General features: G+C 41.5%; 1 long non-coding RNA gene across 1 annotated transcript; it reads right to left on the bottom strand.

Annotated features, from left to right (window-relative positions):
* Positions 1 to 17,102: 17,102 nt before the first annotated feature.
* Positions 17,103 to 68,891, bottom strand: LOC144581628 (uncharacterized). Its single transcript, XR_013532695.1, has 3 exons — positions 68,771 to 68,891; positions 67,668 to 67,734; positions 17,103 to 21,883 (listed from the first exon to the last, which is right to left on the bottom strand). It is a non-coding gene; the product is annotated as an uncharacterized LOC144581628 (long non-coding RNA).
* Positions 68,892 to 72,089: the final 3,198 nt, after the last annotated feature.

Here is a 72,089-nt window from a genome sequence, read left to right as displayed (position 1 = left end):
TACTTTTCAAAGGACGCCTCTGATCTGTTCTTCGGGAGGTTGTTGGTTTGTCCCCTGGGTGGGATGGCACTGATCTGTCTCTGTCCACACCACTCATCTGCACCCCACTCTCACAGAGGACAATTGGAAAAGCCCAGGTATTTTCTTTCTCAAGGACAAAGTAAATGCAGACTAGGGCCTAGAGCCAGCATGAAGTCCCAAAGGAGGCGGTAAATATCTGCAGAAGGGACCCATTAATAAAAGAGTCGGTCAAAGTGCCCAGTGCTGGCTAGGCTGTGCTTTATGATCAAGTTGCTGTGAGGCAGGACGGCTTCTGAACTGATGAGAAGGGACCGTGGGGGACTCTGAATTCAGAACTGAGTCTAGACTGTGTTGTCCCCTTGAAATGGGGGCAGCCCTCATTTGGACTCACAGCAAAAGTCCATCTAACTGTCTGTTCATCTAACATTTACTGAGTTCCTTCTGTGCGGAAGATTAGGGATACAAAGGGCAGAGGCAGATAAGGAGAGAAGGCTTCGAGGATGGGGAATTTAATGTCAAGTAACTTTGAAGAGGTCCTGGGTGTCGACTGATTAATTTATTTCCTCCTTCAACCTGAACTCACGGAGTCCTTCTGCACCAGGCCTCGACTTTCTTTTCATTCTGCTCTACTTCTGTTTTTCCCAACAGACTTTTCATCTTCTAAAATATAGATTTTTTAAAAATGTTATTTGGGTTGGTTCCAGGTCTTTGCTATTGTAAACTGTGCTGCAATGAATAACAACCTTTCATGTTCTTCGCATGTACCCCAAAACCTAAAATGCAATTAAAAAAAAGTTATTGCGTCTTTTAAAATGTTTCCGGATCCCTCAGCTGGAGTGTAAGACCCCAGGAGGCAGGGACCTATGTTAGATGCATTCACTGAGGTTTCCAAAGCACCTAGAAGGTGGTACATGGTAGATGTGAGTCAATATTTTCTGATAAATTAACTTTGCCTCTCCAAGGCTGGAACCATAGACATGACGGTCAGTGTACCTGGACCCTGGCCGGGGTGGCTGGGGCCTCACTTCTTCCAAATGCTTCACTCCATCTCAGTCTCTTCGGCACTCAGGTTTGTCTTAAATTTGGCCCCTTGGATCTCGGGTTTCGGTGGGCTCCCGTCGGGGTACAGTTCCCCCCCACGGCACTGCACCACGTGACCAGCATCTCAGCACTGCAAGTCTGGAAGGAACACGCACAGGCTCTGCCACGTCAGACTTTCTAAACCTCCCGTCTGACTCCTGGCCAAACCTCCCTCCAGGGCTTTTATCCCCAGAAAGACAGAAGGGAAAAGGCAGGGAATTGAAGAGAAAGGTGAGGTAAGGGGATGGGCAAGGAGGGGGCTTTGAGAGTCAGCTTCAGTCTGGGAGCAGTCGCGCTGCCCCTCCTTCACCTCCCATCCCCTTTCTCTGTAAGCCACCCAGTCTCTGTCTTCAAAGGTACATAAAGCACAAAGCTAGTGTCTCCTGTGTCGCCTGCGCCTTTCTTGTTCATTCAATTGTGACTCTACATACTTCCTAATTGCCCACTGTGTGCCGAGCTCTGGGTGAAGGAAGGGAGTTTTAGAAATGCAAGATGTAGATTGCACCGCTCTAAACCTCAAGGTCTAGTAAGGGCGACAGAACAGAGACCAACAGTTACATCGTGGAGTGAGGCACTGCTATACCTGCACTCAGGTGCAGGAGGGGCTCAGAGAGGTACCCAGTCAGAATAGTGGGCCTGAGCAGGTGTGTGGAGAAGGTGATAGCTCAGCTAAGGCTGAGGAAATGAGAACAAAGCATTTGCACACAGGCCATTCCTGATGGAAGTAAAGAAAGACCCGAGAGCTTGGTCTATTCCCAGAGCCTCACAGAGCATCTAAGATGAATCTTCCATGAGGCCATGGAGAGGGAGGATGCAAGAGCAGTACAAGGCGGATCATGAAGAAGACTGCACACCTTCCTGTCTTAGTCGGCTCCCCCAGATTGCAGAATCCCACGGGGGGCTGGGGGCTTCAAAACAGGCATTTATTCTCTCACAATTCTGGAGGCTGGAAGTTCATGGTCAAGGGGCAAACAGACTTAGTTTCTGGAGAAATTTCTCTTCCTGGCTGGTGGTTGGCTGCTTTCTGGTTGTGTGCTCATGTGGCCTCTCCTTGTGTATGACCAGAGAAGGCAGGAGCACTGGTGTCTCTCCCTCTTCTTATACGGACACCAATACTGTCAAGGCTAGGATCCCAGTCTTATGCCCTCATTTAAACTACCTCCTAAAGACCCTGTCTCCAAATACAGTCACACTGAGGGTTAGGGATTTAACCTGTGAATTTTGGAGGACACAAGTCAGCCCATAGCACTTACAAAGGTATTTGAATTTTAGCCTTACAGGGTTTTAACCATTGGAGGCATATAATCAAATTCATGCCTTAGAAACTGCACAGGGGTCCCAGACCAAGGATGCTTCAGGATGAGCCCATGCACCTAGTGTGCCTAGTCATCCGGCATCGTCCTGTTCATCAGCAGGATAAGAAGGAGGACTGCACCAACAGATTTTATTCTCATTTCGTTTTGTTAGGTTGGTGCAAAGTAGTTGCTGTTCTTGCCATTAAAAGTACTTACAAGAACCACAGTTACTTTTGCACCAACCTAATATCATGCTGAGCACAATTCATAAAGAACATGGTTCATTCGCCATCTTGAGAAATGAAAAGAAGATTGCGCTTTAGGGACCGCAGGCAGCTGCTCGCTCAGTAGCATCAGGCTCCTCTGTCGTTTCAGTGCAGAGTGATCCCAACCCTCAGTGGCTTATACAAACGAGCCTCCGACTCCACTGCCATGCACACATATATTATGCATTCGGCAAACTTTCAATTATTCAAGAAGTAAACCAATATTTCCTAAGGAAACCACTAAAATTAATAAAACCCTGTATTTTGTGGACTGATTATTATCATCATCCCACTGAATCTACTTAGTTTTTTTTCCTTCATGCTGCTCGAAGAGTTCCATAAAAGGTTTTGCTATCAGACTGCTATTCCAAAATCCCCCCTTGAGCTGGTCAGGATGAGAAAAGACGTAAATTAGATTGCTGCATGGGCCATTTGCACAGGTGTTTCTACTAAAATAAAAAATCTAAAAATGTAAAACCAACCACAAGTTTACCTGCGTGTATCTGCTCACACGGCCGCATTCCCAGGGCTACTCACTTAACCCTCACGTCAGCTTTGCGGGCCGCAGGTAGCCTGTACTGCTGTACTCGGTGAGATACTTCTTTGTTAACAATGTAGCAAATTTGAAGTTGGGACTGACTCTGGGGGCCTGAAATTTAGAATTGATTCGTGTCCAACTGATCTTTGATTCCATTTGGTGACCTGGTATCTTGCTCCCTAAAATAAATTGATGGATTTTGTTAAATCTATATTTTCATATAATTTATAAATGATTACAACCATTTGTTTTCTTATTCTTTTTATCATTTACCAGGTCCTTTTAAAACCCCATGGTACCAGAGTGAGTTGGGTGAAAGCTGACTTCTCAGTAATGGGCTTATGAGTTCAACATTCATAAGAAATACACTCAGTATCATGAGGGAAGCTCAAAAGCGGTTTGTCCATCATTTGGTGCAAAGAAATGGTTGGTGCCTAGAGCATTTTGACTCAAACAAAGCACTCCCCCTGTTCGGTTGTTAGGTTTTTACATGTTTGGGAATATCACTGAGGGACTGGGTCCCGAAGACCAGCTCCAAGGCATTCATCCCAGTTTTGGGTGGAGGGTGGTAAAAAAATCTTCTCTTATGAAGGCAAGATCCCCTCACAGGAACATTTGCTGTCCTGTTTCTGTGCTGGCCCTGCTCTTACAGATCACGGGTGGGGGCATCATCCATCAAGAACAACAACAAGATGTTGTCTGTAACAAACCAACCTTGACCAGTTGTCGTGGACCTTCTGAAGGCCACCTAGATGGATGGGCATGTCCAGGGGCCCCAGGTGTGAGTCACATGGGCAGTGTTACAGAGCCATCATTCAAAACATTACCTGAACATCCTTGGACGTTTTACTGTTTTCCATGTGGGCTCAGAAGACATGAGATGGAGTAAAAGATGTTATTAGTGGTTAAAAGTGTGACCTGCTGGGCCGCTTCCAAGTTGTGAGACCAGAAGCAATTTGCTCCACCTCCCTTTGTTTCCGTTCCTCATGGTAACACAGGGAACATGGTAGCACCTACTTCCTAGGGTTGCTTTGAGGATTCAAGTTTACAACAATGCTGGGCGCATAGTAAGTGCTGCACGTGTTTGCTGTCCTTAAGATGAAAAAGGAGCAGTGGGAAGACACTCGAGTGGGACTTTTTTTCAAGTACATACACATTTAAAAGATGAATGCTGAGAAGATGACAACGCATCAGATAATGAGGGAATAATGCCATCTCTTTATTTATTTTTAATGTGTCATTTATATAATTGTCATAAAGGTAAGAGAAAAATCAAAGCAGAAAGAGCAAACGCATTTAAGTCCAAGCAAATGAGGAAAAGAGGGGAGGCTTGAAGGAACTGTCCATGCTCTCTGTGAACTATTAAGAATTGTTCTGTTCTGAGCCGGGTGCAGTGGCTTACACATGTAATCCCAGCACACTGGGAGGCCAAGGCAGGTGAATCGCATGAGGTCAGGAGTTTGAAACCAGCCTAGTCAACATGGTGAAATTCCATCTCTACTAAAGTAAATACAAAAGTTAGCTGGGCGTCGTGGCAGGTGTCCTGTAATCCCACCTACTCAGGAGGCTGAGACAGGAGAATCGCTTGAACCTGGGAGGCAGAGGTTGCAGTGAGTCAGGATAGTGCCACTGCGGTCCAGCCTGGGCGACAGAGCAAGACTCCATATCAAACAACAGCAACAATAAAGCCTTGGTCTTTTGCATGAGTTTTGGTGCCCACTCAGACGGATGTTAACCCATCATGCACGGGACCACAGTTTCTTGCTGGGCTCTCCCACAGAACCTCGCAGAATGTTGATGAGCTAGCAAGGATCAATCATAGTTGATTGATTGTCCCAAGAAGTTGAGCTTGGGAAAAAACATCTGCTTTAGAGAAACGATTGGATCTTGGGGTTACAAATCACTCAATAATGGTTGGATGATTTGCCTGACGGGGACAACAGTTCCCTGTGCCAACACCTGCAGGATGGGTTTTCTACCTACACTCCAACATCCAGCTGGACATGTTTGTTTGGTGCAACATTCAAAGTGTCATCTACATTTTAATCTCAGGATCTTCACCCTTGCTAGACTCCCTATTTGATAACCCCTACCCCATACTACTTGTCTAGCTATCACCTACTTCTATTTAGGCCTCAGAAATGATGTCTCTTCCTTGGAAGGGTCTCACAGACCCGGTCCATTCTTTTGGTGAGCAGCTCCTCTATTCCTCTGCTTTTTCTCTTTTGTGATACTTCCTGGTAGACTGCATGCCACGATGACAGAATTGTGCCTGTCCAACAGGGTGTTCTGGGCACAATATCTAGTGTGCAATAGTTGCTCTGTGAATATTTGTGAAATGATTCTTGAATGCCTGTTGCCCAAAACTCACCATGAGCCCAGTTGTTGCTGGGGTCTAAATGTATGTATCCCCCCAAAATTAATATGTTGAAATCCCAACTCCCAAGGTGATGATATTAGGAAGTGTGGCCTTTGGTAAGAGAACAGGGAATAAGGGGAGATCTCTCATGAATGAGATTAGTGTCCTTATAAAAGAGACCCCAGTGAGACCCTTATCCTTTTCCCCAGGTGAGGTTAGGGTGAGAAGACGGCGGTCTATAGAGAAAACAGGCTCTCACCAGAGACCCAACCTACAGCCATCTTGATCATGGGCTTCCCAGTCACCAGAATTATGAGAAATAGGTTTCTGTTGTTTGTAAGCTGCCCAGCGTCTGGTGTTTTGTTCTAGCAGCCCGAAAGGACTAAAACACCTGTGAATGAGCAGAGTCACGTTAATTGACTTGTTACAACAGGGAAGAACATGCACCATGGGAAACGGGGGTGTTTCATTAAGAGGGGGTTAGAAAGGAATTATTACAGGATTTGGGCTTTTTGTTAAGGTGATTCTGGGGAAGTTTCAGGAAAGCTGAGGATTTCTCTGAGTTGAAAGCTCTCAGAATGTCAGAGCACTTCTGTGATTGGGTATATTAACCAATCTGATCTATGGGGCAAGAGAAATGAACCATGGCTTAAGCCACAGTTGTTAAAGAAACAGCAACCATTTCTATTAACTGGGCTTGGGGGATGTATGGGCCATTGTTATGGCGTGGGCAATGTTCACACTATTTGCTCCAATATGATCGTGGAGCAGTCTTGTTATTTTCTGGCACTGTGATGGTCACAGCCTTCTCCTGTGTTGTTGTTCTGGAAGATTTATATGCCCAAGGCAGAATGCCCTGGAGAACACTCAGGCACTGCTGGGACTTCCAGCTCCTAGCAACACCAGGCTCTGGCTGATAGAAGCAGGTCAGTTTGCAGACGTCTGGGCAGCTTTTGTCTTTTCAGAATAAATCATGAGAGGTCTGTCTTCTCTTTCTTATTCAGTCTGTTTTATTTTTTTCTTATTTTCAGTCTACTCTGAGCTCCTTAGTAAACCTCAGATCATTAATGTTTCTTTGGGATTTTGTACTAATTGTGTGTGTGTGTGTGTGTGTGTGTGTGTGTGTGTGTGTGTGTGTGTGTAGGCAAGTTTGTTCTGAGTTCTCAATCCACTGACTCAATCAACTGTGGATAACAAATATTCAGGAAAAAAAAATTCCACAAAATTCCAAAAAGCAAAACTTGAATTTACCACATGCCGAGAACTACATTGAATGCATGGAGATGTAGTCATGTGTAGGCACTGTATTAGGTATTATAAGTAAGCAAGAGATGATTTAAAGTATATGGGAGGATGTGCATACTTTCTACGCAAATACTACATTGTTTTATATCAGGGACTTGGGCATTCCTGGATTTCGGTATCCACAGGGAGTCCTGGAATCATTACCCTGAGGATACCGAGGGTTGACTGCATATATCCAGAATGTCTTTCCAGATAACTATAGATAGATTGATTCTATTGGTTCTGTTTCTCTGGCAAACCCTGACAAATACAGCCACTGACCCTGAGAGGGTATAAATGTATAAATGTGGAGTGGAACCTTGGTCAAGAAAGGAGGCCCCAAAACTGGTTGTTCCATCCTAAAGGAAGCAAGAGAGCTGGACAACCAGCTCCTCCTCTGTTGAACTCTGAGGGAAGACAAAGCCACAGCCCGACGATCCCAGTGATGGTGGTGATGCCAGTTTAACTGAAAGGGATTAAACACATCCATTTGAGGTTGTCCCTTTGAATTTTTCAAATTTAACAAGCAATGACAAACCATTTTTTTGAGTCTGAGTCACATCATGATTTGCAAGAAAATAGGGTTCATTAACACTAATACTGGGAGACCAGGGAATCACTGTCTTCAAAAACTCATTAGGATGTAAAATTAGCTTCCTTGTACATAAGCACCCCAAAGATACCCTGCAATAAAAAGACAAAATTAATTTAGGGACGCTTGCTCCTACTCTTGAAATTCAAGCAGAGTATATTTCTTTACAACCCTTCTAGAAGGTCTCCCCTTACTTAGCTTTGAAAACACTTTGGATGTGCTAGCGTCTGACCCAGAGGAAAGGGGTATGATTGGCTATAGCACCACACAGGATGAACTTGAGAGCAGCAGGAATAAAGCTCATCTTGAAATGGTGTAGCTGTGTGTTGTTACTTCCAACACTTAAAACCAGCTGCTAGTTTCAAGTGTAAAAGATGGGATTCCCCTGCATTTCGGCCATGGCATGATGCTTGCACTTCTATTAAATATTAAACTGGTTGGCATTGAACTTTACAGAAAAAAAAGGAAAACCTGCTTTCTGTAATTAGTGGGACTTTTATCTAAGATGCTGCTTTTGGTAGCTTGTTTCATCTGAATTTTGGTTCATCAAATTTGCTTTAGCAAAATATCCTGGCTTTAATAACCAGAAATAATAAGTTACATTCAGGGAAATGAATGCATATATAGTGTGTGTGTATATATCTATGTGTGTGTGTGTGTGTGTGTGTGTGCGCGCGCATGTGTGTAGTGTATATAGTATTCATTTTTTTAATTATTGATTAATCAAGTGCTTAGGAAAACGAAGAGATGGGCGTTGTATTACTGCAGCACTACTCAAAGGTGATGGAAAGCTTTAGGCTGGATGGACATTTCAGAGACTTCAAATGTAGCTTGTAGTATTTTTCTGGCATGGCACTTTTGCTTTTGATTTGGAGGGATATCTTTGAATTCCCAGTGGATGTGCGGCACCTCACTCCTTCCTGTATACATGTAATTGAACTTATTTTCTTTCCAGAGAAGTCTTAGCCCTACAACCATCTTCGTTAATTAAGTGCACCAGGCTCATGGGAGAAATTCACATTATTTTTACAAAAACAGGCCAAGTGTCAGGACAAAAGGACTCCAGATTTGTTTCTTAAACCATCCACTCAAGCGGTAGCAGGTCTTCCTCATTAAGTAACTCCTCTGAGATCATTAAACCACATTTAGCGCTGTCTATGATGCTGAGCAAAACCAACAAGAACAGGCGTTCTGTTGAGCACTAAAGCCAACGCCTGTTTAAGTCTTGATTTATATACAATTCTTGCCTAACGTATTTTAAATGTAACCGATGCAGCAGCACTTTCCTGCTAATTGGAGATAATCCTACTTTGAAATAATTATATAAGACTGCTTTATGAACTCGCAATTAACTCAAGGCTACGTCTCCCCTCAGAGTTAAACAAACTCTGTGTTTAACACATTTGTTGAAGAACACACATTTTGTTTTGTGTATGTGCAGGGCTCTCGTCCTATACCCCAGGGTCCTTTGCCTCTGACCTTCCCCAAGTCTGCAGGACAGAGGGTCTGCACCTGTCCTTCACCTTTGCCTCCTTTGGCTGGACTCCCTTCCAGCTTTCATCTGAGGTCCTGCTTCCTGACTTCAGGACATGAAACAAAATGTCTCCTTGGCTCTGCTCAGTTACGTGACAAGGCAGCTGTACCATCAGCACAAGAACTCCTTCATCCACTGACCCATCTCCAGAAGGCACTGAGGGAAGAACGTGGTGGGTTAACCAAGCTACGAGTTTCCCACGTGCCAGGGGAAGTTCCATGACATTAATCATTTTCGGACTCTGATCACCTCTACCTAAAAATTAATCCAGTATGGTAAAACAATATCCGTGGTTTCAATACATCTGAAGTCTCTTATTGCTTAAATTAGGGACCACAAGATGTATGATGAGTTTTATAAGAATTTGAGACATTCAGAAGAACCTGGGAGTCTTAGGAAGCTATGACCCAGAGGGTAAAGGGGGCAACTGTCCTCATTCTTCCTGAGAAAGGCAGGACCATGCCTGGATGAAAGGATGCAGCTTGGTGGGGAGAAGCTCTTGAAAGAGAGAGAGTCTACTGAACTCACTCTCAGTCAAGTCCTGAGGCAGGTGTGGCTGTGAGGAATCCCAGAGGCAGTGAAGAGGCCGTGAAGCTTTGAGGACAGTAGGATTATCAATTTCGACTGGTTTCCTGGAATATGATGTGTTTTCTCCCATTATCATTTCATTTTTCAATCAAAATTCCAGTTTTTTTAAGATTCTGGGGATGCATCTATTAGACAGGTTATTCCAACTACATGAACAAGAATGGCACACCTAAGTATTGGGACATCACTACATTTCAACACAGTAGACACATACACTGACAAACTCTCACACAGCTCATCCATACCCTCAGACACTCACTGGCACATCACAAACTCACACACAATCATACACACTCACATTGGTACTCACTCAAATATACGCTCACACACATCCTCACAGGCTCAAGCCCTCACACCCATGTACTCAGACACATACTGACATGCACACTCAAAGTCACCCTCACATACACAAACATAAACAACAATAGCATGCTAACGGATACATCTGTGCACATTCATTCACATACCACACACACAGATGTGTACTCACACACTCACACTCAGTAACACACACACTAATATTCATGTAACCCTAATGCTATACAAAACGCCTTGGACATCCTTTGTTATGCTGTGGTTTGAGAATTATTACCTTATCTATATTATAAAAAAGAAAGTCAAAACGGAGACAGTAACCCACTGGAGGTCCTGTAGGAAGTCATGGGAGAACCTGTGACACTCCACCCAACTATACCTTCCCAGAATCACACATGCAGACAGTGATAACTCTAACTGTGTGCTGGTGTATGTGAAATAAGAGAGGGGAAGACCAAAATGTGACTTGCTACCAAATAAAGAAAATACTTCCATGTGAATTTTTGTGTTTGGTGTTAGCAGAGCACCCTGAGCTGTTCTTCGGCTGCAGCTAGTAAACAGAGACTTCTGTGCCCAGCGATTGTATTTGCTAAACTAGCTTTAGCCCAAAGCTGCCTCCTTGCCTATGTTAAGTACAGCCTACAGGTCTCTCCACACATAGTAAATGGAAATCTAACTGGACATGTAAATACAGTAGCCTATTCTTGTGCCCATCACAGGGTGTCATCCAGTTACAGATGAACCACTGCTCAAACCATGTTCAGATGAGGCCAATACCATTTGTAGCCTATCCAGCTGTTTCCATAGCTCACATTCCTGGGTCTGTCCATAAATGCTCTCAGGTCACACAGGAGCCTGGACTTGCTCTGAACCTACCCCATTTCTGGAGGCTGCCCAGTTCACAAATCATTCTTTGCTTAATTAAACTCTGTGAAATTTAACTTGTCTAAAAGTTTTCTTTGAACATATTCAAACAGCACATCACTGGAGTTGAGAGCTGAGTAACATCTGAGAACAGCTAACATCAACAACTTTGCAAGGGGAAGCCTGATGGTCAGCTTGGAGGTGGCCACAGGACTCACACCTGACAGGTGGGCTCCTGCCTCTTCCACCCCCTAGCATCCTCTTCCTTGATGATCCAGCTTAGAATCCTTGGGTGCACTTCTGGCGGCACCCAAGTGTCCTGGAGTCAATGTGGTGTGCAGCACCCTGCAACACTCACCCCCACTCCACAAGCTGGTGACCTGGCTCAATTGCACATAAGCCCATATTCTATACCAATCCTCACAACCTCAAATTAGAGGGGAAAATTGGCAATTTCCTGACCATCATTATTTTCAAATCACTTGTGTTTTTTTTTTTCTGGTTCTCTTTACAGTTACATTCTGCAGGATATATCAAAGTGATGATAAAAACAAGCAAAGCGCTATTCTTATACCTATTAACCAGGCTTACCTTTAGAATTCTGAATCTCTTCATCCATTCCCACTGCCTCTCATGACTATTTTTTACCTCTAACTGATTTTTCAGGGCGGAAGAAAAAATTGCTTCTCCCAGAAGGTGTGTCTTCTAAATCATTGGTTCCATCACCTTGTGAGCATTCAAATGTATCAGCTCCATGAGACAAAATGACAGAGTGTCTTCCCAGAGTCCCTGTGATGTCATCGGTTCTCTGGACACATAAATCCCATCTCACTGAAGCCTTTGGAGTAAGCTCTGCTGTTGACAGTGTCATGGCCGTGCATTCTATGTCCTCTTACTGAGGAAAATCACCAAAGGAGGAGCAAGTGCCTGTAGTAAGGTCAACAAAGAGCCAGGTGCCTTGGATGCAGCCATCATTGTTCCCTCCCCTAGACTCAGAGAGGGTGAGAAAGTTCCCCAAGGCCACACAGCTGGTAAATGAAATAGCTGTGATCTGATCTCCAGTCCATGGAACTCCAGTTCTGTTCCCTCCAGCAGTGCTTCCTTCTTCCAAATTTCTTCAGTGTAGCAAACACAAGGCCATGACACCACTTCATGAAGAAGCCAAGAAGAAACATATGACAATTGAGAGCACAGGACTTTGTCCAGGCAGACCCCTGTGGTAGATGATGAATGCTGAGCAGTTGCTCAGAATCACACGATGAACCAGTGGGCAAGGATCTTGGCACACAGTGTCACCTTTCTGCTCACATCAGGCCTGCTGAAAAACAAATCTATTCACTGTTCTTCAGAGAAACAACATTTTGGATAGGATGGAATTCCTTGGTTAAAAGTCACTAACTAGTATTTACAGGCACATTGTCAAATTAATGACAGAATTAGGTAGAAAAAGTAATTGCACGAATATCTCTCCTTTCAAAAGGTTAAACACTGAACACATGCATAGAGTGAAAACAATGTGTTCCTGTATAGTTTTGTATATTAAGAAAATAGATATATCCCTTGTGAGAATCTCCTGATACTTTTGTTAATATTTGTAAAATGTAGGTTTAGTTCAAGGAAAGAAAATACAGCTTCAGGCAAGGGATGGCAAGCTTGTGGAATTTCTATGAAGTAGGAGGAAATGTGGGTTAGTTTTTCCTATGACTCCATAGATCTCTGCAGAACAGGCAGTTAAATCCTGGAGGGACCTGAAGGGCCCACCCAATAGGAGCTGGGAGCTCACAGCAGAGGGCAGTTCTCTGAGGCCGTGCTTCCATTCCTCTCATTCAAACAAAGGATCTTTCAACATATCAGAAAAAGAGTGGTTTTTTTTTTTTTTTTTTTTGGTACCATGGAAAAGTGGTCTTTACAGAAGTTCCTATTATGGCACATATCTTCTTTAACCATCTGTGGGCAGGACTCTTAGAATAAAGTGTTCCAGCCAAGATGATTGGAATTCTTTTAAAAACAAAATTGGTAACAGTCTTCTTTGCTTGAGTTTGGTTAACTTTCCTAGAAAGAAATGATCACCATGGGTATATGTAGGGCCACCTTATTTTATGATGACACATCTGCATTCAAAATAAGATTAATTTCTGAAAATTAAATAATTAAAAGTGTTTAATTTCTGAGGCAAGGCAAGCCCTTTTACAGGCTTATGCCTATGAGCCTGTAAAATCAAAAGCAAGTTAGTTATTTCCTAGACACAATAGAGGTGTAGGCATTGAATAAATACAGCCATTCATAATGAGAGAAATTGGCTAAAACAGAGGGGCTCCAGGCCCATGCAAGTCCAAACTCCAGCACAGCAGTGAAGTCTTAAAGCTTCCATAGAGGCTGTGCTGGAAGAGAAAAAAACCTGAGCCAACATTCAGTCCAACCTCGTCATTCTAGAATAAAGAAACTAACTCCTAGAGATCTCACCTGGTGCAGCGCAGCAATGCCCTGGGTGTTCTCTCAGCTTGATTATGCATTGCTCACAGCTGCTGAGTTGGGAAACCAGAATCCGAAACAGCAAAGCAGATGTGTGTGAGATGTGTGTTGCAGGCATCAGGTTTGTGTGACGTTTAGACCGCTAATGAGATTAACCGATACAAGAAGAGACAAGATCCAAATAAGCTCAATTAGAAAGAAAACGGGAAATATTACAACAAATACCACAGAAATACAGAAGATCATTCAAGGCTACTATGAACACCTTTGCATGCATAAACTAGGAAACCTAGAGGAGATGGATAAATTTCCGGAACTATATAACCCTCCTAGATTAAACTAGGAAGATACAGAATCTCTAAACAGGCCAATAACAAGCAGCAAGATTGAAATGGTAATAAAAATTGCCAAGAACAACAACAACAAAAATTCCAGTACCAGACGGATTCGCAGTTCCGTTCTATCATTCAAAAAAGAACTGGTACCAATACTATTGACCCTATTCCAAAAGATAGAGAAAGAGGGAATACTCCCTAAATCATTCTATGAAGCCAACATTTCCCTAATACCAAAACCAGGGAAGGACATAACAAAATAAGAAATCTACAGACCAATATCCCTGATAAACATAGATGCAAGAATCCTCAACAAAATACTAGCAAACCAAATCCAACAGCATATCAAAAGGATAATACACCATGATCTCTAGTGGGTTTCATGCCAGGAATGCAGGGATGGTTTAACATAGCTAAGTCAATAAATGTGATACCCCATATAAACAGAAATAAAAACAAAAATCACATGATCATCTCAATAGATGTAGAAAAAGCATTTGACAAAATCCAGCCTCTCTTTCTGATTAAAACCCTTAGCATAATTGGCATAGAAGGGACATACCTTAAGGTAATATCTATGACAAACTGACAGGCAACATTATACTGAATGGGGAAATGTTGAAATCATTCCCCCTGATAACTAGAACAAGACAAGTATACCCACTTTCACCACTTCTATTCAACATATTACTGGAAGTCCTAGCCAGAGCAATCAGACAAGAGAAAGAAATAAAGGGCATCCAACTCAGTAAAGAGAGGAAGTCATACTGTCAATGTTTGCTGATGATATAATCATATACCTAGAAGACTCTAAAGTACAATTTAAAAAGCACCTAGAACTGGTGAATTAATTCAGCAAAGTTTCAGGATAAAAATTAATTAATGTATACAAATCAGTAGCTCTGCTATAAACCAACCTGATAATCAAAATAAGAACTCAACCCCTTTTGCAATAGCTACAAAAATAAAATAAAATAAAATACTTAGGAATATTCCTAACTAAGGACATGAAAGACCTCTACAAGGAAAACTACAAAACACTGCTGAAAGAAATCCTAGACAACACAAACAAATGGAAACATATGCCATGCTCATGGATGGGTAGAATTAACACTGTGAAAATGACCACACTGCCGAAAGCAATCTACAAATTCAGTGTAATTCCCATCAAAATACCACCATCATTCTTCACAGAATAAGAAAAAAAAAAAGTATATGGAACCAAAAAAGAGCCCACATAGCCAAAGCAAGACTAAGCAAAAAAAAAAAAAAAATCTGGAGGCATCGCATTACCTGATTTCAAACTATACTATAAGGCTATAGTCACCAAAACGGCATGGTACTGGTATAAAAATAGGCACATAGGCAAATGGAACAGAACAGAGAACCCAGAAGTAAACCCAAAAATCACAGCCAACTGATCTTTGACAAAGCAAACAAAGACATAAAGTGGGGAAAGGACACACTATTCAACAAGTGATGCTGAGATAATTGGCAAGCCACATGTAGAAGAATGAAATTTGATACTCACCTCTCATCTTCTGCAAAAATCAACTCAAGATGGATAAAAGAAATCTAAGACCTGAGACCCTAACAATTCTAGAAGATAGCACCAGAAAAACTCTTCTAGACATTGACTTAGGCAAAGACTTCATGACCAAGAGCCAAAAGGAACTGCAACAAAAACAAAGATAAATAGGTGAGACTTAATTAAACTACAAAGCCTCTGCACAGCAAAAGAAATAATCAGCAGAGTTAACAGACAACCCAGAGAGTGGGAGAAAAAATTCACAATCTATGCATCCAACAAAGGACTAATATTCAGAATCTACAAAGAACTTAAACAAATCATCAAGAAAAAAAATCCCATCAAAAAGTGAGCTAAGAACATGAATAGAAAATTCTCAAAAGAAGATATACAAATAGTCAACAAGTATATGGAAAAATGCTCAACATCACTAATTATCTGGGAAATTCAAACCACAATGTGATACCACCTCCCTCCTGCAAGAATGTCCATTACTTAAAATATCAAAAAATAATGCTAGCATAGATATGATGAAATTACACTGTTGGTGAGAATGTAAACGAGTACAACCACTAAGGAAAACAGTGTGGAGCTTTCTTAAAGAATTAAAAGTAGATCAACTGTTTGATCCAGCAATCCCACTAACAAGCATCTACCCAGAGGAAAAGAAGTCATTACCCAAAAGGATACTTGCACACACGTTTATAGCAGCACAATTTACAATTGCAAATATATGTAACCAGCCAAAATGCCCATCAATCAATGAGTGGATAAAGGAAATGTGATACACACACCATCAAATATGGAATACTACTCAGCTATAAAATGGAATAAAATAATGGCATTTGAAACAATCTGGATGAAATTGGAGATTATTATTCTAAGTGAAGTAATTCAGATGGAAAACCAAACGTTGTGTGTTCTCACTCATATGTGGGAGCTAAGCTATGAGAATGTGAAAACATAAGAATGATACATTGGGCCGCGGGTGGTGACTCACGCCTATAATCCCAGCACTTTGGGAGGCTGAGGCGGGTGGATAACATTGAGGTCAAGACATCGAGACCATCTTGGTCAACATGGTGAAACCCCGTCTCTACTAAAAATATAAAAATTAGCTGGGCATGGTGGCTCACACCTGTAGTCCCAGCTACTTGGGAGGCTGAGGCAGGAGAATTGCTTGAACCCAGGAGGCGGAGTTTGCAGTGAGCCGAGATTGTGCCATTGTACTCCAGCCTGGGTAACAAGAATGAAAAACTCCATCTCAAAAAAAAAAAAAAAATGATACAGTGGACTTTGGGAATTCAGGGGAAAGGATGGGAGGTGGCAAGAAATGAAAGACTACACGTTGGGCACAGTGTACCCTACGTGGGTGATGGGTGCACCAAAATCTCAGAAATCACCACTAAAGAACTTGTACCCCAAATACCACCTGTTCTCCAAAAATCTACTGAAGTAAAAAATACATTTTTAAAAAACAAATCAATAAGAAATATTTTTTTAAAAACTTATGCATTCTTGTAATGCCTTTCAACTCAACAATTCAATAGAATAATTCTGTTGGGTGACTTTGCCCTGAACTGTTCTCTTTGGCAGCAGTGAACAGAGCTCTACCACTTTACACTAGTGGGGAAAACTTTATTCATATCTCATCTATCCTGAATCCCTATTCCTATCTCATCTACCCTGAATCTACAATGCACTTAAAGAAATGATTAAAAAAAAATTGTGAGTGGTATCAACCACCCTGGCTTAATGGGTGTTTTCAGATGGTAGGTTTCTCTGTGGCATTCTAGTTTTATTTTTTTCCCCCTGAAGACAACAGATTTCAAGCTCTTCCTCTTCAAAGGCTTAACAATGAAGTTTCCCTAGCATTCGGAGTATGCCCCTTCATTCCCTGCTCAAGGCCTTGGGAGCCCAGTTTGCATTGGTGTGGCCTGGGTGTTAGACATGGAGTCAAAGGAGATTAATTTAGAGTTTTAAATTTTTTATTTATTTATTTATTTTTTGTATCTAAGTTAAGCACTTGTATTTTTCTTTTTATTATTATTATAATATTTTAAGTTCTGGGTTACATGTGCAGATAGTACAGGATTATTACATAGGTACACACATGCCATCGTGGTTTGCTGCATCCATCCCTCCTGTCATCTACATTAAGTATTTCCCCTAATGTTATCCTTCCCCAATCCTCCCACCCTCTGCTATCCCTCCAACAGGCTCCGGTATGCAATGTTCCCCTCCCTGTGTCCATGTGTTCTCATTGTTCAACATCCACTTATGAGTGAGAACATGCAGTGTTTGGTTTTCTGTTCTTGTGTCAGTTTGCTGAGAATGATGGTTTCCAGCTACATCTATGTCCCTGCAAACTGTCCTTCTGGGTACTGGAATTGCATAGGGATCGTAGCCCCTTTTTATTGGCTGATTTCTACATTTTGAAAAGAGAACATTTACCCATTGCCTATATCCACATTATATCTTGGAAGTAACTAACTTGTTTTTTATTTTACAGGTTCATATACAGAAGGGCTTGCCTAATCTCAGATGAGACTTTGAACAGTGGACTTTGAGTTAATGATGAAATGAGTTAAGACTTTTGGGGCCTGTTGCGAAAGGATGATTGTATTTTGCAATGTGAGAAGGACATGATATTTGGGAGGGGCCAGGGGCACAATGATATGGTTTTTATTTGTGTCCCCACCCAAATCTCATGTTGAATTGTAATCCCGGTGTTGGAGGAGGGATCTGTGGGAGATGACTGGATCGTGGGGGCAGATCTCCCACTCAGTGCTGCTTTTGTGATAGTGAGTATTCGGAGATTTGTTTGTTTAAAAGGGTGTGGCACCCCCCACTCTCTCTCTCTCTTTTTCTCTTTCTCCCACCATGTACGATGAGCTTGCTTCTCCTTTGCCCTCTGCCACAGTTGAAAGTTTTCTGAGACCTCCTCAGCCATACTTCCTGTGTAGCCTGTGGAACTATGATCCAATTAAACCTCTTTTCTTTATTAATTATCCAGTCTCAAGTATTTTTTATAGCATTGTGAGAATGGACTAACACATGCCCCTCATCTCCTTGCATTAAATGTATATATGTGGACATGTTCTGGCTAATCTTCAGATACATGAATTATTCCATAGGAATGTTATCTCCAGCAGTATCTCAGTACCCAGCACATGCAGTTAATCAATAAATATTATCTTGAACGGAGCTAGATGGTGTTTCATTTCTTCCAATATATAGACTAAGTTGTAGTATGATTGACAAGTACAGGGACAAAGAGGACCTCTTCAGGGAAATACCTGTTCACAGGTGGGAAGAACTGGTGGGGACTTCACATGGTAATTGTCTGTGCCAATCCTGGAATGTTGTTCATCGATTTATAAGTTTTCTTCTTCCGACAGGTTTGACTGGAAGGAACATCTTACTGAGATTGAGAGACCTGATAGGATACCTTATTAGTTCTTGTGGGATTATAGAATTCCCTTCCAGAGCCACAATTCTGAAAGTCAAAAATTAACACTCCTGCTGGAGTACGCTTCACATTAAGGGATGAAAGCCAGGGGCAGAATGAGAGTTCACCTCACAACAGACTGGGGTACACAGTAATTAATAGAAAAAAGTGGATGTGAGGTTGGGTATGGTGTTGGGGTTGAACCACAGAATGCTTTCGTTTTGTGTGGCATACAATCTGACGAAATTGCTTTTACATGCTTTGAGTTGCTGAGAATAACTGGGGAGGTGAGACCTGCAGACTAAGCCCAGTTTGGGCATGGGCCACCCACAGGGTGCCCAAGAAGGGGTGTGTCCAAAATGGCACAAGGGAATTCAAGACAGCAAAACCCGGAACCACCACAGGGAAGGCTTTTGCAGTGACTTAATCAGACTCTAATGGGAAATAACTTGGACTTCTTTTACAGTTAAACATGAAAGCAGGAAGTGATATCTTTGTCTCACACCCAAATTGCTTGACTGACTGCTTTTGACACTCATGTCCCTCAAGTTCCTGATCTTTGTCTTTTCCTTTCCTCCCTATTTTACATTCGAAATGAGAGAGTACTACTCACATTAACATTTCAGCAGCACTGTGGAAGTGACATTTATCATGGCAGACATGAGCCAGTTACAGCGATTCTTTTTAAAAATCCAGATCCAAGATGGCTGATTGCTAGCAGCTTGGGATTGTGGCTCCCAGTGAAAGCGCAGAGAACGAGAGGATGCCACACTTTCAGACAAACTTTTCTTGCTCTCAGACCAGGAGATTCCCAGCAGAGGAGCCCCAAGGGTCGCCAGTGCAACTCTTGTGGCCTGAGCAGCGGTTTTGCCGGCGCCTCAGCATAGCGGTTCTTGGTGCAGAGTAAACGGGACTGGGTCCCCTTTTGGCTGACATTTGGAGCTCCGGGAAGGCAGAGTTCCCTATTCAGCTGATTGAAGGACAGACTTAAGAAGGAAGCCAGACCTGAGATTTCCGGGCAGAAAAGCACTTAACGCTGCTGTTTTAGCCAGCACAGTGGGTTGCTCAGATTCCAGCGCTGGGAATCAACAAGTTGGATGTCCACTCAGAAACCTAATTAGAAAGGCAGTAATTACAAAGATGACAGATGAATAAATTTATAACAAAGGTTAGAAATCAGCCTAAAAAGGCTGAGAATACCCAAAATCAGAATGCCTCACCCTCTACAGGGGATCACAGTTCCTCATCAGCAATGGAACAAGGCGTCATGGAGAACGACTGTGTTCCATTAACAGAAGTAGGCTTCAGAAGGTGGATGATAAGAAACTTCTGGGAGTTAAAAGAACTTCTTCTAAAGCAAAGAAACTAAGAACTTTGAAAAAAGGTTTGATGAAATGCTAACAAAAATAGACAATATAGAGAAGAATATAAATGAATTAATGGTGTTGAAAAACACAAGAACTTCATGAAGTATGCACAAGTTTTAACAGCCGAATTGATCAAGCAGAAGAAAGGATATCAGAGGTTGAAGACCAACTTAATAAAATAAAACGAGAAGACAAGAATAGAGCAAAAAGGATAAAAAGGAATGAGCAAAGTCTCCAAGAAATATGGGACTATGTGAAAAGACCTAATCTACGTTTGATTGGTGTACCTGAATGTGACAGAGAGAATGAATCCAAGCTGGAAAATACTCTTCAGGATATTATTCAGGAAAACTTTTCCAACCTAGCAAAGCAGGATAATATTCAACTCCAGGTAATACAGAGAACACCACAAAGATATTCCTCAAAAAGAGCAACCCTAAGGCACATGATCGTTAGATTCACCAGGGTTGAAATGAAGGAGAAAATACTAAGGGCAGCCAGAGAGAAAGGTCAGGTTACCCATAAAGGGAAACCTATCAGACTTACAGAAGATCTCTCAGCAGAAACCCTACAAGCCAGAAGAGAGTGGGGCCAATATTCAACATCCTTAAAAAAAAGAACTTTCAACCCAGAATTTCATATCCAGGCAAACTAAGCTTCACAAGTGAAGGAAAAATAAAATCTTTTGTGAGCAAGAAAGTACTCAGAGATTTCATTTCCACCAGGCCTGCTTTACAAGAGCTTCTGAAAGAAGCATCACACATAGAAAGGAACAACGAGCCTATCTAAAAATATACCAAAAAGTAAAGAGCATCAACATAATGAAGAATTTACACCAACTAATGGACAAAACAGCCAGCTAACATCAAATGGCAGTAATCTTAAATTTAAATAGACTAAATCCCCCAATCAAAAGATACAGCCAAAATCCATCAGCATGCTGCATCCAGACCCATTTCACATGTAAGGATACACAAAGACTCAAAACGAAGGGATGGAGAAAGAGTTACCAACCAAATGGAGAGCAAAAATAAATAAATAAATAAATAAAAAGCAGTGTTGCAATTCTCACCTCTGATAAAATAGATTCTAAAGCAACAAAGGTCAAAAGAGGACATAATGGTAAAAGGATCAATGCAACAAGAAGAGCTAACAATCCTAAATATATACACACCCAATACAGGATACATAAGACTTATAAAGTGACTTAGACTCCCACACATTAATATTGGGAGACTTCAACATCAATATTAGATAGATCAACGAGACAGAAAATTAATAAGGATATCCAGGACTTGAACTCAGATCCGGGACAAGTCAACTTAATAAACATTTATAGAACTCTCCACTTTAAATACACAAAATATACACTCTTATCAGTACCACATTACACCTACTCACAGGTTTAAATGAAATATTGGTTGGCCAGTATTAAGCACAATTATTAGCATAAAAGAGGTTTTCAATACCCATTTTTTGACTGCATTCTAGCCTGGGCAATAAAGCAACACTCCTGTTCTCTCTCCCTTTTCCTTTTCCTCTTTCTTCCTCCTCATTCCTTTTTTTTTTTTCTTCTTTCTCTCTTTCTTTCTAAAAAAAAATCTGAATGACTGCCTTTCTTGTGGTGCAATTCAGCAGACAGGGGCTGAGTGTTTGCTGCCCACAGGATGTGCAGGAAAGCTGGGGACCCAGTGCAGCACACACAGGGAAGCTGTTCCTCCGATGGGTGCTGAGCTCACACCCCAGGGAGGTCTCACCCCTACAGCCAGGGCATGGCTGGATTTTAGGAATATAGCTCTCTTAGTGTGGGATTCTCAGGCTGTGGAGATTCCAGTGGGTGGAAGCCCAGGCCCATCTCATGGTTTAGGGTCCAGGAAGCCCAGGTTCCGTACCATGGCAAGGCAGCCCCTGGTATGGGCTAATGGTAAGTTTTCTCACCTTTCATCCAAGTTCAGCTGATCTGAGGAGAGCCGAGCAGCCAGGAGTTGGAGTAGCTAATGAAGACAGAAAGCAAAATCTAAGTGTCAGTGGACCTCTCATCTCCCGCTGCGACTGTGTGTGCTAGAGGCTGACCAGGAATGTCAGCCTCTGGCAGGACAAGTGGACCAGCACAGGCATGGGGGTGCCTTACTACTAAGGAAACCTGGAACAAGAGGCTTTTGCAGTCTTAGGGACCCTTGGCAAGAGGAGGATTGGAGGGGAGAAAGCACTAAGCTCGGACAATCACTGAGGCCTGAGGCCGAGTGGGAGGAAGGGTTTCTCTCCCCCAGGAAGGAGGTCTCAACAAAAGAATATGAGCCTGGTCTCTGTTGAAGGCCCCAGATGGAGGCAGCCAGGTCTGCACAGAAGCACAGTCTGCTGGGGTGGGGGGTGGACAGGGGCCAGGGTCCTTGGCTGCATCTGCCTCCAGAGCCTCCATGCACTGGCTGAACCAAGCATGGCCTGGGAGGGCAGCCCCCAGAGCCTTGGAATTGCCTGTGGCCAGGCCTGGAAGATCACAGAGAAGATTTAGCCAGCAGCCCGTGACTCCTCCATAGTGGCTAGAGTGGATATTATATTCCCAAAAGTAAAGAAGTTAAATTAGCAAAATTAACATTAATGTGAAATATGAATGCTCAGAATACAATATTTTTTTTGAGGGCATGAAACCACAAGGACACCTGCTGCTCCCTTCACCATATGCCCTGCTTCTGCTCACAGCGTCACTTGGTTTTCAGATGCTCCCCAAGGCACATCTGCAGGGAAGGCCTTCAAGCTTTTTGTGAGTCATAGAAACCATTTTCTTTTAATGCTATGAAATAAAAATGTGGAGAGATGAAAGAGGAAATAACTGGAAGGCATAATAAGCTGAGGCCTGAAGATTGAGTAGGCATCAAGGAGGCGAACAGAACAGACAGAGGGAAATAACTGAAGGCTTAGGGAACTTTCTGTGACTGACATACTAACTTTTACAGAATGGCCTTCTCATGGAACTAGCCCCCAAATCAATATACTCAACACTCCCAGCACCCCAAAACTGTGGAGGTGTCCCTCCTAGAACTTTCCCGCTGTAAGAGTATCCTCAGCCTTTTGTCTTACAGATTACCTTTACCTGTTTTTCTTAAAATAACAAATTGATTTATGCACTATGCACACTTTTTTGTCTGACTCTTGTCACTCAATACTGTGACTGTGCGTGAAGCAGCACTTTCTCTTCTTACTTCGCTGTATCGAATTGCGTTCTGTGAATATACCCCAGTTTATCACTTGTCCACTCTGTTTTTGATACACTGTTTTTTTGTTTGTTTGTTTGCTGTTGTTGTTGCTGCTGCTGCTGTTGTTCGACAGAGTGTCATTCTGTCACCAGGCCGGAGTGCAGTGGTACAATCTTGGCTCACTGCAACCTCCGCCTCCCGTGTTCAAATTATTCTCCTGCATCAGCCTCCCGAGTAGCTGGAGCTACAGGCCTAAACCACCATGACCAGCCAAGTTTTGTAATTTTAGTAGAAATGGGGTTTCACCATGTTGGCCAGGATGGTCTCCATCTCTTGACCTTGTGATTTGCCCGCCTTGGCCTCCCAAAGAGCTGGGATTACAGTGATGGACTTTTGAGTTGTTTCCAGGTTTTAGCTATTATGAATAATGCCGCTGTGAACATTCATTTGCATGTCTCTTGTGCATATGTTTCCATTTCTTTTAGGTTTATACCTATGATTCAGGTGTTGCTGGGTATGTGCAGGTCGAGCTTTGGAAGATGCTGCCAAAAAAAAAAAAATGGTGTTGAAAGTTCCTGCGGCAATTTTCACTCCCACTACCAGTATTTGAGAGTTCTGGTTTCTCCAGACCCTCCGCAGTACTTGGTATTGTCTTGTTGATTTCTTTTTAATGTTTGTCCTTTAAGCGGGTGTGATGTATGAAAATAATACAGTATATCAGAAGGTCTGTCTGTGTGTCACTTCCCTAATTGGTGTTTAAACATTTAATGATCATTTAGATGCCTCCTTTATAAAATGCCAGTTCAGTACTTGTGTTCGTTTCTTTAATTGGGCTATTTGTCTTTTACTTATACATTTGTGCATTTATTTATTTCTCTTTAGTAGTCAGCGCTGTGCTTTTTAAAATTGTTTTTTTATTTCTATAGGTTTTTGGAGAACAGGTGGTATTTGGTTACATAAGTTCTTTTAGTGGTGATTTGTGAGATTTTGGTGCACCCAACGGCTGATCACTATACAGTGAAACCAGTTTGTAGTCTTTTATCCCTCACTCCCTTCCCACCCTTTCCCCCTGAGACCCCAAAGTCTTTTATGTCATTCTTACGCCTTTGCATCCTCATAGCTTAGCTCCTACTTACAACTAAGAATGTATGATGTCTGGTTTTTCATTCTTGAGTTACTTAACTTAGAATAATAGTCTCCAATCACATCCAAGTTGTTCCAAATGGCATTAATTCATTCCTTTTTATGGATGAGTGGTATTCCACAGTTTCTTTATCCATTAGTTGATTGATGGGCATTTGGGCTGGTTTCATATTTTTGCAATTGAGAGTTGTGCTACTGTAAACATGCGTGTGCAAGTTTCTTTTTCGTATAATGACTTATTTTCCTCTCAGTAGATACCCAGTAGTGGGGTTGCTGGATCTAATGGTCTTTCAGTTCTTTAAGGAATCTCCATGCTGTTTTCCAAGGTGGTTGTACTAGCTTATGTTCACTTTTACACAGAAATGTAAAAGTGTTCCCTTTTCACTACATCCACGCCAACATCTATTACTTTTTGATTTTTTGATTATGGCCATTCTTGCAGGAGTAAGGTAGTATCACATTGTGGTTTTGATTTACATTTCCCTGATCGTTAGTGATGTTGAGTATTTTTAAATGTTTTTTGGCCATTCGTATACATTTTTAGGATGTCTTTATAAATTCTGGATATGAGTCTTGCAGAGATCTTTTCTCACACTGCGGCTTTGCTTTGCCCTCTCTCTATAGTGTCATTTGGTGAATGGAATTTCATAGTCTTTAATTTAGTACCACTTCTTGATCTTTCATGTAATGGTTAGTGCTTTTAGTGTCATGTTTGGGAAGTGCTGCCTGCCCCAAGAACATGAAGATATTTCTCTGTATTATTTTTTGAAGCTTTATTGTTTTATCTTTTTTTTTTTTGAGACGGAGTTTCACTCTTGTTACCCAGGCTGGAGTGCAATGGCGCGATCTCGGCTCACCGCAACCTCCACCTCCTGAGTTCAGGCAATTCTCCTGCCTCAGCCTCCTGAGTAGCTGGGATTACAGGCACGTGCCACCATGCCCAGCTAATTTTTTGTATTTTTTTAGTAAAGACGGGGTTTCACCATGTTGACCAGGATGGTCTTGATCTGTTGATCTCGTGATCCACACGCCTCGGCCTCCCAAAGTGCTGGGATTACAGGCGTGAGCCACCAGGCCTGGCCCTGTTTTATCTTTTACAGTTAGGTCTTTGATCCACATGTGATTCATTTTCCTATATGGCTTGACTTGTGGGTCAGATTTCATTCATTTACCTATAGATATCTGATGGATTCATACAGTCTATTGAAAAGACTGGTCTTTCCTTGTTTTAAGTTATTAGAGAATGAACAACAAAGTGAACACATTAAAATAGAAGAAGAAAATAATAAAGATACGATCATAAATTAATGAGAGGTAAAATCACAAAGCACACTTGGTTCTTTTTAGAAGAACAATAAATTAAGTTTCTGGCAAGACTAATGAAGGGGAAAAGGACGGATACACAAAAACCAATACAGGAATGAAAAAAAAAGTGATGAGTGTACATGACCTGTACATATTAAATGATAAAGACATAGAACATGCAAAAACTTAAAATACATCTGCAATTTAAAAATACAGATAAAATATTCCTTTACATAACTCTACTAGTTAATTCTTCCAAACATTTAAGAAAGAAATAACAGCAATCTTACACAAATCCTTCCAGAAAATAATGTAGAGAGAGCAAACCTATTCATTTTAGGAAGCACACCTAACTTTGATATCAAATGCTGACAAGGGCATGACAAAAAGTAAAATTACAGGCAAATTCCTGTCATTGTAAATGTCAACCTGATAAATAAAATACCAATTAATAAATACTAGTGCTGTATTAAAAATTTACCACATTACAGAAAAATTTAATAAAAATATTAATTTTCTACTCCATGTACATAATTTATATTTCTTTTTATTTGTCTTTAATTTCTCTCAGCAAGATTTTTTGGAGATTTAAGTATACAGTTCGTACATATAGTTTGCTAAATTAAATGAAATACATAATAACATTTAAAGCAGTATAGAAGGATACATCACACACTTCATTTTATTTTCTAGATGCAACTCAATGAATTTGAAAAGTTGAATTAACAACAAAATTACCCAAACCCAGTTAATGAAGGAATTCTGTCCCTATCTGAGAAAAACTGTGAATAATTTTCTTTTGTATTGTCAAAAAAACCCACAAAATTATTTTGTCCAATCCATGATTATTGTTATCATTATTTCTATATTATTGCTATTTAGAAAAAAATGTCAGAGGCTAAAAGTGAATGTGGTATAATTTGTTAGCGATTAACTTGCAAAAGTATAAAAATTAGATCTATAAAATTGAACTTCATGGAAATAATACCCATAAACAATAACTCTCAGTGGCAGAAGGTAAGTTTCATGTGTACAATAAGCTACTGGTGGACCAAAGTATCAATATAAAATTTTCATGAAATAAATTTACCCCAGTATAAACAATTTTTATAAAAAATGCATCCAGTTTTTAAAAAGACAATATATATTTGAAAAAATTATAAATCGTTGAGCTACACTACATACAAATTTTATCAAGATTTAAGGAAGTAAGTTTTAAAAAGTACTTTATCAGTAAGTCTTCTTCAGTGTTGGTGTGAACCTGATAATGTTTTATCTTAACCATAAAGTCCCTGTTTCAGATTGAAACAATGGGTAAGAAATGTCTCATAATCCCCTACACCTTCTGCCATTGCTAGGTCCGAGCTCTGCCTTCAACCAGGACACAAAGCAGAAGAGAAACCACTTGGGCCTGCTCTGCAAGAGAGAGCTTGTTCACAACTGTGAGTCAAACAAGGAGCAAGAGAATTCACATTGATGGTTAAATGCATACAGGACAAAGAGGAAATGAGAGAAAAAGAGCACAGAACAGTCAGCTCCTGGAGGAGGTCTGAAATGAGCAGGCACAGGATAGATGATTAATGGCCCCATCAATGACCACCAACCACGCCTAGGCACTGCAGGCTGAGGACCGCCTGGGGACCAGGGCACTGGCCAGCACTGCTGCATGGACAGCAGCTTCCTCAGTTAATTTAATGTTCACAGGAGATCCTGATCCCTGCTGATTTTCATTAGCTATTTTGGAGCAAAAGCATGGAGGGGTCGGTAATGTATTCACAAAGCAGGTAGAAAGTGTGTCTTGGAGTTGGGAAATTGCTGCTTGCAAACTACCATGGCCCTAAATTCAGAAGAGACTCACGGGAGGTGACACTGAAACGAGCTGAACTTCTAAAACCCACACTCCATGCCACAGAAACAACCTAAAGGTTGAGTTCTTCAAGGTCACATCTCCAATTAGTAGCGGAGCCAGAACAAGACAGGCTACAGGACCAGTCTGGAAGCCTCCCTTCCTTTTCTCTTTGCCAACCGTGGGCCTCAGGATCCTGCAGCAGTGTGGGAGTTCCTGCACCAGTTATGCATTTTTTTCTTTGATCAATGAAAACAGCATACATGCACCTATACATACATAGTTTCTCTAGCTCACCTATATTCTGTTTTTCCAAAATCTAAATGCTTCAATAATTAGCAAAATGCAAAACCATTTCAAAGGTGTCACAGGATTCACATCTGTTATCATACCTTAATAAGCGTCTAGTAAAAGTACAGCCATCTCGTATGAACATCCTCTAAAATGATATCACAGAAGAAGTTTTACTGAAAATGTTCAGAAGCTACTACCCTGCATTCTAAATGCTTACTGGTTTCCAACTTTCCATTCAGAAATGAGAGAAAGCAAGGTGTGAAATGCAGGAATGTTTGAGAATCCCTTCTTTTTCCAGTCTAAGAAAATTAGAACATCTTCATGGATTTTGCTCAATAGCCCATCTGTATGGTAAAGTGTACACCCCACATTTCTTTCTGAAATGTAGCAATTGCTGTACTGACTTATTATTGCCAGTGTGAGTATTGTACTTGTGAATTACCATGTAAATGAGCACAGAGGTGTGCAGGAGAAAGCAATCACTCTACTGAGGAGAAAATCTGGAACTCCAAACCATTCAAATCTTTTTCAAATTACAGATTACTTTAAAGACATCTTTAAAATAGAACAAATGGAAGAACGCAGTCACAGATGTTTAATTATTTATCATTTAGAATCCATTTCCTTCTAGTATCAACAGAGGGTTACATGTGACCTAATGCAATCTTCCATAAGCAACATTTAGTCCAATTGCAATCAGGTCATTGAGCTGCATAGACTTAAACTGGTAAACACCCAATTCCATCTGAGACCACCCCAGCCAGGGTGTGATTGGGAAGGTAACATTTAGATCAGCCAACAACCACAAGCTAAGAATCTGCTGCGTTTCTTAAATAGAATGTTTAAGCGTTTTGAATAGGGGCTAAGTACACAAGGCCTGCGTACTTAGTTCAATGTGTTCCTAGTGATGAGCAGTTGTTATTAAATGAACTAATAATGATTTAAATTCACAAGAATGTCTATAAAATCCATTGTTTCAACACTGGCCCAATACAAGTGCAAATGATACTTTGTAAAACTCAAATGCAAGGCTTTTGAATTCCTTTAAGGTATCACAGATCAAGTTCACCAGGGGATCAGACTTAGAGAAAAATCCATGCCTGCATATATTTGAGGATAACACCTGTGAGGGATAAGGGAAGCAGGACTGTGTGGAGGAAGCTGATAGATTTATGCATCATCACAGCTGCCTCAGCAGATCCTACCAGGAGTTTGGGAGCTGGCATAGACCTTTCGTGGGGGTCCCTCTGTTTACAAACCCCATGACCCTCAGAGCATGGTCCTGCCACGAGACTTGTTATCAGTTGAATAAAAGACCAAGGCCAGGCCAAGCACAGACTACAAGAACTACCAATAATTGTAAAAATAAGAATAGCTCCCTTTTATTGAGAATTTACATGTGTCAGGTCCCAAACAGGGTACACTCCAGTCATTCACTCTATATAATCATTCAGTGAATATATCCCCAGAGCTGAGACAACAAAGGACCATGAACTGGGTAGTTTAAAACAACAGATGTTTATTCTCTCACAGCTCTAGAAGCTAGAAATCTGAAATCAAGGTGTGGGCAGAATTAACTCCTTCCGAGGGCTCTGAAGGAGAACCTGCTCCTTGTCTTTCCCCTCCCTTCTGGTGTGGCTGGCAAATCTTGGCATTCCTCGGCTTGGAGACGCCTCACTTCCTGCTCTGCCTCTGTTGACACAGAGCATTCTCCACGCCTGTTTCTGTGTCTCTGAAGGACACCAGTCACTGGATCAACTTCTTACTCGAATCCGTCATTACTTCATCTTAACTTGTTATACCTGGAATGGCTCTGTTTCCAAATAAGATCACATGCCTAGGTACCAGAATTGGGACTGCAGAGTATGAATGGGGATTGGAGAAATACAATTCAGCCTGTAGCAGTAGGTATTCTTATTGCTAATTTCTATATAAAGAAACCAACAGTATCAGCTAAGGCCCTCTTAGGAAGATGAAATCACACAAGTTACTTTAACAGAGAGAATTTAATAGGCATGAGAGTATTGAAAAGGTACAAGAAAACAATAATGCAAAGGTAGAACATGCAGGAAACAGCTCTATTCCCTGGGATTAGAAAACTAAGTGAAAAGGCTGAGATGATTTGAGTTTAAGAAATTGGATGAGGTTGCAAAGAGTTTGGAGCCACTGGTTCTGGGAGCACTGGAGCTTAAGCAGTGAAGGCTTATGACATTGATACTGAAATCTCAGAAGTGATGTCTGGTCCTGCTGAAGCTGGTATCTTGAGGGGGTTCACCGGTTTGGGGAGTGTGAATAAAAAGCAGAAACCGAAACTAACAGGCTCTGCATGGTAAACAGTGTTGCTTGGATGGCAAACGGGATAGTTCATTCCCTCACTGCCCCCAGCCTGAGGCCTCCCTCTAGTGCTTTGGCAGAGCCCCACAGGAAGCCACTGGCAAAGCAGGAATGTGGTCTGCAGAGCCCAGGCCTCAACCCACAAGATCCAGAGGGGTGAGCTGTGAGTGCCACAACAGCAGTTTAGCAACTCACTGAGCTAGAAAATCCCAGCATGCAGCAGATGGCAAGGCTAGGATTTCAACCTACGTCTGTGCAACTCTGAACTCACCTCCTGACCACCGGATTTACCTTCCCTTAAAATGGATATTTAAGAATAGATGAATACGTATTATTCTTATTCATAAAATCATCATAATCCAAAAACCAATACTGGAAGGATAGCAATTTATCCTAAGCAATGAAAGCAAACCATCTTCTTCATGTCGGGTGTTATTAGCCAGCTGTGTGCCGTGAGGAAAGAGTGGACTGTGCCCCCATATGCAGACCATATTCAATGTCAGGGACTGGCAAAAAAACAGGTACACATGGAGGCAGGGCAGCCAGACTGCCCCTGACCTCACAGTAAGAGAACCACGTAGTACAGAAGCTTAGTAAATTCAGTTAGCTTTTTCCAATTAAGTAAAGAGCAGAAAAAAATGGATTTAAGATTGTAACATGTGAAATTAAGTTAATAATCTAGGAGCAGATGAAATGTTCCTGTGCTGGGAAGCGGACTAAGCAAATCAGCTGCTAAAGAAGGAAAGAACGCCAGCATCCCAGCAACGGACTTTCCTTTTTTTTTTGAGACGAAGTTTCGCTCTTGTTACCCAGGCTGGAGTGCAATGGCGCGATCTTGGCTCACTGCAACCTCCGCCTCCTGGGTTCAGGCAATTCTCCTGCCTCAGCCTCCTGAGTAGCTGGGATTACAGGCACGCGCCATTATGTCCAGCTAATTTTTTGTATTTTTAGTAGAGACGGGGTTTCACCATGTTGACCAGGATGGTCTCAATATCTTGACCTCGTGATCCACCCTCCTCGGCCTCCCAAAGTGCTGGGATTACAGGCTTGAGCCACTGTGCCTGGCCAGCAACGGACTTTCTTAATGTCAGCAACACACACATCTTTCTGGGACAACCATACCTTGGCTCTGTTCACAGATATTTTCTTGAAATATTTAAGCTGTATGTTTGTAAATCAAATTGTATTTTGCTTACACATCTGTTCTGTCTCTGAGGCTCTCCCTTTAGTAATAAATGACCAAGTAGTCACACTGTCTTTATGCTCTATAGAAGCATGAATTTAAAGAAACTCCTGAGTAATTTACTCTTTCTTTACCGGGCAATCTTAAGGCAGGAAATGTGTGTAATTGGCCCACTTTTCTATTGTTTTGTACACATGCATTAGAGACACTTAAGTCTTCTTTTCTAAATTTGTAAGATCATAACAGTCTACCTGGGACCCGAGTCATTCCGCATTTTTTATTCAACCACGAGGAAGAAACAGTCACAACCTCTGCATAAAGAAAGAGGTAAGAGGCTCTCCTAGTTATTCAGGCTGCTATGGCAAAATACTATAAACTATGTGTCCTACAATCAACAGAAATTTATATGTCGTAGTCCTGAAGGCTGGAAGTTCTAGATCAAGGCAGATTCAGTGTCCATGAATACCCATTTTACTGGTTAATAGAGGATGCCTTTTCATTGTGTCTTCACATAGTGGAAGGGGCAGGGTGTCTCTCTCTTCTTTCATAAGAGCATGGATCCCATTTATGAAGGCACTGACTTTATTACCTAATCACCTCCCAGAGACCCTGCCTTCTAATGCCATTGCATTGGAGATTAAGGCTTCAACATACGTGTTTGGAGTCGTACAACATGCAGTCCTTAACAAAGGCATTAACTGAGGCAGACAGGGAGGGTCACCCTTTGTTTAATTTCCTGCCCTCTACAGGTGGTGGACTTTTGGACTTGACTTTCTGCAGAATGTCTCATTTCTGCTTGGTTTTGTTTGTTTGTTTGTTTTTGTTTTTTGTTGTTTTGTTTTTCTTTTTCTTTTCCTTTCTTTTTTTTTTTCAGACAGGCTGGAGTACAGTAGTGCAATCGTGGTTCACTTGCAGCCTTTAACTACTGGGCTCAAGCGATCCTGTCACCTCAGCCTCCCCAGTGGCTGGGACCACAGGTGCACACTCCACCAGTCCTGGCTTAATTTTTTTTTTTTTTTTTTTTGAGATGGAGTCTCACTCCTTCACCCAGCTGGAGTCCAGTGGCATGATCTCGGCTCACTGCAACCTCTACCTCCTGAGTTCCAGCGATTCTTCCTCCTCAGCCTCCTGAGTAGCTGGGAATGCAGGTGCACACCATCATGCCTGGTTAATTTTTTGTATTATTAGTAGAGATGGGGTTTCACTGTGTTGGCCAGGCTGGTCTCAAACTCCTGACCTCAGGTGATCTGCCTATCTTGGCCTCCCAAAGTGCTGGCATTACAGATGTGAGCCACCATACCCAGTCAATTTATTGATTTATTTATTTTTTGGAACACACAGAGTCTCACTATGTTGCCCAGGCCGGTCTCAAACTCTTGCCACCTTGTTTCTAACCCAATGCATAAAAAAAAACCTGACTATCAACAATGCATGTGCTACCATCAGTCCATTTCAGAGGACTCTGCACCCCTAACTCTATCAGACTCCACCTCCTCCGAATGCTCACTACTCCATCCTTCCCCTTTTCTGGGTCCCTGGCTTGATACCCAGTGGACAGTTGAGAAGAGGGAGTACAGGCTTTGGAGTTAGGCAGTACAAGCCTCAAACTCTTGTTTCATCTCTTTCTACCCTTGAGATCTTGCTGCAAAAGAGAATTTAACAATGCTGACCTTGGAGGGGTTTTATTGGAATTAAATGAGCCTGTATGAAGAAGTCTAGCACGTAATTGCTGTTTAGCAAATTGCTTCCTCATCTCAGCTCACTGGTGCTGGTTACACAGGTTTTCAGGTAAGCAGGGTCTGAGACAGACAGAGAGAAGCCTTTAGACAGCTTGGCTCCATATCATTGTCTTCCGAGCTTCCTTTCAGATATCAAAGGAAAGTTTGATATAAGAATTCAGATAAGTTCGTTGGCAAATATACACCCCTGAACCCTGACTCAGAAGTGTTAGGGCCATCACATGTAAAGGTTTAGAGACCGTCTGTGCCAGTCATCTTCACGTTCTAACCAGCCAGGGCGTCTCCCACAGGTTGAACAGTCACCATGGAGTGGACAAGGGATGGGCATGCATTTTCTCATCTAGCTCCCACAGCAACCCTAAAAGGTGAGAATTATCCCAATTTGCACATGGTAAAACACCTGTGCCCGGGATCATCTAACTGAACAGTCACAAAAACACCTGTGCCCGGGATCATCTAACTGAACAGTCACAAAGTCAGGACGAAGGGTGGTCCAAGGCTTTTTCTGCTATGTTGCACTAAATCCTTTGAACCATCTGTGAGTTTCAGGAAGAGATGCTATCATTATTTTCCAGGGGTGGATTCTGAGTACCTAACCCCAGGCGGGTGTGTCTGTTATTCTGTTAGAGGATCAAGCAAGAATAAGAGTCTGATCTCATGCAGATCAGCTGTCTGACTGCAAAACAACCAAACAGACAACACACACAGAGATGCATGCATGCATACACACACAGGTAACTTTTCATCAGTGGAAGCTGTGAGGAAAGCTGACATAGCAGAAATCCTTTTGACAAGGAAGACTTTCAATGCTACTGCTGGTGGGCTTGTGTCTATACAGAGTCTTCTTATTAGGCAACACCAGGGGTCTGAGATTGACACCCTCTAATAGCAGGTGCAGTTTCAGGAGAAAGAAGTTGACCCAAGGAGGAGCAAGGAAGAAGGGAAGAATGGATGCTCAAGGCTAATTGCTGAGCTTGGATTTGGGTTTATGGGGTGTAAAAGGTCACAAAGCTGCTCCTCAGAAATGGGAAAGGAAGTTTGAGAATTTTTTACTATCTGAGAGCTAATGGTGTCTGTGTGTTTTTCTCTCAGTAATCTGGCAAATAGAAAAGAATAAAGAGATTAGGTAGTTTACAGGAAGAAACTTGATGGACTGTGAAAGCTCAAGATCTCTCTTGTTCGTTGTAGAATAAATAGAAACCGTTGTCTCAGTCTGTTTCGGCTGACACAACAAAATACTTGAGACTAGATTATATAAAGAACAGAAATTGATTTCTCATGGTTCTAGAGGCTGCACAATTAAAGTGTTGGCAGCTGGTGTCTGGGGAGGGCCTTCTTGCTGCATCCTCCAGAGGGAAGGCACATAGTGGAAGGCAGAAGGTCCATAGGAATGAACTCACTCCTCCAGCATTTTTTCTTTTTTTTAAAAAAAGAGTCTCACTCTGTTGCCGAGACTGGAGTGCAGTGGTGTGATCTCAGCTCACTGCAAACTCTGCCTCTAGGGTTCAAGTGATTCTCCTGCCTTAGCCTCCCAAGTAGCTGGGATTACAGGCACATGCCACCACACCGAGCTAATTTTTGTATTTTCAGTAGAGATGGGGTTTCACCGTGTTGGCCAGGCTGGTCTCGAAATCAGACCTCAAGTGATCCACCCACCTCAGCCTCCCAAAGTGCTAGGATTACAGGCATGGGCCACTGCACCCGGCCCCTTCAACCCTTTCAGAAGAGCACCTAATCCCATTCATGAAAAGCTCTCCTGGCCTAACTGACTTATGAAGGCCTCACCTCTTAATGTCATCATACTGGCAACACCTGAATCTTAGAGCAGATACTTTCAAGCCACAGCCACAGCCAATCCCCAGAGTGCCAACCGATGGGAACCAGGTGACAATGCCTACCTCCCAAAAGCCAAATATAGATAAGTTGCCACAAAGCAGTCACAACGGATTGACACATTAGAACCGTTCTTCATGGATGCACTTTCACTGCCTCGTGTGTGTCTAAGACATCAATGGGCACTGCACACCGCTCACCAGGGTACCTTCAAGAATAATTAATTAATCAGGGCATTAAGCTACCGGAATAAAATCTACTTTTCATTACTTGTATTCTAAAAAAAAAAAAAAAAAATACGATTCAAAACATTTTACAATTGTAAGAGTTTTAAGGTGTCCATATTTCATATATGCTGCATTCTGTGAAGATAACAGATTTCACTTCCTTGATGCTCTCGTTTTTATACCTATTTTCAATACATATACTCAAATTGTATGACAAAGCTGAATTTCAACATTCTTTTTAACGTCAGAGAAAATTTAAATTGCAATGGTGACCCTAGCTTCAAGCTTATTCTTCAGAGCTTTCAACATGGTGATGGACTTGAGGACTTAATCTTAGAAATCTCTTGTCACTAGGTTCTCCCATTTAAAACTTTGTAATAGGAATTCAGTGAGATGTTAAAAGAAAGATAACTTACATTTCACGCAACCTCTGAGTTTCCTTCAGGTGTGACCATCACCAATTCTGAAATTGCATCTGCTCCATGTTGCTCATTTTCTAAGCACCTGACCCTGATGGGTTCAATTTCTACCTCTCCAGCAGACACCTTCCAAACCTGGGTGTTTCTTTCACTGTGATATCATATCGTCAGCTCTCCCTCATCTTACAAGCTGTTTCATCATAATTTATCTAACTATTCAGGTTCAAAAGGGCAACCAATTTCAAGCAGGAGAAATGAAAATAAATCCACACTAAAACAGATAATAATATAATGTCCAAGACCCAAAGGGAGATGAAGTCCTAGAAGTAGGCAGAAATATGTATATATATATGCACATATTTACTGTAATGCATATATATTTAATGTAGTACACATATACAATGCGTATGTATAATACACATACACACAGTGTGTGCAGAGACAGAAACAGAGAGACAGAGACAGAGAGAGCCCTTGAATAAAATCAAAATAATATTTGACTTTACAGCCATTTAAACCAGAACACATGGAAATGACACCTTAAACAAGAAGGGGGAACAAAATTTTACATTCCCCTTTAAAATATCTTGCAAGAATAAGGGCTAAACATTCTTCACTAAAACAAACAAACAAAAAAGTGAGATTGCGTTCAAAAACATACTAAAATAAATTCTTAAGAATGTAGGTCAAACGGAAAGAAAATTATCTCACATAGAGAGTTTAAAATTGTTCTGCACATGTACCCCCAAACCTAAAATGCAATAGAAAGATAAAGAAGGAAAGAAGAAATTAAGACCGAACAAAGTGGAATAAATGTATAATCTAAATAACATTTATAATATAAAAATGAAGATGTCTTTTGAAGACTAAAGTATAATTTGTTTGAACAACAGTAATAGTAAACAAGGAAGGAGAGAGTAAAATAAACTCAAGTCTTATATGTTCCTTCTATTGTTTGAAAAGAGAAGTATTAAATTAACTTAGAAGTGATAAGTAAAGTAGGCATGTTAAAATTAATAGATTAGTAATTAAAATAATGGAAACAAAGTATATGACTCTCAAACTTGTGAAAAGGAAAAGTTACTTTAAAAAGATACTCTGTTAATTTAAAGGAAGTCATGAAAAAGATGACAAATACATAGAATGGGTTGGAAAACTGCAAATCGCAAAGTAAGATAGTATATTTCAATCCAAATACACCATCAACTGCATTAAATATGAACAGAATGGATTTCTAGTAAAGAGCTAAAAAAAATACCAGCAAAAAGTATAAAACATTCTGACTAAATTAGGCCTGGCTTTATGACACAAGGTTGGTTTAACAGTGAAAACTCATTCGATGTAATCCAGGATATTGACAGAACAAATGTAGAAAGTTCTAGCTCCAGAAACAGCACTGATCAAGTTTTCCACCAAAAACAAAAAACAAACAAAATTACCTAAGAAACTGGAAATAGAAGAGATACATCTGAGTTGAATAAAAAGCATCTACAAAACAATCATGGCAAACATTTTATTTTATGGTTAAAAAGTTTGCTTTTGTTTTGTTTAGTTTTGTTTTGAGATCAAGAACAAAACAAAGGTTGTTTATATCACAAATTCCTTTCAACATTGTACTGGAGAAACCAATCAGCATGATAAGATAAGAATAACAAAGAAAAGAAAAAATATGTAACAACTACATGATATGAATTGTTTACATAAAAAAGAATTCATAAATGATTCATTAGAAATAAAAAAATTAGCAAAATTAAAAGCTTACCAAAACTCAACATATGAACATTAATTTCATTTCTACATGTCAACAATAAAAGGTTACAAAACAGAAATACAGAAATAAAAATACCAATTGCAATAGAGAAAAACACAACAGGGAAAATTAAAGCCTAAAACAATTATGCAAGGCTTTATAGAAAAAGATCAGCCACACAAATGGAAACCATAGGCTGACAGACTCAACACTGTGAAGGTATTAATTTTTGAAATTCGGTAGTGTAATACTCTAGTTTTGTTCCTTTTGTGCAAGATTTCTTTGCACAAGGGTCATATGAACCCGTAAAATTCATATGGGTTCCATATTATGTATTTCAAATGAAGAACAAGAGATATCTTTCCATTTCTTTATTTTTGCCTTCTTCAATTTCTTTTATGAATGTTTTTAATTTTGGGTGTACATGGCTGTATTAGTCCATCTCCACACTGCTATGAAGAACTGCTCAAGACCGGATAATTTATAAAGGAAAATATATAAATTATAAATTTTTATATATATTTATATATTTATAATTTATAAAATATACTTATATATTTATAATGTATAAAATATACTCATATAATTTATAATTCATAAAATATATTTACATAATTTATAATTTATAAAATTTATAAATTGTAAAGGAAAGAGGTTTAATTGACTCACAGTTCTGAATTGCTGGGGAGTCTTCAGGAAATTTACAATCATGGCAGAAGGCAAACGGAGAAGCCAGCGTCTCATTCACAGGCCAGCAGGATGGAATGAGTGCAAGCAGGTCAAATGCCAGACACTTATACAACCATAAAACCAACAGACAATGAGTGAGACTCACTTATTATCACAAGAACAGCATACGGGTACCACCGCCATGATCCAATTACCTCTACCTGGTCTCACCCATGACATGTGGGGATTATTACAACTCACAGTGACTTTTTTCATTTTTTATTCTTTTTTCTTTGTCTTTGTTGGATTAGGTAAATTTGAAAACCTTCTCTTTTAGCTCTGAAGTTCTTTATTCTGCTTGCTTGATTCTATTGCTAAGACTTTCCAGAGCCTTTTGCATTTCTCTAAGTGTGTCCATTATTTCCTGAAGTTTTGATTATTTCTTGTTTATTCTATTTATTTCCCCCCTCATTTCTTGTATCATTTTTTTTATTTCCTTAAATTGGATTTCGCCTTTCTCTGGTGCCTCCTTGATTACCTTAATACCTGACCTTCTGAATTCTTTTTCAAGTAAATCAGGGATTTCATCTTGGCTTGGATTCATTGCTGGGGAGCTAGTGTGATTTTTGGGGGGTGTTAAAGGACCTTGTTTTGTCATATTGCCAGAATTGTTTTTCTGGATTCTTCTCATTTGGGTAGCCTATGTCACAAAGAAAGTCTAGGGCACAAGCCTGCCATTCAGATTCTTTTGTTTCACAGGGCATTCCCTTGATGTAGTACTCTCCCCTTCTTCCTAGGGATATGGCTTCCTGGGAGCCCAGTTGCAGTGACTGTTATCTCTCTTCTGGATCTAGCCACCCAGCAGGCCTACCAGGCTCTGAGCTGATACTGGGTTTGCCTGCACAAAGTCCTGTGATGTGAGCCATCTGCAGATCTCTCAGCCATAGATACCAGCACCTGCTCTGGTGGAGGTGGTAGGGGGGTGCAATGAACTCTGATTTGGGTGGAGACACAAGGCCAAACCATATCAAGGTCTTTCACTTTCTGAATCAAATTTCCTCCTAGCTATTATAAATAGGATTATTTTCTTAATTTCCTTTTTAGATAGCTTGCTGGTGATGTATAGAAACACTACTAACTTTTATATGTCAATTTTGTAACCTGCAACTTTACTGAATTTGCTTATCAATCTTAGCAGTTTTTTGACAGCATCTTCACACCCCCTGATTTCAAAATGTATTAGAAAGCTATAATCAAAACAACATGATATTGACACAAAAACAGATACAGTGAATGATGGAAGAGAATGGAGGGACCAGAAATAATTGACCTACACATCTGTGGTCAACTGATTGTCTACAATGGTGCCAAAACTATACTGTCGGTAAAGGATAGTATTTTTAAGAAATTCTGTTGGGAAAAGTGAGTATCTACATGCAGAAAAATGAACGTAGAACTTATCTCACACCATATGGAAAAATGAACTAAAAATATATTAAAGACTTCAACATAAGACCTGAAATGGTAAAACTATCTTCTTCTAATTTTTCCTTCTAATTTACCATTTTTCTTCTAATTTTGTGCTTACATTCTTCTTACAAAAAAAAAAAAAAAAAAAATAAGAAAAAATTTCATGGCATTGGTCTGGGCAATGATAGGAAACAAAAGCAAAATTAGACAAACAAAATTACATCAAACTAAAATGCTCCTGAACAGCAAAGGAAACAACAGAATTAAGAGAAAATCCATGGACTGAGAGAAAAATATTTGTAAACCATACTTCTGATATGGAGTTAATATCTAAAATATGTAAGAAACTCAAGCAACTTAATAGCAAGAAAATAACCCAATTTAAAAACGAATGGAAGACCTGATAGATATTTCCCCAAAGAAAATACACAAGTGACCAACAGATGCATAAAAATATGCTCAACATTAGGGAAATGCAAACTAAAATGAAAATTAGACATCACCCAACACTTTCTAGGGTGACCATCACCCAAAAAAATATCAAAATGTAGGTGAGGATGTGGAAAACAGAGAGCCCTTAGTGGGACTGTGAATTACTACAGTTAAAAAATGTAACTTACAAATAGAACTACTGTATAATTCAACAATTCCACTACTGGGTATATACCCAAATGAAATGACATCCATACATCAGAGACATCTGCAGCCCCATCTTTATTGCAGCATGATTCACAGTAGCCAAGGTATGGAAACAAGCTAAGTGTCTAGCAACAGATGAACGGAGAAAGCAAATGTGTTTCCATGCACAATGGAATACTGTTCAGGCTTTAAGAAGAAGAAAATTCTGTCATTTGTGACAACATGGATGAATTTGAAGAAATGATGTTGAGTGAAGTAAGCCAGGTGCAGAAAGACAAACACTGCATGATCTCAACTATATGTGGTGTGTTAGTCTGGGTTCCCTAGAGGAACAGAACTAATAGAATATATAGAGAACTAACAATTATATATATATATATAATGTCAGGGGAACAGGAAGCAAAAATTTTGCTAGTGGGTCACTAGGGGTGATGGTGAGTGGTGCCACTTCCACTTCCATCCCTTGCTTCCTGGACCCATGAATTCTGGCTATGGGAGAAACAGTACCATATATTGAATGCTGATTCAGAGCATACACAGCCCTCTGGAGAACTTTGCCCCAGCCCTATAAAGTATTGTCACCTAGTTGGTGTTGTAATTGTGACTTCAAAAGGCTATTCCACCATTCTATCAGTCCAGCTGCTTCAGGATGATGGGGAACCTGGAAAGACCAGTGAATTCCATGAGCGTGAGCCCACTGCCACACTGCTTTAGCCATAAAGCAAATGCCTTGGTCAGAGGCAATGCTGTATGGAATACCATGACAGTGGATGAGGCATTCCATGAGTCCATGGATGATAGTCTTGGCAGAAGCATTGTGTGCAGGATAGGCAAACTCATATGCAGAGTATCTATTCCAGTGAGGACAAACCTCTGCTCTTTCCATGATGGAAGAGGTCCAATATAATCAACCTGCCCCCAGGTAGCTGGCTGATCACCCCGAGGAATGGTGCTCAGTGTTGGTCTCTCCTGTTGGCAAATTGGGCACTCAGCAGTGGCCATAGTCAGGTCAGCCTTGGTGAGTGGAAGCCCATGTTTCTGAGCCCATGTATAACCTCTATTCCTGCCACAATGGCCACTTTGTTCATGGGCACATTGGATGATGATGGGGTAGCTGGGGAAAGAGGCTGAGTGGTGTCCACAGAATGGGTAATCCTATCCACTTGATTATTAAAACCCTCCTCTGCTGAGGTCGCCCACGGGTGCATGGGTGAGCATTCACATGGGATACAAATATCTTCACAGTTTTAGATCTCTCAGAGAGGTCCATCTCTTACCCAAATTTCTTTGTCACCAATTTTCTAATCATGTTTCTTCCAAGCCCCTGGCCATCCAGCCAAACCATTAGCTACAGCCCATGAATCAGTATATAATCACGCATCTGGCCATTTCTCCTTCCATACAAAGTGCACTGTTTGAAGTTCTGTCCACTGGAAGATCTCCCTTCACCGCCGTCCTTCAGGGATGTCCTGGAAGGGCTGTGCTGCTGCAGCTGTCCACTTTAGGGTGGTGCCTGCATATCATGCAGAACCATCTGTGAACCAGGCCCTTGTCTTCTCTTCCTCTGCAAACTGATCACAGGAGCTCCCCAGGAGGCCACTGGTGCAGGCTAAGGGAGGGAAGGCAGAGTGGCAGGAGTGGAGACCATGGGCGTTTGAGCCACTTCCTCATGTAACTTACTTGTGCCTTTGAGACCTACTCGAGCCAGATCATGTATATACCACTTCCATGTGATGAGGAAATGCTGCTGTACATGACCCACTTTATGGCTAGATGGGCCAGAAAGCACCCCCTTCATGGTCTGCAGTTCAGTTCGCATGGTGATTTGGTGGCCCACAGTCAAACAGGCCACGAGCTGGCTCTCAAAAAGGAGAGTTGTTATCTTAGAAGATGGCAGGAACTTGCTCCAAAATCCTGGAAGCCTCTGCTGTGATTCACCTGTGGGGGCCTGCCAGATGCTCCAAACAGCATCCCTATCTGCCACTGACACCTCAGGCACCATTGGATCTGCTGGTCATACGGCCCAAGTGGCACAGCAGCTTGCACAGCAGCCTGGACCTGCCCAGAGCCTTCTCCCATTCTGGACCCCACTCAAAACTGGCAGCCTTTCAGGTCACTTGACAAACGGGCTGGAGTAACACACACAAATGAGGAATGTGTTGCCTGCAAAATCCAAACAGGCCCACTAGGCATTGTGCCTCCTTCCTGGTTGGAGGAGGGGCCTAATGCAGCAAATTATCTCTCACCTTAGAAGGACTGTCTCCACAGGCCCCACACCACTGGGGTCCTAGAGATTTTACTGAGGTAGAAGATCCCCGAATTTCACATGGATTTCTTTCCCATCCTCTGACATGCTAATTTATGTCTCACCGATATGTCCAGTGTGTTTGCTACTTCTTGCTCACTGGATCCAGTAAGCACAATGTCATCAATGTAAGGACCCAGTGTGATATCTTGCAGAAGCCAAAAGTGGTCAAGTTCTCTCCAAATAAGATTATGACACAAAGCCGGAGAGTTGATATAACCCTGAAGTAGGACAGGAAAGGTGTATTGCTGGTCTTCGCAGCTAAAGGCAAATTGCTTCTGGTGGCCGTAAGGACAGGCATGGAGAAGAAGGAATTTGCCAAGTCAATGGCTGCATACCTGGTACCAGAATGTGTGTTAATTTGATCAACCAGTAAAACCGCATCTGGTACAGAAGCTGCAATTGGAGTCACCACTTGCACTTGGTTAAGCTAACAATAATCTGCTGTCATTCTCCAAGATTCACCTGTCTCCTGCACAGGCCAAATGGGAGAGTTGAATGGGGATGTGGTGGGAATCACCATCCCTGGGTCTTTCAAGTCCTTGATGGTGGCACTAATCTCCTCAGTCCTACCAGGGATGTGATATTTTTCTGGATTTACTACATTTCTAGGCAGAGGCTGCTCTAATGGCTTCCATTTGGCCTTTCCTATCATAGTAGCCCTTACCCTCCCACTCAGAATGCCAATTATGCATCCTGGCACTGGGGAAATGACCACATGGTGAGTCTGGGGACCCATGGGACCCACTGTAAGTCAGACTTTAGCTAAAACTCTTGTCAAGGGGCAGTGGTCTGTTAGCACCCTCACACGCCTCTAATTCCTTCTGTGTGTTCTGTGATCACGTCAGTCATAGTGGGGTCTGACTTTTCCTATGCCCCATCTCTTCTCATGCCCCATCCTCTCATCAACAATGTTCTCTCTCATATCTGATTTCTTAAACCTTTTTCACTTTTTCATTAGTTAATTCAATGTCTGCACCGAGTCACTCAAGCTTAAATTGCCCTTATCTGAAATGCTAAGCTATGTGATCATTTGCCGGTAGAACTGTCTGGTTTCACGGTTTTTGGTTTCCAGTATCCCCGCGTGGGTTTTGGTCTTGGTCGCTGTATGATGAGCTGTCTCTGGTCAGAGACACTAGGTTATGCCACCATAAAGCCTTCGTGGTACGTAAGACATTTTCCACATAGGAAGTAATAAATATTTATTTAATGAAGAATAAACCTATTACCAATTCCTCTGAGCATCAGATTTGTCACACATAGGGAAAATTAAAGGTGTCTCATTTTAAAAGCACCCTTATTCTGGATTTCTAAATCATGTCATAAACATGTTATTGATGAACACACATCTTCCACTGGTAGTGACAGGTTTCAAGAGATCAGCCAAAAAAACTCAAGGGGGTCCCAATGTAGACAGAGAATACCATAATCGAGATCCTTGTTGCCAAGGAAATTACTATGAAGTCCAAGGAAGTATGAGTACAATAGGTCTCTGATCCTTAATCTTTCAACCTTCTCTGCTTGAGGATAGTACGTGCTTTGAAAGTAAGAAAATAAAATGTTTGTTACAACTGAGAATATGAGAAGAAAGGGAAGAAGCTGTGAAATGTAAGCTCTAACCACGCCTTACATCTATTAGGTTGATGCAAACGTAATTGCGGTTTTTGCTATTTAAAGCAATGGCAAAAACTGCAATTACTTTTGCACAATCTAATAATTTTATCATCTCTAGAAAGGTAACGCTTCTGCAGTAGAGGAGGCTTTGCAACAGCAGCCGCCTGAGCTGGATAGGCTTTATCTAGGCGATTAGGACTGAGAAACAATAGACAAGCAGAAAGTCACAGACAATCTGGAGCACTCGTGGCCATCAGTTCTGACCCGGCTGCATCTCAGTTAATCACCTAGCAACACTCGGCAAGACCCCATTTCAGCACTGTGGGAGCTGTGAATCAGTTCACCTGAAGTTGTTTCTTACCCAGCAAACAGTGCCGAGTACGGAAGTCAAGACTCTCAGGCCAGGCACGGTGGTTCACACCTGTAATCCCAACACGTTGAGAGGCCAAAGTGGGCAGACCAAGTGAGGCCAGGAGTTCGAGACCAGCCTGGCCAACATGGTGAAACCCTTTCCCTACTAAAAATGCAAAAAGTATATGGGAATGTTGGCAGGCACCTATAATTCTAGCAATTCAGGAGTCTGAGGCAGGAGGAACACTTGAACCTGGAAGGCAGAGGTTGAGCTGTGGTGGCACCATTGCCCTCCAGTCTGAGCAACACAGTAAGACTGTTACAAAAGAAAGAAAAAAAAAAAGAGATCAGGACATTCACTTGTTCAAAGGCCTCTTCTGCAGCCTCAACGGTAGATGCCCCTGTGCACTTCTAGTCGTCAGAGCACATCTGGGTTTGTTTGGAGTTTCAGACTTTCCTATGAAGGGAGGGGCTCCAGTGGTCTCTGAGACCTCTGAGTACTCGAGGAAGGGAGAGCCCAAGAGCTCACCAGCCACTGAAACACATCAACGTTATTCCAGAAAAGTTTAGATTTCCTTGTTCTTCACTGGGAAACCCATGTGCCTGTCTCAGACCAACTCTGCACTGCTCACTAAGTTAAGAAGGGCCTATCATCTTCTAGAGGGTCCAGATTCACTATGAGGCTCACAGGGCTGGGAGGGGGCTTCCTGTGACATTCGTTGGGAAACATACTGCAGGTTGTGTAAGTCCAGCCCTTTTCTGGTAATCTAGCCTCGTCTGCCAGCTGCTCTAGAGTCTCAAGGGAAGAAACCAGCATCTTTAGAGGTTCTGGATTGATTAAAACAGCCCCAACTTGGCTGGCTTGGCCTTAGAGTGCAGCTGGGGGACTGTCACCATCTGGCGCTGGCTGAGCAGAATAAATGCACCAGACCTGATCTCTACTGAAGACAAATCACCGAGGTATGTCCTCCGTGGACACCTCATAGAGCCATGTGGCTATCTATTATTCCAGATTATTTTTTTATCAGCCTGTTACTAGGGCCACTAACTAGGCTTGTTCATAGCAGTAAGAAATATCACAGTCTCCTAATGCTCTTGGACTGCAAAGTACACGAAAAACAACTCAGTCATCTCCCTCCCACCAACCCACTCTCCTCCTTCATAAGAAGAGTAGAAAAAAGCCAGGGAGACTATGGGAGTTACTGGGGAGAGAGGGAAAATGAAGACGGAAGGAGAGAGAGAAAGCATTTCACCTCTGAGGGCCTTAAAAGGTGCCAGCCTAAGTGTCTCTTCCCGAAAACCCTGCCCCTTAATTAACCTCCAATCTTACAGTCCCTTGGACCAAGTGACATGAGGACAGGTGACAGAGGTGAAGTTAAGGGTGTATAGGGCTGTCCACAGGCATTTCAGGACAGTTCAAAGCATTGTCATTATAGATACAAGGTACTTTAAAATCCCATACTGTGAGACAGCATGGAGGCCAGAGTTAATAAGTGTCCATTGGCCCGTCGCTTAAAATGTTTTCTGAGTAGAAATATCCAAAGGACCTAGCTAGCACATAGCTTCCTCTCCTCCAGGATTTTAATGTCTTCAGGACAGCGACAGAGCACACTCCCAGGGCTGTTCACTGCTTCCTGACTTCTCATCATACTGTACCAGGCAGTCATCCGGAACAGGCTACTCCTTCAAATCCTACTAGACCATCTCCCAACAGAAGCAGTTACTGGACTGGGCTGTCTGCAGTTTCCTATAGAGTTGTTTCAATTTAACCTGTCTTATGCTTCCCCACCTTTTTTTTTTTTTTTTTTTTTGAGAAGGAGTTTCACTCTTGTTACCCAGACTGGAGTGCAATGGCACGATCTCAGCTTACCGCAACCTCTGCCTCCTGGGTTCAAGCAATTCTCCTGCCTCAGCCTCCTGAGTAGCTGGGACTACAGGTGCACACCACCATGCCCAGCTAATTTTTGTATTTTTAGTAGAGACGGAGTTTCACCTTGTTGACCAGGATGGTCTTGATCTCTTGACCTCGTGATCCACCAGCCTCAGCCTCCCAAAGTGCTGGGATTATAGGCATGAGCCACCGCGGTGGCCGGTTTCCCCACCTTCTTGTGGCTCCTCATCACTAATCAGCCCCCTAGGGACCCACTTATTCTGATGCTGAATACAACTGATTGGCCATGACTTCCGTTTCCCCTTCCTATGCTACCCGGTCTTCAGGCTAGTATGATTTCCAATAGCTCTGGGAGAACATTCTCCATCCTATTTCTTGCCTAGGTGCCCAGGATTCTATCCCAGGTATCTGGAACCTTTGCTGCTACTGTATCAACTCCCCTCTGCCTGGAGCAGGATGGCTATGTAACAGAACAGATAACCCTGACTGCCTGAATGCCACCCACATGACCAGTGATGCTCAGCAAAATAGAAGCATCGAGCTGTTATTCCAATAAAGCACCTGCATCACTTCTTTTTGCAAAGAAAAATACAAATTTTAGACAGCTAATAAGTATTAAATCCATACTGATTCACAATACCAAGTTGATACTTGCAGAGATATAGAAAAGGTCTTTAAGACACAGAACCTTAAAATCAAGTTGGAAGAAGTAAGATTTACATCCACATTCCAAGAGTTCATTCAGTGCTGGTGATATGCATTAGGTGAAAACATCAGCAAAAATCGGACAGGCAGATAGAGACACAGCTACATATGCCCATACTATACAGTTAAGCAGTAAATCGTGTAAATGAAACAGTGTGCTAGACACAGTCAGAGGCATTGGTAGCAGTAGGGGTCTAAGTCTATATTGGATGAAAAAATAAAACCATTAGCTCATTTTGCTTCACTGCGTAAAGGTTGAAAGGACATGATGATGATTCAGGGCTTGGACAAAGGTCTTGGGCACATGAGCAGGTTAAACTCACACAAAGGATGGCTCAGGTAACTTCCACACTCTCACGCCTTGCTAAGTAAAAAGCACCTCCTTTCATCCAATCCAAGGATTCTCAATACAAGTAAGGAGGCAAAAATTGACACCAGGAGGAAAAAAAGTCTTACATGTTTCAATGATCTGTGGTCCTTCAAAGCTCAATGCTACCCAACAAAATCTATTTCTCAATATTTAATTTATCTTATTAAATTGAAATTTTCTCTTTAGGGGGGTGATAACAACTAATTGAAAAATATTGACTTAAGTCTTTTAAATCAAATTTTCAACAAAATTAAAAACTTTGGGCATCAAAGGATACTATCAAGGAACTGAAAAAACTAAAAAGTAGGAGAAAACATTTACAAATCATATATCTGCATGGAACCCGTACCCAGCAAATACAAAGAACGATTAAAATTCAACAGTAAAAAGACAAATAGCCCAATTAAAATAAGAGTAAAGGACTCAAACTGATATTTCTCCAAGAAAATATATAAAAGGTCAACAAGTACACAGAAAGATGCTCAACATCTTCCGTAATGAAGAAACTGAGCATAAAAACCACAATGAGATACCACTTCAAACCCACTAAGAATGGCTATCATCAAAAAAGGGAAAAATAACCAGCACCAGCAAGCACGCGGAGCCCTGGAACCCTAACAATTGCTGATGGGAGTGTCAGTGGTGCACGCCCACCGTGGAGGGCAAGGCAGTCCCTCTAAAGGGGGATGTGGAATTACCACGGAACCCAGCAAACCAGTCTCTGAGTATATGCCTGAGAGAACTGAAAGCTGTTCACACAAAAGCTTGTGCATACATGTTCATGACCACATTATTCAAAATAGCCAAACAGTGCAAACAACACAAACATCCATCAATTAATGAGATGGATAAACAAAATGTGGTGGGTCCATGCAATGGAATATTACAGTAAGTTCCGACTTCAATGAGTTCCTGGAAACTGTGACTTTCAGCAAAAGGACTTACAGCAGGTCCTTCAATAATATAATTTCATTCAGCCTCATTTCTTCTTTTTTTTTTTTTTTTTTTTTTTTTGAGACGGAGTTTCGCTCTTGTTACCCAGGCTGGAGTGCAATGGCGCGATCTCGGCTCACCGCAACCTCCGCCCCCTGGGTTCAGGCAATTCTCCTGCCTCAGCCTCCTGAGTAGCTGGGATTACAGGCACACGCCACCGTGCCCAGCTAATTTTTTGTAATTTTAAGTAGAGACGGGGTTTCACCATGTTGACCAGGTTGGTCTCGATCTGCCGACCTCGTGATCCACCCGCCTCGGCCTCCCAAAGTGCTGGGATTACAGGTTTGAGCCACCGCGCCTGGCCCATTCAGCCTCATTTCTTTACATTGATGGGAGAAAAGAAATTGGTTTCATCGTAAGTCATTGTACTTAAAGCCAGTTTCCAAGAACCTGTTGATGATATTAAGTGAGGATTTACTATATTTGGTAATAAGAAGGAAGGAGGCACAGGTACAGGTTAAAACATGGATGAGCCTTGGAAATACACTACATGAAAGAAGTCAGTCACAAAGCATTATGTATTGTGCATGATTCTGTTTACATGAAATGTCCAGAATAGGTAAAGTCACAGAAAAAGAAAGTAAATTAGGCCAGGCACCGTGGCTCATGCCTGTAATTCCAGCACTTCAGGAGGCCAAGGCAGGCAGATCACCTGAGGTTGGGAGTTTGACACCAGCCTGACCAACATGGAGAAACCCTGTCTCTATTAAAAATACAAAAAAATAAAAATAAACAAATAATAGCCGGGCATGATGGCACATGCCTGTAATCCCAGCTACTCAGAAGGCTGAGACAGGAGAATCGCTTGAACATGGGAGGCGGAGGTGGCGGTGAGCCAAGATCACACCATTGCACTCCAGCCTGGGCAACAAGAGTGAAACTCCATCTCAAAAAAAAAAAAAAAAGAAAAAGTAAACTAGTAGCCAGGGTCTGGGGAAGAGGGGAAGGAGTGACAAAATTGTGAAATTAAACAGTGGTTATGGCCGCACACCTTCTGAATATACTAAGCAACACTAAAAGATATGCTTTCAAGTGCTGAATTTTACGATATGTGAATGAAGTCTCTTAAAAAATACTAATCAGATTATTTTTTTCCAGACAAACTTGGTAAAGGCTCACAGCGTTCCTAAGATGCTGAGCAGAGGGAGGAGGTCATTGTGCCTTCTGCTCTTGCACTAGTGAAGAGAAGTCAGCCACCCTCCCCAGACGCTGCACCAGCCTAGACCTTGCAATTTTTCTGTTAAAACAAACAAAATAATCTCAAGTAAAAGCATTTGGCCTGCTAGGATGTTGCTTCTATCATCTGATTGCACAGGCTTAGAGATTAATCTATTGATCGTTCCCATCTCCTCTGTTAAGCAAGCATGACCATGGCTGATAACTGTTGAGACGATTAATCACTGAGCAGGGCTGGTGATATTAGGGATGAGTGTCTATGAAATTAGAGAAGAGACAGACTCGGATTTCTATGAGGATTGCGGAGAAAAGCATTTGTGGCTGTATATACTCTCTGCTCATCCTCAGCAAAGGCTCCGTCAGTGATGTTTCATCTTCCATTACCTTGCTTCCAGACAGGAAATGCTAAAATAAGAGAAATGCCTTGAGAAAGTGACAGGTGCTGAGAGCCCGGGGTGAATCGTTTGCTACAAACAACCTGTTTGAAGCTGAAAATTTTGCAGCATTACTCAAACTGAATTTACAGCTTCCATTCTCCAAAGATTATAGAGATTCTTCTTAACATAAGCAGTAGCCATCACCACTAAGATAGAGAACTCTCTATTTGTGACTTCAAAAGGTTCTGAAGAAGAGTCTGTGGCTCCATCTTTTGCCACTATCATTAAGGTCATTGCTTTGTTCTGCTGTAGGCTGCTATTACGTAAGTACTTCGGAAGTGTGTGCCTGCGGGGTTTGACTGGTAAAAACAAGGAGGGAGAATTGAACTGGAGCTTGTCCAAGAAGTGGTAAAGGCAGAAGATAGGGATACTGGTGAAAATCTCAGCCGTGCTGCAGGATTCATCTGTGATCGTGCAACGGGAGAGGAGGACCCCCGCAAGCAGTTCCAGCCCTGTGGAGTCCCCATTGCCTTCAGTCTGTGGCAACTGTTTCTTAGGCAGTGCATACTCAGAGCCCAGCAACCTTGACCTCCAGGCCATGTCTGCCCTCCTGTCCCCACAGCCAGTCCCCAGAAAGCCCCACAGAGTCAGCGCCTTCTCTTATCAGAGAGATTCAGGCTGAGTCCTCTCTCCAGGTCTCTCTGGTTTTAGGGCTGGGATGTTCATCCCTGCACCCTCCACCCCACACCCCTTCCCTCCTGCTGTTCCTTGACTTCCTGTCCTTTTGTTTCAGTGTCACTGGAAAGAAGAGACAGCTGGTTGCCCTCCTCAGCCTAGCAGCCCCTTTTATTCTTGAAAATGGCTCTCCCATAACTAGAATAATTCATCTTAGTCTGTCTCTTCCTCAAATTCAGTTTTCAGGTCCTAAGGCACAGTCGCTGTTTTCTACAGATACCTCCTTCTTAAAGTGCCCTTTTCACTCTATTTGTGGGCTCTCCAGTGGGACGCTTCTATTTATTGCACACTCATTATGGGAATGAGCATAAAGATCTAGAAACAGCCCTTCCATTTAAAGAGATCTACCTCCTTTGCTTCCTGGCAGACCCAGCAGACCCCCATCCCTTCCCCCTAATGAGCTGGCTCTTCCTGCTAATTTAACCTCCACCTGCTCATCCCTCCCATCTGACTCTGGCCTGGGGAGGCTGTCAGGTCCCAAAGAATAAGCCGTGGTTGTGGACATCCCAGGGGAATCGGCCGAGCTCCTGAGACAGAACAATAGTTAGTGGTGATGGCAAACTTCAAGCCTCAAATCTTACAACAGAAGGAAAGTAAAAAAAAATCAGCAAAAACTAGACATTCACATATCAAAAGTAGTTTTGTTTCATTTGAAACAGATCTACAAGAGTTATAAGGGGGTGAGGGAAAGTCTAATTTCTTTTCACTATTATTGGAATTCTGTCTCCTAGTATTATAAAGAGACTATGCCATCTACTCTAACACCCTTTGCTGCCAGCAGAACCGTCTGAGATGCTGCTGAGTTCATTTCATCGAAGATGCACTGAAGACTCCCGAGAACCATATTTCACCCATGGCCATCCTCCGGTCAAGATTTTCACTTGGAAATCTCCTCTTTCCACCTGCATCTTGTTTAGGATGCTTTTCGTCACCCATTTTTTACAAAAGCATGTCAAGAGCCACTTCAAAATTAGTCTGAAATGATGTCTTACCATATAGACTAATGATTTTTCCAGTGGGGTTCTCTTTCATTTCTGGCTCGGTGGCTTTTTTTTTTTTCCTGAAGCTTATTTAAATCCATGTAATGACATTTCCTATACAGAGAGTGGGTGCCTTTAGATACCTCCTGAACTCTTCAGCCTTCAGGAACTTCCCTTCCTTCCCCTTGTTTTCTTCATGCCCAGTAAGGGCTGCACCTGCCGTGTCCTGTCGACATCTGTTTATTTCAATGACCTGAGTATTTCAGCTTCCTCCCTTATGTCTTCTGCACAGGCCACATATGCGATCATCAGCATGACACATCCGTCACTCGCAGGAACACAGCTAGGTGGTAAGGTCTACTCGTGAGGAATGGTTAATTTGGGTTGATTTTCATGCATTCCCTTATTTCACTGAAATCAAACGCACTGGCTGGCCATAACCAGGCCAGGAATGGGGTACTTTCTTTGGACTAAAGACTGGAGGGAATGTAGCTGACTGACAGAGGGATAGTACTGGATGGTGCACATGGCAGCTGATTGACTGAGTGGACGTGCAGCCTTGCTTTGTCCCCCATGCTAGCAAGGGCGTCACAGGTTTTCCTGTCCTTGTGGCAAAACAGGGTCAATTGCCTTGTGTGCCCAATCATGATTGTGCCACCCTTATTGCAGGTTTAATCCATATGCTGAGAAATTATGTGGGGATGAAACGCACACTGGCATTAGAGAATGACTCCAGATTGTTCTCAGTGGTGGGATGGTTTACACGAATTTACATCTAAAATGCAAATCCCAGGGTTCCCCGATAGAGAGCATCCTTCTTTATCTCAAAAGCAGAGATCCCATTGTCCTTTATAATGGGAAAACAAAACAACAAAACAAAACAAAGATGTTTCCATAGGCAGATGTTCCCAAACACAAAATATAAAACACTCAGTTATGTGAACACAGGCCCCTTTATCCTCCCCAGTAGGAATTCTGAGCCTCTGCATCTTCCAGCTGTACTTGATTAACATGGCAGACTCAGCTCCCTCATCAACTGCCTGTTACCACAGGGACACAGGCGGTGCTGGGAGGGGTCACTTCCTTTTCAAATAAAACCAGGACTACTGGGGACAGATGTTAACAGTTGGCCAAGGTCGTGTGACACTTCTTGGAGAGGATTAGGCTAGGTCTGCTGAGTGGCCTTAGTTCAACATCCATTTTTCACAGCTTAGGAACAGGCTGGAGTCAGAATCAGCATTAAAGACAAAAAGTGTGTGTGCATGAATGCGTGTGTGTGTGCATGAATGCGTGTGTATGCATGTGTATGTCGTGTGCATAGCGTGTGTGTGTGTGCATGTGTGTAGCGCGTGTGCGTGTGTGTGCGTGGATCTGTGTGCATGTGTAGTGTGTGCGTGTGTGTGCATGTGTGTGTGCATGTGTGTGTGCATGTGTGTGTTGTGTGCATAGCGTGTGTGCGTGTGTGTATGCATGTGTGCGTGTGTGTGCATGTGTGCGTGTGTGTGCACGTGTGTGTCGTGTGCATAGCGTGTGTGCGTGTGCATGTGTGTAGCACGTGTGCGTGTGTGTGCGTGCATCTGTGTGCATGTGTAGTGTGTGCGTGTGTGTGTGCATGAATGCGTGTGTGTGTGCATGTGTGCGTGTGTGTGCATGTGTGCGTGTGTGTGCACGTGTGTGTCGTGTGCATAGCGTGTGTGCGTGTGCATGTGTGTAGCGCGTGTGCGTGTGTGTGCGTGCATCTGTGTGCATGTGTAGTGTGTGCGTGTGTGTGTGCGTGTGTGTGTGCATGTGTGTCGTGTGCATAGCGTGTGTGCGTGTGTGTATGCATGTGTGCGTGTGTGTGCATGTGTGCGTGTGTGTGCACGTGTGTGCCGTGTGCATAGCGTGTGTGCGTGTGCATGTGTGTAGCGCGTGTGCGTGTGTGTGCGTGCATCTGTGTGCATGTGTAGTGTGTGCGTGTGTGTGTGCATGAATGCGTGTGTGTGTGCATGTGTGCGTGTGTGTGCATGTGTGTGTTGTGTGCATAGCGTGTGTGCGTGTGCATGTGTGTAGCGCGTGTGCGTGTGTGTGCGTGCATCTGTGTGCATGTGTAGTGTGTGTGCGTGTGTGTGTGCATGTGTGTGTGTGCGCACACACGTGCATGTCAGCACTTGTGGCAGTCTTCTATGTATTTAGCAATGTACGGAGCTTTTTATGACAAGAGAAAAGAAAATCTGGTTATTAAAAATCTGGGCTTTTTAACAGAAAAGATAATAACCCACTTGTATGTATATGAATATGTAACAGGTTTCGTTCAGTATCTCCTGCCTCAGCCCCCTTCTCTTTGGTACCCCATGTGTACAACGTGGGGTCACTGCGGAATTCAGTTGAGTTGTCCTGGTTAACACAGGAAGCAGAAAAGAAGGGTGCAGTGGTACTTCCATTATCTCGGTGAATATTCAGGAGATGAAGACACCTTGTTAATTAGGCACAATTTCTTCTTCAATATGGATTTATTTCTGACTTTGAAAGATTATATGTGCAATTGTTCTTAGAAGCTGAGGGTTGCAAATACATGAGGAAGCCAACTCCAGCCTGTTCACACCTTCACTTAAGCCCTCGGCATCCCCTGGAGCCACTTTGAAAGATTATATGTGCAATTGTTCTTAGAAACTGAAGGTTGCAAATACATGAGGAAGCCAACTCCAGCCTGTTCTCACCTTCCCTCAGCCCTCAGCATCCCTGGGAGCCAGCTCTTTTCTCCTGACTCCTTTCCCTGGTAAGTCTTTCCGCCCAGTCCACTGGAGCTCTTGGGTCTTGCCCCAGCCTGTGGACAGCCAGCCACACCCAGTGGGGTGGGGCTCATGGGCTCTACGGCCACCTTAGTACACAAGACATATTTTGAGTGCGCCAAAAAGATGGGGTGGAGTCACGGGAGCCCTGGAGGTCCATCCAGAATCATCCAAAACCATCCAGAGATGTTTGATTAAGGAGAAATGTTAGCTGATTCATGGGAGACACAACAGTTAGCAGTTTGAAGTGCGGGTCTTGATCTTTCTTTTTCTATTTTAAAATGTGTCTTTACTTATCATTTTTGAAATTACAAGAGTGGCATATCTGGACATTCCAAGTGGAATAAAACAATTATTTGCTACAAAAAAAAAAGAGTTGTTTCCCTTCCTTGCCCACCTGTCCTAGCCTCCCCCAGGAATCAACAATCCCCCAGCCTGGAGCCATCCTCCACACCAGTGGGTCTGCACGTATATAGGGAGGGGTGTTTCTTTTCACCAAGATGTGATTGTATTGTACACATTAACCCACACTTTGCTTTCTTCAATTATTATGGGTATCCCTTTTGATCCGTGAATAGAGAAGAGGGTAGATACAGATCTATCAGTATCTCTATTTTCCTTTTATTTTCTTTGTAGACTCAGAGGTTTAGTTTACATAAATTGGATTATATTTTATGCTAATTTAAAGTGCAGTCTTTTTCATTTTCTTTTTTCTTGACTCTTTCTGTTTTTTTTTTTCTCTGCCCTATTACTTCCATTTCATGGAAGCCCTCTCCCTACCGTTTTCTAAGAAACTCAAGGTGCCACCTTCTAGGCATTCTTACATACTCAAGCACACACATACAACTCACACACTATTGGTTTTACAGAAATAAAAAGATATTATGCATGCATCTCTTTCTACTTAACCATACTGTGTATAAATCTTCCTAATCCATCTGCTATAACTTCTAATGCATTCTTTTCAACATCTGCATACTAACCCACGAGGTGGACGTAGCTGGAATAATTCAACCATTCAGCAATTCCACTACCGATCAACAATTAAATACTCATCAGGTTTTGCCACCTCCCACTAATATCTGTGTCCATATGTGCCTGCAAGACTCCGTGTTCCTGTCTGTGTAATGGGTTCCCGGGAGAGACATTGTTGAAGACACAGAATGGGTATTGTTAACTATAATTGCTGTTCCCGAAGGAGGCAGCACTTCATGTGTCATCAGAAATGTTCCTGCTCACACTCTCTCTGCAGCATCCCTAGCAGTGGGTTCTTTGCTCTATTTTAGCTTTTGTCAGTGGGATGTGTGTGAAATGATAGTTCCTTTTTATGTTATTTGCATTCCCCTGAGGCTGGTGAACTTGATCTTTTCATACGCTTATGAATCATTTAGATTTGCTCTTGTCTGGATTTGCTATTCAAATCTTTGCCAATTTGTTTTTGGAGTTGCTTATCTTTGTTAGTCGATTTAGAAAGCTCTGTATATACTTTAAATAGTGTCCTGGTTAAAGCTTCTGGCTTCAGAAGCCCAACTTGGTGGGAGTGGGGAGGGGTCTGCATCTCAACCCGCCTCTCGGTGGCTTTGTTGCATCAGCCATAACCTACTTCTCTTGACCTCAGTTTCTTATTTTTAGGCTGAAGATGGAAGTGTGCCCACCTCACAGGCAAGCTAAAAGACACGTTAGGTGGATAAAAATATTTACCACACAGAGCGGGCTAATTTAAGCCATCGTTTCTATTTATTTGGTTTATGATATATTTTGATATATAAAAGTTTGTAATGTTTACGTTATAAAAATGGTTTTTTTCAAAGCTTCCATTTTTACCTGACCTGGTAAGAAAAGTGTCTGGAAAGTACTCATCTCCTCTCCACCTGTGACACACCTGTCCCAGCAGGGTCATGGATTTCTTACCAGAAGTGAGATTTCCTTGTAAGACACAAATCTCCTCCAGTTCCTGCTGCCTTCAATCCCTCCCCAGAATAAGTTTCCATATTTTTCCTAGAGTTTATCAAGTTTATTGTGGATTACTATGATGAGTTAAGGGAGCCCTATGGATCAAGGGTCTTGGGAAAGAAAAAACGCCCTAAGGCAGCCTTCACAGGCAGGGCAATAACTTCCCTTCTAGGCTAGCATACAATAATAAAGTGGGATCAGGCAAAAGCAATTTAAATGCTGCTTTTTATTTTTCCAGTACTATGATATGGTCTGGCTCTGTGTCCCCACCCAAACCTCATCTTTAATTGTAATCTGAACATAATCCCCACGTGTTGGGGTGATTAGATCATGGGGACAATTTTCCCATGCTGTTCTCATGATAGTGAGTGAGTTCTCCTGAGATCTGATGATGGTTTTATTTTATTTTACTTTATTTTATTTTTTATTTTTTATTGCATTTTAGGTTTTGGGGTACATGTGCAGAACATGCAAGACAGTTGCGTAGGTACACACATGGCAGTGTGTTTTGCTTCCTTTCTCCCCTTCACCCACATTTGTCATTTTTCCCCAGGCTATCCCTCCCCAGCTCCCCCACCGCTGGCTCTCTCCTTTTCCCCCCAATAGACCCCAGTGTTTAGTACTCCCCTCCCTGTGTCCATGTGTTCTCATTTTTCATCACCCTTCTATGAGTGAGAATATGCGGTATTTCATTTTCTGTTCTTGTGTCAGTTTGCTGAGAATGATGTTCTCCAGATTCATCCACGTCCCTACAAAGGACACGATCTCATCATTTTATAAGGAACTTGCCCCTCTTTGCTCAGCACTCCTCTCTCCTGCTACCATGTGAAGAAGAATGTGTTTGCTTCTCCTTCTGCCATGATTTTGTTTCCTGATGGCTCCCCAGCCATGCAGAGCTGTACATCAATTAAATCTCTTTCGTTTTTAAATTATCCAGTCTCAAGTATTTCTCCATAGAAGCATGAAAATGAACGAATACAACCATCAATAGCTTTCCTTGGTTCAAAGTGTTGATTTGTAAATAAAATAGGTGGTTTTTGTTATTTTTTCAAATATTTAATAGAAAATTGCTTTGCACAGTGCTTTTGAATGATTGCTGTTAGCTGTTCTATTTTCCTCATGAAATACGGACTGTAAGAACCCTTGTTTTGTTGTGAAAAAATTACCTAAACATTAATATCAACTCCTTGCCTTTTGGCAATGACTTTGTCATATCATTTCTTGGCCATCTTTCTTACTGTCACTCATATTTTCATCCTTATCCATCTCTGACTAATTATTCTTCTTTGTAATTAACTCCTTTGGTAAGAAAAAGCAATGCAAATTAATAGAATTCCTTTATATTTAATTGCTTAATTACTGTTTTAACTGAGATTGCAAATCATTTTGGCAAATATACATTATTATGCATTTTGTTGCCAATGAATCAAGAGATTAAATTAATGATGTAATTGATTAACTCCAGTTAATGATGGTAATTAATATTGACTGCACCAGTTTACAGATGAATGAAAAGCCCATCTTTCCATCCTAGTTGGTTTCATCATATTCTCTTTCAGACTCAAATGGGAAGAAAAGGCTTCTAAGGAAAAGCTACTAGTTATGCATTCTAGCAGTGCTGCACCACCAATTGTTTTAGACTAAAAACATGTACCTGTAATCCACACCTCTTTTGTACCTAACTCCTCATGACTAAAGAAGACACAGTGAAACTAAAACTGGCATTTGTTGTCAAGGCCAGGGTCTGTGACACATTGTTTAATACCCTTGACACTCAGCAGAGGCTTAAAAGGTGTTTACCCAAAATGGAAGTATAGCTAGTGCTCTCTGAGCATCATACCTTGACAGTTGTTGACACTTCAGTGACATTTTGGGTCATGCCTTCTGTAGTACTGCAGATCCAAAAACCTTTAACAATCCTGCTTTGGGCAACGAACAGCTCCTGTGCACTAAGTCTGGCATTTGAAACCCTCATCCCTCTTTCGACCCAGTCTAGTTCAATTATACTAAATATTACTTCACCTGGGTTTCTGGAACCACCAGTTCTTAGGCCTTCCTACCTCTCATTCTCCAGACTTACTTAAGTGCCTGCCCAAAGAATCAGCCCTGCTCAGATCACTTCACTCTCAGTGAGACACATCAGTAGTTCTGAGAAGGAAGCCCAGAAGCTAAGCCCATCTCTTACACCTCTCCATAATCTGGTCTCAGCCTGTCTCTCTGACTATCTCTTACTCTTCCACTATTCCTCCATCTCCACTTTCTGACCAGACAGAACTGCTCCTAACTCTTGTCCAAACTTGTCTCATAGGCATTCAAGTTTTGGACAGCTCCAGCTAAGCACTACACCCCCAGGGCATATGGTGTGCAAGATACTTTCCATGCTTCTAAACCTACCTCAGAAGCTATCCCTCCTCAAGCCTTTTCTAGGACATTATTTCTTGGTTTTGAGGCCCCCTGGAGCTTCTCTGATAGATCCCATACTCCTCATGCATGTCAGCTGCTCAGACCTCAGTCCCATCATGCTGACAGATGGCAGGGCAGGCATGCTATAGGATTTGGCTAAAGAAAGCTGCCACATGCAAGTCAGGTTCCATTTCCAGGAGGAGCCAATGACAAAGACCCAGCCCCATTGCCCCAGTAGATGGAAACTGAAAAACTCTTCTCAGCTCCAGACCTCCCCTAAAGTCCATGACCGGGTGAAGTCTCTGCTGTGGCTGCTTAACATCTCAGTTCCCTCTTCTGTCCGCTTCTGCTGCCTTCCCTCCCCTACAGGTGTGAAGCCCCAACAACTTCCAAATTAACTTTCTGGACACAAATGTCCACCTCAGAGCTGCGCCCTAAGAAACCTAACCTGCAACACAAAATTATCTGGCAACCCCTCAAGGTCAAGGAACATCTCCTGGTCAATTCAGTATCCTACAGAGCAATGTTTTGCATTAAATATCAGAAGATTCTGTTCACATATGTCACATTGAGTTGCTTCATTGTATAACAAACAAGATGAACCACTTGATGAAGTAATTGCAGACTGTGCTGCCCCCTCACATTGATAAGCCAAGAAGAGTTGGGAAAGTGGCAGAAAGGTCAAGCAGCTCTAAAACATGTTTTACCACTTCCCATAGGCTAAACCTCAGATTGTTCATGATTATTACAATGTCATTATAAAGCAAGGCAGCAGCTTCAAAATATGCAAGCAGGTAGGAAGTATGCACTAAGGATGCAGCCAATGAGGGGTTGACTTTGGCAACATGGCAGAAGAGGAAACTCCTGACTATCACTCTACCCACAGACACACTGAGTTAACCCACACATGGACCAATTCCCTGTAAGAGAAATCCGGAATTCAGTTGAAAGACTCTCACATACTGGCCAGCATAATAGCTCATGCATGCAATCCCAACACTTTGGGAGTCTGAGGCAGGCAAACCCCTTGAGTTCAGGGGTTCAAGTCCAGCCTGGCCAACAGTGAAAAAGTTTTACTGCCAACCAGACAGTGAAACCCTGTCTCTACTAGAAATACAAAAATTAGCTGGGCATGATGGTATGCACCTGTAATCCCAGCTACTTGGGAGGCTGAGGCAAAAGAATTGCTCTATCATGGGAAGCAGTGGTTGTAGTGAGCTGAGAAGGCACTATTACACTCCAGCCTGCATGACAGAACAAGACTCTGTCTCAAAATAAATAAATAAAGACAAATAAATGTGAATCACTATGCTCCACGGAAACTGCATGGAAAAGTAAACAGATCATGCCACTGCACCACAGCCTGGGTGACAAAGTGATACTCCATCTAAAAAAAAAGACTCTCACACAGTGGACACCTAAAAAGATATCCACAGAGAAATGAGTAGCAAAAGCAGAGCAACATGAAAATATGTAAAAATATGAAATTTCTTGCAGAAGTAAGAATATATACAACTCAGAACACTCATAACATAATGGTGGTGTGGAAGTTAATCATATAACTAGTCTGAAGGCAAAAAAAAAAAACAAATTATAAAAAACGACTATAGCTACAATAATTTGTTAAGGAAGAAAATCTATAAAAGATACAAAACATGCCATTAATAACAAATTAGGCAAGGAGTAAAAGCATAGTTTGAAAAAGTGAGCAAAGTTAATTTATAACCAAGCTCAAACTGGCCTGTTATTAGAATGTTTTTATGTAAGGCTCACAGTAACCACAGAGAAAAACCACAAATGGTATGAAGAAAGGATTCAAAGCATACTACTATAGAAATTCACCTGACCACAGAGAAAGACAGCAAAAGACAAAGAAACAAAGGATCTGCAAATTAACAGAAAACAATTGACAATAGTCATTCCTTACCCATCAATATTATTTTGTATAAAAATAGATTAAATTCTTCAGTTAAAAGACATAGAGTGGCTGAATAATTTTTTTTAAAGACCCAACTGTATGCTTCTTACAAGAGACTCGTTTCACGTCTAAGAACACAATAGACTAAATATGAAGGGATGAAAACAATATTGCACACAAATGGAAACCAAAGGAGAGCAGGAATAGCTATGCTTATATCAGAGTAAAAAGATTTTAAGTCAAAAACCATAAAAATAAGAAGGTCATCATATAATACTAGGTCAATTTATTAAGAAGCTGTCACAGTTGTAAATATATATGCACCTAAAATCAGAGTACCTAAATAAATAAAACAGTATTAATAGACCTGAAGAGAGAAAGAAACTACAATACAATAATAACAGAAGACTTCAATACCCCAACTTCAACATTAAACAAATCATCTAGATAGAAAATCGATAAGAAACCATTAAACTGGACTATGCTTTAGACCAAATAGACCTAACTAAAATATGCAGCACATCTCATCCATCAGCACCAGAATACACATCCTTCTCAAGTGCACATGAAATATTCTCCAAGAAAGATCATATGTTAAGCCACAAAACAAGACTTAATAAGTTTAAGAAGACTGAAATCATGTCAAGAACAATTACATAAAACTAGAAATCAAAACCAGAAAGAATGTTGGAAAACTCACAAATATGTGGAAATAAAACAAATTGTTTCTGAATAACCAATGAATCAAAAAAGAAATTAAAAAATATATTGAGACAAATGAAAATGGAGGCATATCAAAATTTATGGAATGCAGTAAGGCAGTCCTGAGAGGAAACTTTATAGCAATAAATACCTAAGTCAAAAGAGAAGGAAAATCTCAAAAATCTTAACTTTCCACCTCAAAGAACTAGAAACAGAAGAACAAAATTAACTCAGACTTAGCAAAATAAAGGAAATAACAAAGATTAGAGCAGAAATAAACAAAATAGAAACTAGAAAAACAATAGCATCAACATAACTAAATGTTGAGTTTTTTTAAGATAAACAAAATTCACAGTTATGCTAATAAAGAAAAAAGAGAAAAGACTCAAATCAATAAAATCAGAAATGAAAGGGGAGACGTTACAATCAATACCACAGAAATATAAAGGATATAAGAGACTCCTGTGAACAACTACGCACCTACAAATTGTATAACCTAGAAGAAATGGATACATTCCTAGAACATGCAACTACCAAGACTCAATCGGGAAGAACCAAAAAATCTGAGCAGAACAATAGTGAGTAAGGAGACTGAATTAGTAGTAAAGTCTCCTAGCAAAGAAAAGCTCACAACCTGATTCCTACACTGCTGAATTATACCAAACATTTTTTAAAGACCTAATGCCAACCCTTCTCAAACTATTCAAATGATTGTTGAGGAGGAAATACTTTCAAACTCCTTCTTGCATTATGCTGACACCAAAGCCAGGCAAGGACACTATAAGAAAAGAAAAGTACCAGCCAATATCTATTATGAACATAGAGAGAAACATTCTCTAAAACGTACTAGCAGAGCAAATACAATTGCACATTAAAAAGTTCATTCACCATGATCAAGTGAGATTTAGCCAAGGGATGCAAGAATGGTTCAACATATGTAAATTAATAAATACAATATATCACATTAACAAAATGAAGGACAAAAACCACATGATCATTTCAATAGATGCAGAAAAAGCATTTGACAATATTTAACATCTGTTCATGATTTTAAAAACTCTCAACAAAATAGTTAAATAAGGAATATATCTAAATATAATATAGGCCATATAGGGCAACCTTATAGTTAACATTGCACTCAATGGTAAAAAGCTTAAAGCTTTCCCCCTAAGATTAGAAACTCTTGCCACCTCTATTCAACATAGTTCTGAAAATCTTAGCCAGAGTAGCTGGGCAAGAAAAATGAACAAGGCATTCTTATATGAAATAAAAAAGGGAAATTGCTTCTGTTTGCTGATAACATTATATTATTTTCTATATTATAATATAGTAAATATATAGAATATAGTTATATATACATTATATGTAATATAGAAAATCCTAAAGACTATTATCATGTTTAATAATAAGACCATTTTTATGGTATAATATAGATTATATATAATTTATATATAATTATATGAATTATATAATACATGAATAATAAATTATATATAACTGTATTGTATATAAAATTATATATAATTTTATTGTATATGAAATTAATAGTACAAAATTTTATATATTGGATATAAAATTTATAATATAAATTATATTACAATATAAATTTTATTATATAAAATATATAATATAAAAATTGTATATATAAGATTTATAATATAAATTATAATATATTATAAATTTATATACAATAAAATTATATTATCAAATATAAAATTTTGTTTTATATTTAATCTTATTAAATATGAAATTCTGAATGATATATTTTATATTTTATATAAATCTAAATTATATATAGTCTATATATTTCTATATTATATAGATTTATACATAATATATAAATATAACCTAAATTATAGTATAGAAAATCCTAAGCACTCCATCAAAAATTGTTAAAATTGATAAAGTCAGTCAACTTTCAGCTTACAAAATAAAGGTACAAAAATCAGCTTACTTACATACTAACAATAAACTATCCAAAAAAGAAACTTTAAAAATTCCCATTTACAATAACACAAGAAAATAAGAAAAATAAAATACTTAGGAGTAAATTAAACAAGGAGGTGAAATATCTGAACACTAAAAACTGTACAATATCGGTGACAGAAATTGAAGAACACATAAATAAATGGAAAAATTCAAGTTCATAGACTGGAAAAATTAATATTGTTAAAATGTTTATATTACTCAAAGCAATCTACAGATTCAATGTCACACCTATCATCAAAATTCCAATTTTGTTATTCACAGAAATAGAAAAGGCAATTCTAAAATTTGTGTGAAAGCAGAAAAGACTCTAAAGATCCAAGGCAATCCTGAGCAAAAACAAACAAACAAAAACAAAAAACAAAGCTAGAGGTATCACAACCCCTGATTTCAAAAGTGGCTATAAAGCTATTATAGTAAAAACAGCATGGTATTGACATAAAAACAGACACACTGACAAATGCAACAGGATAGAGAGCCCGGAAATACACCCAAATATTTACAGTCAGTTGATTTTCAACAAAGGTGCCAGGAAACACAATGGAGAAAAGACCGTCTCTTCAATAAATGGTGTTGGGGAAACTGGATATCCACATGCAGGAGGATGAAATTTCGTCCTTATCTCAAAACATATATAAAATCAACTCAAAGTGGATAAAAACCTTAAATTCAAGGCCTGAAAGTATAAGCTGCTATAAGGAAATATAGGGACATGCTCCATAACATTGTTCTGGGCAGTGATCTTTATGGCTAGGACTCTAAAAGCATCAGTCAACAAAAGCAAAACTAGGCAAATGGGATTGCACCCAACTAAAAACCTTCTGCACAGCAAAGGAAACAATGAACAGAGTAAAGAGATAACTCACAGACTGGGAGAAAATATTTGTAAACCATGCATCTGATAAACAATATCCAAAACATATAAAAAACTCAAATAACTCAAAACAACCTGATTAAAAAATGAACAAAGGATCTGAACAGACATTTCTCAAATGAAGAGATACAAGTGCTCAGGAAGTATATGAAAAATGCCCTACATCACTAATTATTAGAGAAAGGTAAAACAACACCTCAGTGAGCTATCACCTCACACCCGTTTGAATCGCTATTATCAGAAAGACTAATCACAACAAGGACTGTTGCTGATGTGGAGAAAAGGGAACCCTCATTGGCGAGCATGTAAATTAGTGCAGCCTTTGTGGAAAACAGTATGGAGGTGCCTCAAAAAACTGAAAATAAAATACCATAGTATCCAGCAAACCCACTTCTGGATATATATCCAAAATGTCAAAGATATATCCACGTTCCCATATTCAGTTCAGCACTCTTCACAGTAGTGAATGGCATCAACCTCAGCGTCCATTAATGAATGAATGGAGAGAGAGAATGCGGCATGTATACACACTGAAATGCTCAAAAGAAGCAAGTGTGTCATATGCAACAGCACAGATGGAACTGAAGGACATTATGCTAGATCTGATGAGCCAGAAACAGAAAGAAAACTACTGTATGATCTCACTCAGATATAGAATCTTTAAAAGTTGATCTCATAAAAAGAGAGTAGAAAGGCGGTTACCAGAGGCTGGAGGGAAGGGATGGGAAGAAGAGATGTTCAAAAGGTACAAGGTTCCCATCACACTGGGAGAAGAACTTTTCCTGATTGAGGGCACTACATTTTGACCACAGTTAATAATGTATTGTGCATTTCAAAATTACTAAAAGTATTTTCTAATGTTCTCACCACACAAAAAAGATAAGTTGGTGAAGTGATGGATGTTAATTAGCTGGATTAATTCTTTATACAATATGTAGACATATTACATCATAGTGTGCCCAAAAAATATACATTATTATTTGTCAATTAAAAATAAATTTTAAAATGAGATATAGCCCATGGATTGGCTGCTTTATGTTTATCTCCTTTACCCACTTTATATCTGACCAACTATAAATCTATAATTTTATATAAGCTATAGTTAATCTATAAACATTAATTTTTATTTCTTTCTGAGAGGCAGGGCTGCGCTGAACCTTAGTATGATCCAGGGCTAACTATGCATCAGGTAACAGTGCTGGCCAACACTTGCTGGGTTCAGACTCCTGTTACAAAATATTACGTGCATAGGATTCAAAACCAATTACTCAATTCACTTATGTTGACATCTATTTGTGGGTTCAATGGTACATGCTATAGATGGAATTGCATCGGGCAAAAACAACTTTGGGGACTCACAATTCACAGAAAACAAGAAAGTGTTTTGACATAAAGAGCAATAACTCCTCAGACCTTGGCTAGTCCGGGTGCCACAGTCTCTGTCTTTTCCAGGAAGTGTGCAGGGGCTGAACTCAGCCCCCAGCATCTTCCTCCAGTAGTGCTTCCCATGTTCTGCTATAATCCTTTACCAGGCACCATGCTGAGTATTTTCTAAGAGCCAGGAATTGTGCTGAGTGTTTTATACTTTGGCTCATTTAATTCTCAGTAAATCCCTGCAAGATTAGTATAATTATTGCTATTTTATGAATGAGAAAATTGGGACTTAGAGATTTCAAGTAATTGGCTCAAGTCTCCACTGCCCATAGGTAGAGCAGAAATGATACCTGCTTGCTCCCTGTGTGCCCAGTGGCACTGCTTCTCTTGCTTGCTGAGGTCTTCCTGTCCCCAGAACCCCACTCAGCAAGACTGCATGTCCCCATGGCAGGAGGAGTATCGCCATGGTCATTTGACCCTTTCGTGCCCAACTGGGGTTAGCCAAAGGTATCTGCTCTTTATATCTCTCTTCTTTTTCCTGGGTCATGGGCCAACCAAGCATGATCTTCTCATGGTGATGACAGAATTGCCAGGGAGCCAGCACCAGGACACAAGCATGTTTTAAGCCTTTGTCCCCATTATGTCTGTCCATGTTCCAGGACCAACAGAATATTCCAGGGATGTGCAGCATAGGGTGGGATGGAGTATACGTGGTTCTGAACACTAATGAATTCTACCGTGAGACCACCACTGTGTCCATGTGTGCTGCTAAGTATGGCTGCCATCTGCTCTGCATGTACTGTTCATTCTGCAGGTGAGTCATAGAATAAACCCTAGCCTGGCCCATTTCTGCCTCTGGAATCTTTGGTCACTGTGGAATCAATAAGCCACTTTAAATAGAATAGCATGAAAGATACACGAGTTGCAAAATAAATACTTTAATCCAAAGCATAAAGCCTTTTTACACTATTCATTGCTTTGGATTATCCATGCCTCTCCTTCCCTTTATTTACGTCAGTAGTCAAGACGTGTTCTAGCTTTGAATTATTCTGTTGCCACGTTTCAGGTCAGTTCTCATATAAGCATTTTGGCTATGGTCATCCCTGCTGGACCTAAACTAACAAATTCTAGGGGACGTATTTACAGAATCATTTTCCCTCAGCATCAAAGTCACCTATTTTTAGTAAATCTAACACATTAATGATAGATACACAATCAATATATAGTAAAGAATCAGTAGGTAAGTAGTAAGAAGAAAATGTAGTATAGATTTATTAGCATGGTTATGTTTATGATTTTAATGTTACAAATTTACCTAATGTTTATGATGCACCCAGTAAATAAGAGGATAAAATGTAACCAGGCTACCTGAGAGCCAGAGCCACAGACAGCAGTATATGGCTTCCTGCCACAGCTGCAGTGAAATACTGCTGTGTCACCTGGTAGCAACAGCCAACACCATTAAGAGAAGCAGAGCAGAGACAGGAAGCCGTGTCTTGTAGCACAGGGAGCCTGTCTGTGAGAGCCAGAGAGAGAGAAGTGAGGGCTCTGACATGACAGGTGTCAGCTAGTGAGCTGGCAGAGCATGGAAACAGGAAGTTCTCATTGTTCAAACCCGGTGGCCGCACTGGGAAGCATCAGAGAGAGCTGGATCTGAGAGAGCTGGGGCTGGCCACAGCTTTAAGTGGTCTCATTCGGCAACCTCTTGCTCAGCTTCCTGGAGAAAGAAGCCAACCATCTAGGTTGGGATTTGGCGCTGTGCAGCTTTGGGGAGCAACAGGGAGTTGCTTGCGCTTCCTCTGATGTGGAGAGAACCAAAGGGGAATTCTTGTTTCAAGAATTCCCTCAAATTCTTGACGCCAAGGTTGGCATTCTTGGCGTCACTTTCCTCTCCCTGAGAGGGCATGATTATGTTTATTAGAGTCTTTTTTTATTGGCAACGGGGACACTGCTTCCCCCTGCTCCTGCCCCATGCCTCCCTCAACCTTTAGGAACAAAGAATGTATCTTATAATAACAGCTATTGCTTTTCTGGAGTGTGATGAAGCACATGGTCTCTTAAGTCCATGGGCAGGAAGAGGGAAAGGTACATGGAGCTGACAATCAGATTTTAAAAAGCTCAGCATCACAAATCATTAGAGAAATGCAAACCAAAATCACAATGAGATGCCATCTCACAGCAGTTAGAATGGCGATTATTAAAAAGTCAAAAAACAACAGATGCTGGTAAGGTTGTGACAGAAAAGCAACACTTACACACTGTTAGTGGGAGTGTAAATTAGTTCAGCCATTGTGGAAGACAGTGTGGTGATTCCTCGAAGACCTAAAAACAGAAAATACCATTTGACCCAACAATTCCATTGCTGGGTATATACTCAAAAGAATATAAATCATTCTATCACAAAGACACATGCATGCATTTATTCACTGCAGCATTGTTCACAATAGCAAAGACAGAATCAATTTAAACGCCCATGAATGGTAGGCTGGGTAAAGAAAATGTGGTAGATAAACACCATAGAATACTATGCAGCTATAAAAAAAGAATGAGATCATGTCCTTTGCAGAAACATAGTTGGAGCTGGAGGCCATCATCCTTAGCAAACTAATGAAGGAACAGAAAACCAAACACCACATGTTCTCCTTTATAAGAGGAAGCCAAATGATGAGAACACAGGGAAACATAGAGGGGAACGACACACACCAAGAATGTTCGTTCCACCAAGACCTACTGGAGGGTGGAAGGTGGGAGGAGGGAGAAGATCAGGAAGAATAACTAATGGACACTACACTTAATGCCTGGGTCAAAAAATAATCTATACAGCAAACCCCAATGATGCAACTTTACCTACATAACAAACCTACACATATATCCCAGAACTTAAAACAGAAGTTGAAGAATAACAAGAAAAGAAAATCAACCTTGTGAATCTGAGAGTAAGCGAATTATGTCATGATTTTAACCTGCCTCTCCTTATGTGAGCTGGAACAATTGTATGTTTACTGGTGAGCTGAATTTCTGTCTTTGTGTGTTGTTCTCTTTTTATTCATTTAGTTACTTATTCTTTCAACACGTGTTTATCGAGCGCCTTGTTTCTCAACAAACATCATGTTGAGATTGCTTGCTTCCAGGTGTATCTGGAGGACAGCAGTGAACATGCCACAGGTCTACTGCAGGAGTTGGCACGCTATGGTCTGTGGGCCAAATTTGGGCCACTTTCTAATTTTGTAAATAAAGTGTTGCTGGAACATCACACACACACACACACACACACACACACAAGAGCCAAGCAGCAGGTGAGACAAAGCATGTGATTGAGGTACAGACCGAGAAGGAAAGAAACACCCATTCCACCTACCTAGAGGGCAAAGCAATATCTTCTCAGCATCTGAAGCTGGGGAGGGAATATATGCCAGCCCTTCAGCCCACGATGCTGATGAGACAGAGGTGAACAAAACCAGTAATAACTTCACTTGCCTGAAAGGTAAAAGAAGAGAAATGTCAAGGAAAGGGCAAAAACAACAGTGGTGTCCATACAACATGTACATTCACTGCAAGGTAAAAAAGCACAGGGAAGACCACTGCGTCTCATCACAAAGGCTTGAGCCTAGGCAAGAAACAAGACAGATACAGCATCCCTGGAAGAAAACCATGAGAATACTGCTTTAAAAATTAAAGTGATATCCATGTGTGTCATTTAAGATAAAAAATAAGAAACTTGCCTTGGCACTGTGGCTCATGCCTGTAATGCCAGCAATTTGAAAGGCCAAGACGGGCAGATCACTTGAGGCCAGGAGTTCAAGATCAGTCTGGCCAACATGGTGAAACCTCATCTCTACTAAAAATACAAAAATGAAATGGGCATGGTGGTGCATGCCTGTAGTCCTAGCTACTCTGGAGGCTGATATACAAGAATCCCTTGAACCTGGGAGGCAGAAATTGCAGTGAGCCGAGATCTCATCACTGCACTCTAGCCTGGGTGACAGAGTGAGACTCTGTCTCTGGAAAAAAAAAAAAAACAGAAGAAGAAACTTGGATGGGAGTAGGATAAAACATTAGAATAAGCCTGATCCCAAAATGTTTATGGATATAAATGCTGGAACATAAAATCCATTCAGTCTGTGTTTATTTCATGCCAAGGGCATGCTGGGAGAGTCTGTAGCTGACTGCAGTGGCATCCAGCACAGCGCAGGGCCATCCCTGGGGGACATTCACAGGCTCACCACGGAAGGCAGGCAGGGTACTGCAGCATTCTATCATTTCTAAACTCCAACCACAAACAGTTTCAAACAACTCTGACACAGGAAATTTCTCCCTCAGTCACAGGATAGATAAATCTAAATTTCTGAAGTGGACAGGTACAAAAGAGAGAAGATTTGATGTGGATAAATACGTGGGAAAATAGCCAGAGGGAAGCAGTCGGCCTTGATAGAGAAAGAGGTACAGGCACTTGGAAGAAAAACCAGAAATGCCTGGGCAGGTGGGGAGGGTAATGAATTGTGTGGGAGAACAGCACAGCTATGCTGCCAACGATGATGAATTCCCTCCCGCAGCAGGAAGAAAAGCATTTAGAATTAATGGGCAAAAATAGCCCCTTATTCGGTCTTGGCAAATCCATTTTAAAATCTTTTGTTCTCCTTTGAATCTCCTATTTTCAAAGGGAGCTTGAAACATTAGTAGGAAAGGCACAGTCATGGGAGATTATGTGATCCTTGGATCCAGCTAGAACCAAAGACCCCAGAGAATGGCTCAATCAGGGGAGAAGACATTGAGAAGGATGAGAACATCGCTCCTTCCAAATTGAGATGATGTAATATGGTCATGGACCCTGCTCGGGTTTGGTCAGAACCTGAGCTTTAGCTGTGTCCACACAGTGGAGTCTAGCCGTGGGGTTGGTGGTCTCCAATGTCATAAAGAATATTGAGAAATGGAGTTAACAGGTTACCAGAAAAAGACAGCCTTTACAAACATCTGAGTATGTACCGGTGACTGACTTTTCTCTGCTCTAATACACTATCTAGGCCAGTAGTTCCCAAACCTGTCTGTGCATTGGAATCACCAGGATAGCTTCAAAACACACTGAAAACTGAGTGTCCACCTGAGATTTGAATTTTACTGGCATGGGACATGGCTACGCTTTGGAATTTTCACAAGATTCCCAGGAGATTCTAATGTACCCACGAGTTTGGGAGCCATTGCTGTAGGCAAGCTTTGTTTAATGTGTGAGGCGTGGATGGTAGGATGGCACCTGAACACACCTGCAGAAGCTGTAGTGATAGCAATGGAAGTGCAGGAGTATCAGCTGCAGGAGTGACATGAAGAGCCTGCTGATGGAATGCATCCCCATGCCAGGCATCCCCTCAGACCTTAGCATAAAGGATTCCAGCACACACATTCAAGTAGGGTCATTACTACAAATCCCCAATTTACAGATGAGAAGACAGAGGTAGAGGGCAACTCTGCCACTGACCACAATCACAGAGCCAGAAAGAGGCAGGGCAGGGCTCCCAATTGGACCTGGACAGAGACCCATGGCACTATTGTGCCTCACTTGGCAGGACAAGCAGGAAGTGGGTACCCCATTACCTGAAGGCTGCTCCAGGTGCCTGTTCTTGACTGCCCTCCACCTAAGCTACCCTATCCCTTCCAATGTGACCTACCCTAGCACTGTCTTCCCCTTTGCAATGCCAGCTCCTCTTACCCTCCATCCTGAGAGGAGGTGTGACCCTCCTCTCCTCCTCTGCTGTGGAGCTCCCCTCCCCTCTTTCCTTCCACCCTGAGGGAGGTGTGCCTTTTCTTCTCTCTGACTCCATGATGGTTCCCCCGCCTCCTCTCCATCCTGAGGAAGGTGCAGGCAGCCCTGCTCTCAGGAGGCCACAGGGGACATGGTTCTGCTGCTCCTGTGGAAACCAGGTCATCCCATTAGGCTGCCTCCATCATTGGTTCCTCTTCTGAGCGGCATCTGGAGGCACTGAGGTCTCCGATTTCGGATCGGCTGGTGGATGCCTCCTTCTTCCACCTCTTTAAGCTACTCCTCCCTCCACCTGAGGGCAAATCCTGGGCTGGGAGGCTGTTGTCCACCGGTCTGCACCCAGCATTGTCTCTGGGTAGGAGCTGATGCCTGCAATGTGTCCCAGGGTGGATCCCACAGGGCTTACCCCAGCAGAGTCCAGCAAAATGCCTCCCTCTGCATGGGTGCTACCCTACTGCTTGGGAACGGAGCAGCTTACCTGACAGGAGATTTGCTCTTTGTCATTGTTTTTCTTGTCTGGGTCCTTTGTTTAACAGAGGGTAGAAGCTTTCGGTGTCTAAGTAATTATACTCAGGAGAGGATCATGCCATTTTGCTGTTTGCACAGCCCATTAGGAAACTGAAATCTGGCACTTATGTTTGGGGTGCTCCTCTGTCTGCTAGAAGCATTTTACATCCCTTGAAGCTCCAGCTGTGAAGAGACAGGACCTTAAGACGAATCGATTGCAGTGACTCCAGGTGCAGAACTGCCCCCCTCTTCTCCACAGAGAGACAGACAGAGAGAGGCTCGGAAAAGCCCAGAGGGTGATGGAAGCTGGGCTCAGGTGTGAGGGTGACCGACTTGTTTTGAGAAGCACAGATGCTGTCCTCCAAAGATGCTCGGCCTGGAAGGAGACGGAGTCCAGAGCCAGCAGAGACCCTAAGCG

The sequence above is a fragment of the Callithrix jacchus genome, chromosome 2 (genome assembly GCF_049354715.1).
Source record: "Callithrix jacchus isolate 240 chromosome 2, calJac240_pri, whole genome shotgun sequence".
Taxonomy (NCBI): Eukaryota; Metazoa; Chordata; class Mammalia; order Primates; family Cebidae; genus Callithrix; species Callithrix jacchus.
Note: the sequence above shows the minus strand (reverse complement) of the source record. Positions and strands in the feature narration are given on the sequence as shown.